Raw genomic sequence first — 69753 nt, forward strand, 5'->3', positions numbered from 1 at the left:
ACAAATAGACTTAACAGATATCTACAGAACATTTTATCCTAAAACAAACACACTCTAGAGTTTCCCTATTCTCTGGTCAGTCAGGCGTGGGAGGGCTGCTATCTACCCTATCCACTCATCCCTGGGTGGGCATTCCTCTATCCCACTCTTCAGGGGGTGGCCAAGGGGAAGCCCTGCCTGGGGACTCCCCCTGCCCCAGAGCTACTTTGCTAAAGCCACCATGGTTGTGGGAGAGAGGGAATAGGGGAAGAAGTTCCCAGCACTGACCAGAGTGCGCAGCGGAACTTGAAGGACAGAGACTCTCTATGGCTTAAGAGCTTTTGTATAGAAAGAAAGAAATAGAGATTGGAGAGGGAGGGAGGAAGAGAGAGAGAGAGGAAGGGAGAGAGAGAAGAGAGAGAGGGGCAGAGAGAGAGAGAGAGAGAGAGAGAGAGAGAGAGAGAGAGAGAGAGGGAGAGGGAGAGGGAGAGAAGGAGAGAAAGGAGAGAGGAGAGAAGAGAAGACAAAGAGAAAGGGAAGAGGAGAGAGAAGTGAAAGAAGTGAGAGGTAAGAGGACAAAGGAATAAGAAAGAGAGGTGGGGGCTTAACAGCCCCTTTTATGCTCTTTACTGTTGCTAGGTAACTGGGGAGGAGTTTAGCCTGAAGGTCAGATGCTTGAGCCATTGCTTATGTGACTACTGACCATGCTTCTCTTGTGGGGGCTGTGGGAGGTGGTACCTTAGTCAGGGGCCGGAGTTCCAGGAGCATGAGGGAATGCCTACCATGTCATCCATGTCATGTAGGTGAATTATGACCATCAGGGTTCAAACCTCAGCTCAACTGGATACCAGCCTGCAATTCCCCACATATTTGTACATATGTGTTTATGTGAAATGCTTTGAACCTGATGTAAGAGTTTGGCTTAAGCCATCAAACCTATAAGTATTATATGCTTGTCTGCCTCTCTGTCTGTCTCTTGTGTGTAAATGTATGTATTTGTATGTGCTAAGTTGCTAAGTTGCCTCTACCACTGTGTGTGTGCCAATGTGCATGTGGATGAGTATGTTTGTGTGCATTTGTCTATTAATGTTTGATTCTCCCCCCTCTTTCTCTTCTCTAAACATGGGATGTCATAGCCAGAAGCCCCTGTGAGTTTCTTGGCCAACCAACCCATGTCAGCTGACCTCAGCACAGACTCTCAGCAGCTGCCTCCTTTGGGTTACTCTGTGGTGTCAAAGCTGATCCTTTGCACAGTCATCTAAATTCTACACATAGAAGAGATTACCTTGATAAGCTGTACTTTCCCTGACAATTTCATTAGTGTGTCTTTGATGATATACTTAAAATTGAGTTATATGTAAAGTGTCTGAAAGAAAAACTTAGTCATTTCTACACATATCTGATCCTTTCTCTGTAGATTACTATAATTCTGACACCTTACGAGAATATTGAAAAGCAGACTCCCAGTGTAAAGATTTTGTCACATTCTTCTGTATCTTTTAAAATTTTATGTAATTTGATTTGTGGGCATGTGTGTGTGTGTGTGTGTGTGCGCGCGCGCGCGCGTGCGTGCGTGTCTGAGTGTTTCATTATGAGCATAAATAGCTTCAGGTAAATTGCAACCCAAAAAAGAGCATCTGGTTAATTGTAGCTATTGTTACAGGTGTTTGGTAACAGCAGTTGATGGGGCTGAGTATTGAATCAGTTCCTCTACAAGAACAGGCCATGATTATATCTGCAGAGACATCAGTTCATCTTTGGAAATATTCTAACAACCTATTGATAAAATATTCCTCTTTCATCCATGATACTAGAAGAACTTCTCTAAATCTTAGAATGGTTCAGGATTCTATTATCTCTTTCTGTCAAAGAAGAAGAGTGTTTTAGAACATTGTGGAAGATTATAAAATCAATAGGAATATTAGTAGATAGGTATTGCCAGGCAATATTCTTAGTGGAAACAGTGAGAGTTATTCCAACATCAGAAAGGTATGGCAATATAATCCAATATTGGTGATTATGAACAAACTATACATTTTTCTGAATTTATGAAATATGAGCACGGGAAGATGATTTCGCCCTGATCATTTCAAGAGAATTTTGGTCTGGTCTAAACAATATTGTGTAACATTTGGGAACAAATATGCATCCCAGCATCCCTGCACTGGAGGCCAAAATGGAGAAGATCTCCACAGCCACCATGACCCTGCCTTTGGTGCTATGGTAAACAGGGATGAAAGTGACCCAGACACTGCAGAACACCAGCATGCTGAATGTTATGGATTTGGCTTCATTAAAGGCACCAGGAAGGTTTCTGGAAAAGAAAGCCAGAGTGAAGCTCCCAATGGCCAGGGTAGCCAAGTATCCCAGAACACAGTAAAATGCATTGACTGAACCTTTGTGGCATACAATGATGATCTGTCCATGCTCAGAATGTGCATCAATATCAACAGAAGGAGGAGAAGCTCCCAGCCAGACTGCACATACAATAACTTGGATGAGAATACAAAAGGGAATGATGTAGTTAATTGCCCCTGAAACTAGAAAGTACTTCATCATTCTTTGGGAGGCTGTGATTTTGAATGCCAGAACTACAGTAATCGTTTTAGCCAAGACAGTGGAAACAGAAACAGTGAATACAACTCCAAATGTGATTTGCTGTAGGATGCAGGTGGCTGCATTTGGATGGCCAATGAAGAGCAAAGGGCAGAGGAAACAAAAAATGAGTGAGATGAGCAAGATATAGGTGAGAGTTCTGTTATTGGCCTTAACAACTGGAGTACTGTGGTGCTTCACAATGACCCCAAGAACCACAATTGTAACTGCAGAGAAGAACAAGGAGATTAAGGAAAGTGCCACCCCTAATGGTTCTTCATAGCTGAGAAATACAACAGTTTTACGAATGCAGTGATTCTGTTCTGTGTTAGCATATTGGTCCTCCAGACACTGGACACAATAATCCACATCTAATGGGGAAATGAAAATATTGTTAGTGTAGCTTTAGCAATTTTACTGACAGGATATTTCATTTAAGCATATAGAAGAAAATTTGCAACATATGAGTTTTGTGTGGTGTCTCAGCATTTTCCATGTTCAATCACATTAGGGCGGTTGGAGGCTTGTGATTGGAGAGAAGGGAGGCAGAACAAGTTGAGGAGACAGATGGGTCTGAGGAGGAGAGATGGACCAGAACGGAGACCGACATGGTGTTATCAAAAGGTTAGAATAATTGTGTTAAAACTTTATCATCATCATTTGGATTTGAAATTATTGTATTGGCATTTGTAAACTATGTTATTATTGATGCATACATATGATTGGCTAATGAAACATTAAGTGTCCTGAGTCTATCAACTGGGTAATTAGTTGTTGAAATAGGTAATGAATGGTGCTTGGGGCATTGCATGAAAGGAAGGGAAACTTAGGGGCCTCTTCTAAGAGTTGGCCTGGTGGGAGACACGTGGTCTGTACGCGCTGGCTAGTTGGCAGGCTGAGAGAATTAGGGAGTGAGATCACCTGGTGCAGGGGCCGGTACTAGATATTTCCCTCAAATTGTTGGTTAGAATGCATTGAAAGTCACTCTTTCATGAAATAATTCATTCTGTTTTTTAATGGTGATCAACATTAGGAAAATGAAAGCAACAATTTTTTCGCCTATTTTACTGCATTGTTTTGGCCATTTATCATGGATATGTACATTTATGAGTGTTTGCATATAAAAGTAACAGAAGGTATCATTAACTTGAAAATGATTGGGTTTGTATAAAGGAAACATGTTGGTGAGAATGAGACCTGAAATTTATACAACTATAATATTGATTTTTAAAAACTTAATTAGTTAATTAATTTTAATAGATTAAAATAACATTTTATTAGATATTTTCTTTATATACATTTTAAATGCTATCGTGAAAGTTCCCTATACCATCCCTCCGCCCTGCTCCCCTACCCACACACTCCCACTTCTTAACCCTGGCATTCCCCTATATTAGGGCATATAAAGTTTGCAATACCAAGGGGCTTCTCTTCCCAGTGATGGCCGATAGGCCATCTTCTGCTAGATATGCAGCTACATATACGAGCTCTGGGGGTACTGGTTAGTTCATATTGTTGTTCCACCTATAGGGTTACAGACCCCTTGAGCTCCTTGGGTGCTTTCTCTAGCTTGTCCATTGGGGGCCCTGTGTTCCATTTTATAGATGACTGTGAGCATCCACTTCTGTATTTGCCAGGCACTGGCATAGCCTCATACGAGACAGCTATAACAGGGTCCCTTCAGCAAAATCTTTCTGGCATTGTGCAATAGTGTCTGGGTTTGGTGGCTGATTATGGGATAGATCCCCGGGTGGGGTAGTCTCTGGATAGTCCATCCTTTCGTCTTAGCTCCAAACTTTGTCTCTGTAACTCCTTTCATGGGTATTTTGTTTCCTATTTAAGGAGGAATGAAGTATCCCCCCCATTGTTCTTGATTTTCATTTTGCAAATTGTATCTTGGTAAATGCAAAAAACAATTTAAATATATTTCCAAGTTTTGGCCTCTTATGACTATATAATATCACATTCCTAGGCCTTTTTATAAAAAGGCAGCAAGACTATTTCTGAATGTAAAAAGTTCTGTAATTCCCACAGAAATCTAATTGCCATTGCACTGAGTTATTGAACAATTGCCATATGGGATAAATAATGTACTTCCAAGGTTAGAAGTGTTTTATACAGAACAATGCATATGTATAGAGTCATTATTATTTTATTTGTTTAGGACAAAGAATTTAGCTTGGTTGTGAGCAAAATATATTGCTTTTGGAGAATACTTGAGTTTGGTTGAAGTCTTGTTGAATTACTTATGTGTATGTTCAATGTAAAACTGCATGAATATCACAAAGCAACTGGTAGAAGTTGGTTACCTCCTGCTATTTGATGGGTTCTGGGCATAAACCTACATCATCATCCTTAGTGGGATAGGATTTAACTGATAAACCATCTTATTAGCAATAAATGTCCTCATAGGATATCACCTCAATTATATACTTTGGCACAAAAAGGCCCAGAAAAACTACATGCCTGCCATTTGTATTTAGTTCATCCTGACAAAATATTTATTTGATTAACATGGGCTATGCTAGTGCCAATGCCATTTGAAGTCTGTGGCTAATTCCTTTCTTTTTTATTATTTTTAAAAATATTTTATTAGATATTTTCTTCATTTACATTTCAAATATTATTCCCTTTTCCTGGTTTCCCCTCTGAAAATCCCCTATCTCTTCCCCACTTCCCTGCTTACCAGCCCACTCACTCCTTCCTGGCCTACACTGGGGCCTAGAGCCTTCACAGGACCAAGGGTCTCTTGTCCCATTTATGACTGACAATGCCAACCTCTGCTTCATATGCATCTGGAGCCATGGATCCCTCCATGTGTACTCTTTGGTTGATAGTTTTGTCCCTGGGAGCTCTGGGGATACTGGCTGGTTCATATAGTTGTTCCTCCTATAAGGATGCAAACCCCTTCAGCTCCTTGGATCTTTTGTCTACTTCCCCCATTGGGGACTCTGTGCCCAGTCCAAAGGTTGGCTGAGAGCATCCACCTCTGTATTTGTCAGACTCTGATAGATCTCTCAGGAGACAGCTATATTAGGGTCCTGTTAGCAAGTACTTGTTGGTATCCAGGACAAAACAATATTAATATGAATCATCTCTGAATAAACACAAACCCGAGATTCCTCGACTGTATGTGTGTTAGAGGCCTCATATCAACTGGTGTATGCTGCCTGTTTGGTGGTCCAGTGTTTGAGAAATCTCAGAGGTCCAGATTAATTGAGACTGCTGGTCCTCCTACAGGATCGCCCTTCTCAACTTCTTTCAGCCTTCCCTAATTCAACAACAGGGATCAGCTGCTTCAGTCAATGGGTTAGGTGAAAACATCTGCCTCTGAATCTTTCAGCTGCTTGTTGGGTCTTTCAGAGAGCAGTCATAATAGGTCCATTTCTTTTCTTTTGAGTACTCCATAACCTCAGTAATGGTGTCAGGCTTTGGGGACTCCCCTTGAGCTGGATCCCACTTTGGACCTGTCACTGGACCTTCTTTTCCTCAGGCTCCTCTCCATTTCCATCCCTGTAATTCTTTTAGACAGGAACAATTATGGGTCAGAGTTGTGACTGTGCGATGGCTACCCCATCCCTCACTTGATATCCTGTCTTTCTGATGGAGGTGAGCTTTATAAGTTCCCTCTCCCTACTGTCAGGCATTTCATCTAAGGTCACTCCCTTTGAGTCCTGAGAGTCTCTCACCTCCCAGATCTCTGGTGCATTCTGGAGGGTCTCCCCAACCTCCTATTTACCTGAGGTTGCCTGTTTCCATTCCTTCTGCTGGCCCTCAGGGCTTCAGTCATTTTCCCTAACCCTCAAAAGACTGGAGGACCCAGGGAGTTTAGAGGTCAGCTGGGGTGGGAGGTGGAAACATCTACGTGGAAAGAGAGGAGGATACAGAGGGGATGTGGTATGTGAAACAGTTGTAGGATGGATCAGGAGTAGGAGAATAAAACATAGAGTGTAAAAAACAAATTAATTTAAATAACAAAATATAAAGAAAAACAAGTTATTTAAGAAATACACATACAAAACCAAATAAAAACTCAATAATTATGTTTTCTATTGTGGAGAAATCTAAATTGGCATGATACATAGTAGTAATGACTTGAGGACCATTCATATTTTCATATCATGTGTCCAGAGTGATCCTCAGTTTTCTAAATTTAACATACATTGAACTTTTGAAAAAGAGTTTTCTTCAGTATGCAAAATATCATCTAAAGGAAGAAAATACTCAATTGAATATCTTATAATTTTACAAGTTATTATTCTTCATGTTCTTTCATCTTACAGAGGACTGGGATTTGTTTACCCATACCCACATGCCTTAGTTTGTCTTCCATGTTCTCCTGTACATGCAAGATAAGCATGGCCTTAGGTAAAACCATATACATCAAGTCAAAATAAATACATTATTTAAATATTCATGATCTACATATATGTTTTAGAGAGTAGTAATTACTAGAAAATATCTTGTGTAGACTACACTTAAATTTATTATCAAAACTATTTGATATAATTTGCTAAACACATGAAACTCAAGAAGAATGAAGACTGAAGTGTGGACACTATGCCCCTCCTTAGATTTGGGAACAAAACACCCATGGAAGGAGTTACAGAGACAAAGTTTGGAGCTGAGATGAAAGGATGGACCATGTAGAGACTGCCATATCCAAGGATCCACCCCATAATCAGCATCCAAACGCTGACACCATTGCATACACTAGCAAGATTTTATTGAAAGGACCCAGATGTAGCTGTCTCTTGTGAGACTATGCCGGGGCCTAGCAAACACAGAAGTGGATGCTCACAGTCAGCTAATGGATGGATCATAGGGCTCCCAATGGAGGAGCTAGAGAAAGTAGCCAAGGAGCTAAAGGGATCTGCAACCCTATAGGTGGAACAAAATTATGAACTAACCAGTACCCCGGAGCTCTTGACTCTAGCTGCATATATATCAAAAGATGGCCTAGTCGGCCATCACTGGAAAGAGAGGCCCATTGGACTTGCAAACTTTATATGCCCCAGTACAGGGGAACACCAGGGCCAAAAAGGGGGAGTGGGCGGGCAGGGGAGTGGGGGTCGGTGGATATGGGGGACTTTTGGTATAGCATTGGAAATGTAAATGAGTTAAATACCTAATAAAAAATGGAAAAAAAAACTATTTGAGAGTGTGCCACTTACTATGAATTTTCAAGGAATTAAAGATGTAGGACAATTTCTACTTTTTTTCTTAATAAGTACATTTTAAATCATTGTATTCCTATAATGACTAACTTAGGACAGAAATGTATTTTGTTTTTAAGCTTTCATTTTAAACTACTTCAGTGTTCCAATATTGGAACAAGATGATAACCCTTTTGAAGAACTTATTCTACCAAGAAATACTCACTTGTCTCGTTAGAAATTTCATTTTCAGGACAGGGTTTGCAATGAAAAGAGCATGCTGCCATTCCGTCCATCCTGAATTTTCTTGATCCAGGACCACATTCAGCACTGCACACTGAAGTTGGCATCTAATGAAAAGTAAACATATGCTGCTAACTGGAGTTTTATTTACCCTTCCATAATTATATTATATTAGTGTGTGACATTAAGAAACTAATTTCATATAAACCAACAGAGTTACCAGATTTTTTCCTAGTGCATTTTATGAGGACAGATATCAAGATATGGAAAAAATGAGGAAAAGTTGACTTGTTTCCAAACTATTTGAAATTCAAAAATAAACCATGAAAGCCTCCTGTGTGAAAACACTACAGAGGTTTCAAGGTGTTTATTCTAGTTAATTCTTGGCACCTGAGCACATAATGCAGCGTAAAGGCATAGAGAATCATAATTGAGAAATTATCTCTGTCAGGCTAGTCTGTCATCATATATGTGAAGCATATATTAAATATTTTAAAGGTTTATTTATTTATTATATGTTAGTATACTGTAGCTGTCTTCAGACGCTCCAGAAGAGGGTGTCAGATTTCGTTACGGATGGTTGTGAGCCACTATGTGGTGGCTGTGATTTGAAGTCAGGACCTTTGGAAGAGCAGTCAGTGCTCTAAACTGCTGAGCCATCTCTCCAGCCCCCTAAATTGTTAATTGAGGTGTGAGTAGCAAGCCTATTGGGAGCAGAGTTGTCGGTAGGCAGTGGTACATTAGAAATCATACAGAACAAGCCAGTAAGCAGAGTTCCTTGAGTGACTCTGTTTCAGTTGCATTATCCAGGGCCATGCCTTTTCTTCCCTTGAGTGTAACCTATGAGTCAAATCGACCTTTTCCTCCTCAGTTTGCTTATAATTACTGTTTAATAACAGCAAGTTGTAGCAAATTAGGAGTAAAGGACATACAAAACAGGGGAAATAAGGCCTCAAATATCATATAACCAAAATAACCTCAACAACATTACAACAGCAAAACTTAACAAACTAAGAGGAAACACATCAACAGCAGCCTATGATGAGTCTTATTGCATTTGTGGTTAGCAGGTACGGAGTTGCCATATTCCTTTGCAGTATTAGTAGACCATAACTTCCTTTATAGATCAGGGCATAAGGTTTTCCTTCTTTTACTGTATTTTTTAGTATTCATTTTCTCACTAAGAATTTAAAGACTATTTTTATGATGAGTTCTGAACATACATTTCCTTGTCCACATCCTGCTCTTCATTTAATGCATAGTATCCATTTCAGCCCAGGTTTGAGTAGAGTCAATGCAAAAGTCTGACTGACCACAAATGCAGAGAGATACTCCTGACTCTTAATTCAAAGTTGTAGATGAAAGACACATGCCACTACAAAATCTTGTTCTCACTTCTGATTTTAATTGAAATTCTTTGATTCTCTTGTCCATGTGGTACAATATCATCAGTAGTTTGAAATAAAAATATAAACAAAAAATATCTAAAAAAAAGAAAGGAGAGAAAGAAAGAAAGGAAGAAACAAAGAAAGAAGTCTTCTTTATTGAAACAAGTATTCTCATAGATTGTCAGATTTGGCTTATTCTTTTTTAAATTCTGAAATGATGGTAGACTGCATTAAGAGCTTTTTTCTGCATGTTTTTGTATAAAATATAGTTCTATCTTTAAGTTTGATTGTGTGATATTTTACATGTAACTTATATTCATTTGATGAGCCATACTTGCATTCATAGAATGAAGTTATTTGGGCACATTGACTAATATTTTAGTTGTGTTGCTGACATCTGTTGGTAGATTTTTGGTCAAGAATTATTTCAGGAAAGACCAGCATGTGCAGGAGAGCCTGCGGACTGCAGAAGAAACATAGCTTCTGAGACAGGCCCTGTTCTGGGCCTCATCTTCAGCCAGGAAGCAGATCTGAGCTCCAGACACCTGTGCTTCTTCCCCACCAGAGGAGAGGTGGCCACCAGGGAGGGCACTTACCACCAGAGCAGGTGAGAGAGCCATCTTGTAGACTGGATCCCTCAGAGACCAGGGTGTGCAGGAGAGCCTGCTGACTGCAGAAGCAACATAGCCTCTGGGACAGGTCCTGTTTTGGGCCCTCATCTTCAGCCAGGAAGCAGATCTGAGCTCCAGACATCTGTGCTCCTTCCCCTTCAGAGGAGAGGTGGCCTGCAGAGAGTACTCTGACCACTGAGACTCAGGAGAGACTTGGACACCTAGGAGTGCTGACAGAGGCTAACAGAATCACAGGAGGAAAAAAGCTCCAGCCAGACACAGGTATAACAACTAACACCAGAGATTACCAATTGGTGAAAGGCAAATGTAAGAATCTTACTAAGAGAAACCAAGAGCACTCACCATTATCAGAACCCAGCACTCTGACCTCAGCAAGTCCTGGATACCCCTACACACCAGAAAAGCAAGATTCAGATTTGAAATTGTATCTCATGATTCTGGTAGAGGAGCTTAAGAAAGAAATTAATAACTCACTTAAAGAAATACAGGAGAACATGGTTAAACAGGTATAAGGTCTTAAAGAGGAAGCACAAATATCCCTTAAAGAATTACAGGAAAACACTGCTAAACAAGTAGAAGCCTTTAAAGAAGAAACACAAAAATCCCTTAAAGAATTACAAGAAAAAACAAGCAAACAGGTGATGGAATTGAACAAAACCATCCAAGACCTAAAAGGAAAGTAGAAACAATAAAGAAAACAAAAAAGGGAGACAACTCTGGAGATAGAAACCCTAGGAAAGAAATCTGGAACCGTAGATGCAAGCATCAGCAACAGAATAAAAGAGATATAAGGGAGAATCTCAGATACAGAAGATTCCATGGAGAACATGGACACAACAATCAAAGAAAATGCAAAATGCAAAAAGATCCTAACTCAAAACATCCAGGAAATCTAGGACACAATGAGAAGACCAAACCTATGGATAATAGTAGTAAATGAGAATGAAGATTTTCAACTTACAGGGCCAGCAAATATCTTCAACAAAATAATAGAAGAAAACTTCCCTAACCTAAAGAAAGAGATGGCCATGAACATAAAAGAAGCCTACAGAACTCCAAATATACTGTTCCAGAAAAGAAATTCCTCCCAACACATAATAATCAGAACAACGAATGCACTAAATAAAGATAGAATATTATAAGCAGTAAGGGGAAAAGGTCAAGTAATATATAAGGGCAAAGCTATCAGAATTACACTAGACTTTTCACCAGAGTCTATGAAAGCCAGAAGATCCTGGACACATGTTATACAGACCCTAAGACAACACAAATGCCAACCCAGGCTACTATACCCAGCAAAACTCTCAATTACCATAGATAGAGAAACTAAAGCTTTCCATGACAAAACCAAATTCACACAATATCTTTCCTTAAATCCAGTACTTCAAAGGACAATAAAGGGAAAACACCAACACAAGGACGGAAACTACACCCTAGAAAAAGCTAGAAAGTAAACATTCAACAAACCTAAAAGAAGACAGCCGCGAGAACAGAATCCCAACTTTAACAGCAAAAAATAACAATAAGCAACAATTACTTTTCTTTAATATCTCTTAATAACAATGGACTCAATTCCCCAATAAAAAGACATAGACTAACAGACTGGTCACACAAACAAGACCCAACATTTTGCTGCTTACAGAAAACCTACCTCAGGGGAAAAGACAGATACTACCTCAAAGTGAAAGGCTGGAAAACAATTTTCTATGCAAATGGGCCGAAGAAAGTAGCTGTAGTAGCTATTCTAATATCGAATAAAATCGACTTCCAACCCAAAGTTATCAAAAAAGAGAAGGAGGGGCACTTTATACTCATCAAAGTTAAAATCTAGCAAGATGAACTCTCAATCCTGAATATCTATGCTCCAAATGCAAGGGCAGCCACACTCATTAAAGAAACTTTAGTAAAGCTCAAAGCACACATAAATAATAGTGGGAGACTTCAATACACCACTCTCATCAATGGACAGATCCTGGAAACAGAAACTAAACAGAGACACATGGATACTAACAGAAGTTATGAAACAAATGGATTTAACAGATATCTACAGAACATTTTATCCTAAAACAAAAGGATATACCTTCTTCTCAGCACCTCATCGTACCTCCACCAAAATAGACCATATAATCAGTCACAAAACAGGCCTCAACATATACAAAAATATTGAAATCATCCCATGCATCCTATCAGATCACCACTGACTAAGGCTGATCTTCATTAACAGCATAAATAATAGAAAGCCAACATTCACATGGAAACTGAATAACACTCTACTCAATGATACCTTGGTCAAGGAAGAAATAAAGAAAGACATTAAAGATTTTTTTAGAGTTTAATGAAAATGAAGCCACAACATACCTAAACTTATGTGACACAATGAAGGCAGTCCTAAGAGAAAAACTCATAGCCCTGAGTGCCACCAAATAAACTAGAGAGAGCATTCACTTGCAGCCTGACAGCACACCTAGAAGCTCTAGAATGAAAGGAAGAAAATTCACCCAAGAGGAGTAGTCGGCAGGAAATAATCAAACTTAGGGCTGAAATCAACCAAGTAGAAACAAAAAGAACTATTCAAAGAATCAAACAAACCAGGAGCTGGTTCTTTTAGAAGATTAACAAGATAGATAAACCCTTAGCCAGACTAACTCAAGGTCACAGGGACATTACCCTAATTAACAAAATCAGAAATGAAAAAGGAGACATAACAACAGAACCTGAGAAAATCCAAAACATCATCAGATCCTACTACAAAACAGTCCCATTTCCCCTAAAGAAACAGAAGCAGTCATTAATAGTCTCCCAACCAAAAATAAAAGTCCAGGACCAGATGGGTTTAATGCTGAGTTCTATCAGACCTTCAAAGAAGACCTAATTCCAATTCTCCTCAAACTATTCCACAAAATAGAAACAGAAGGTACTTGGTTCATTCTATGAAGCCACAACTACTCTGATACCTAAATCACACAAAGATCCAACAAAGGGAGAGAACTTCAGACCAATTTCCCTTATGAACATCGATGCAAAAATACCCAATAAAATCTTCACAAACCGAATCCAAGAACACATCAGAATGATCATCCGTCATGACCAAGTAGGCTTCATCCCAGGGATGCAGGGACAGTTTAATGTACGGTAATCCATCAACGTAATCCACTACATAAACGAACTGAAAGACAAAAATCACATGATCATCTCGTTAGATGCTGAGAAAGCATTTGACAAAATCCAACACCCCTTCTTGATAAAAGTCTTGGAAAGATCATGAATTCAAGACCCATATGTAAGCATAATAAAAGCAATCTACAGCAAACCAGTAGCCAACATCAAACTAAATGGAAGCAATCCCACTAAAATCAGGGACTAGATAAGGCTGCCCACTTTCTCCCTAACTATTCAATATAGTACTTGAAGTCCTAGCCAGAGCAATTCAACAACGAAAGTAGATCAAGGGGATACAAATTGGAAAGGCAGAAGTCAAAATATCACTATTTGCAGATGATATGATAGTATATATAAGTGACGCTAAAAATTCCACCAGACAACTCGTAACTCTGATAAACAGCTTCAAGGCAGTAGCTGGATATAAAATGAACTCAAACAAATCAGTGGTCTTTCTCTACCCAAAAGATAAACACCATGAGAAAGAAATTAGGGAGACAACACACTTCAAAATAGTCACAAATGATATACAATATCTTGGTGTGACCTTAACTAAGGAAGTGAAAGGTCTGTATGACAAGAACTTCAAGACTCTGAAGAAAGAAATCAAGAAGATCTCAGAAGATGGAAAGATCTCCCATGCTCATGGATTGGCAGGATCAATATATAGTAAAAATTGCTATCTTGCCGAAAGCAATCTACAGATTCAATGCAATCCCCAGCAAAATTCCAACTCAATTCTTCACTGAGTTAGAAAGGACAATTTGCAAATTCATCTCGAATAACAAAAAAACCTAGGATAGCAAAAACTATTCTCAACAGTAAAAGAACCTCTGGTGGAATCACCATGCCTGACCTCAAACTTACTACAGAGCTATTGTGATAAAAACTGCATGGAACTGGTACAGTGACAGACAGGTAGATCAATGGAATAGAATTGAAGACCTAGAAATAAACCAAGGCACCTATCATTACTTGATCTTTGACAAAGGAGCTAAAACCATCCAGTGGAAAAAGGACAGCATTTTCAACAAATGGTGCTGGCACAACTGGCAGTTATCATGTACAAGAATGCAAATTGATCCATTCTTATCTCCTTGTACAAAGCTCCACTCTAAGTGGATCAAAGACCTCCACATAAAACCAGAGACACTGAAATTTATAGAGGACAAAGTGGGCAAAAGCCTCAAAGATATGGGCACAGGGGTAAAATTCCTGAACAGAACAGCAATGGCTTGTGCTGTAAGATCAAACATGGACAAATCGGACCCCAGTTTTCCACATGTGCTTTGTTCTTATACAAGGGATATTTTTTCCCTTCCAGGTATGCCACAAATGTTTCCTAATTTTTTGTTGTTATTCATTTTATTTGTTTACATTTCAAATATTATGCTCTGTGTCAGTCTAATCTCTATGAACCCTTATCCATATCCCCTTCCCCTTTCCTCTTTAAGAGAGTACTCTTCCATCTACCCTCCCACTTCTGCCTCACCCTTCTAGCACCTCCCTTCTCTGAGGCATGAAACCTCCACAGTATGAAGCAATCAAAATCAAAGTTTAATAAACCAATAATTTTCCCAGTGGACATATTGATGGAAGTAGCCATGGTGCTGTTTAGGTCATTAGTACTACCACTGTACTTATCTGGGCATGTAGGCCTATGGTAGCCAGAGACTTTGCTGATATCTGTAGTTTGTGTTTTAAACAATGTCTCTACAGATATAGGTGGAAACAATGAAAAGAACTCTTTATTTATTTATTTTCTTCATATATATATATATATATATATATATATATATATATATATATACTGTATATACATTTGAAAGGCTATCCCGAAAGTTCCCTATAACCTCCCTTCGCCCTGCTCCCCTACAATGGAGTACTACTCAGCAATTAAAAACAATGGATTTATGAAATTTTTGGGCAAATGGATGTATCTGGAGGATATCATCCTTAGTGAATTAACCTAATCACAAAAGAAGTCACTAGATATGCACTCACTGACAAGTGGATATTAGCCCAGAAACATAGAACACCCAAGATACAATTTGAAAAACACAAGAAAATCAAGAAGAGGGAAGACCAATGTGTGGATACTTCATTCTTCCTTAGAGTAGGAAACAAAATACCCATGAGAGGAGTTACAGAGACAAAGTTTGGAGCTAAGACAAAAGGATGGACTATCCAGAGACTAACCCCCCTGAGATCCATCCCATAATCAGCCACCAAACCCAGATACTATTGCACAATGCCAGAAAGATTTTGCTGAAGGGACCCTGTTATAGCTGTCTCATATGAGGCTATGCCAGTGCCTGGCAAATACAGAAGTGGATGCTCACAGTCATCTATAAGATGGAACATAGGGCCCCCAATGAAGAAGAAAGAGAAAGCACACAAGAAGCTGAAGGGATCTGCAATTCTATAAGTGGAACAACAATATGAACTACCCAGTACCCCCCAGAGCTCGTATCTCTAGCTGCATATGTAGCAGAAGATGGCCTAGTTGGCCATCACTGGGAAGAGTGGCCCCTTGGTATTGCAAACTTTATATGCCCCAATACAGGGGAATGCCAGGGCCAAGAACTCTTAAAATACATGGTAAAGGTTCTGATGTTAGCTATCCATAACTGAAGGCTTCTGGTATGGAAAATATAAGTTCAATTTTGAGAGCAGGAACTGAAAGGTTTGCCATGCTCCAGTGAGTACATACATAGCCCAAAGTGGTCTCTTTAATTTCAATTTTTTTGAAAGGAGTTGTCATGGAGAAGTAGACATTTAAGAGTGAGAACTGAGTATAATCAGGCTTCATTTTGTGAAATTCTGAAAGAATCAAAAAAATATTATGCTAAAAATAAACCAAACTCATTTTCTGTGATATTTGATTAGAGAAGGTAACCACTAACACTCAATTATTACTAAAATTGTTAATTATTGCTCACTAGTTGTTATTTTAATATTTAATACATTTAGCAGTTTGTCTTTAAAGCATTTAAATGTTGTTTATAAGCTATTTTGACCTCTTGTGCTTATTTTATTTTATATATGATGGAGTTCTTTTAAAGTTCTTCTTAGTACTCATTTATCAGTTTTGACTTACTGTAATTGTGTTCCTCATGAAGATCTTTATTTTTCCTTTTATTATAAGGAATAAACTCACTAGGTATCATAACTGAATTGGCAATTATATCTCTTAATTTTTGAAAGACATAATTTTTATTCTCCTCATTTAAGAATGCAAATTGTATGCTACAAAATCCCTAAAACTCAAAAGCAATAAGTAAAAAAAGATGGCACTAGGTGAAATCAGTGTATTTCTCTGAGAAGCAGAAATAGTAAAGAAGTCATGGGTGAATGGGGTTTTGCACTGAAAGGAGTTGGGTGGAGATGAGAAGAGAAGGGAATGATAGGGTGAGTGTAGAGTAATATACAGAATATTTGGTGAGGCTATTAAAATGGGGGTGGCATGTCTGAGTCAAGTTAGAAAGCTAAGGAAATAGTAATTCTTAGAAATATATGAAGGTGACTTTAGCTAATACTCCTAGCAAAGGGGGATACGGAGCCTGTAATGGCCATCTCCAAGAACCAGGAAAGTTTTCCAGGATAGGGATTGAGACAACATCCCATACGCAAAATCTTTGACCTACACTCTATCCTGCCTAAATATGTGTGGGAGAAAGAAGGAGCAGAGGAAATTTGATAGATAGCCAATGACTGGTCCAGCTTGAGAGACATTCCATAAGAGTAAGCTTACCCTAGATGTTGGCAATAATACTCAGTTATACTTGAAGGCAAGAGCCTAAAATATCCATGATGAGGGAGGCATCACTCAGCAACTGAAGGAAGCAGATTCAGAGATACACACCCAAGATAGGTTGAGCTTGGGGAATCTTGAACAAGAAGTGAAGAGGGGAAAGAAGGATTTTGGGAGCAAGTGAGGTCAAGGAAACTGCAATATAGTCTACATAACCAATTAACCTGCCAGAAGTGCTCACAGAGACTGACCTACTACCATAAATAATGCATGGATCTGATGTAGTCACTCTAAACAGTTTTAACCTTTGTTAAGCTTGATCTTTGCAGTGGGACTCCTAAGAGCAGTACTGGGGTCTGTATCTTACTTTGCTGATTGTCTTTGAGATACTTTACTCCTATTTGGCTCTTTCCCCTGGCCCCAGTGAGAGAACATGAACCTGTGCCTAATTGTTGTGCTACATAATAGGTCGAAGCATGTTGCTATGGGGGGGTGGCACTCCCCTTTTCTAAAGAAAGAAGGAGTAGTGGATGAGAGGGAGGGGAAGGATAGGAGAAGGAATAAGAGTAGAAGAGGGTTTGTAAATGGTTATCAGTATGTAAAGTGAATGAATGAATGAATGAATGAATGAATAAATGAACAAGAGAGCTATATTTAAAAATGATTGAAGCTGGTGGAACCTCCTGTTAACAAGAGAGATACCAGGGATTCTCTCCTGTGCTTTCATATATGCTCCTTGGTCCACAATAAATTTTAAATGAAATTTGTCAAGGTTTATTTTATTTCAAAAGCTGAGTATTTGCTATTTTAAACTTTCTATTTATATGCTTCTACTAGACAGATGTCTACTTTTCCCACATTAGTTTGTATTTGTACAGCAGCAACATAATGGGTATACTGTTGATGCCTAGAGTGGCTTCTTCTTTGTCTTGTTCCCATTGGTTTTAAATTTGATCTTTTAATCAAACATACATATATATATATATATATATATATATATATATATATATATATATATATATATACAGTGCATTTGAGGTCTGGTTATAACACACAGGAGATTTCAATACTATCCTCTAAATGGATACTCAGGTTTATAACTTCATTTTCAGCTCATGTTCTTTCCTCTAAGAATGGAATTCTTAATCACATTGAGGAAGAATAGTAACTTTAAATTTCATACTATCAGAGCAACAGGAGATATTACTTCAAATGAAACTGGGCAGTTTGAATATGATGTATTAAAACTTATCACATCAGAATTCATACCTATGTTATACCTATCATGCATATTAGATATATAATTTTCAAATTTTCTCAAAAGCAAAAATTTTTTACTACCAATTTCTCCTCGTATAGAGAATGCAACTTGCACAGGCTTCTTTATTTGAATGACCCATGCAAAAATGAATGGGCCAGACAAGTTTGCTTTAGTGAGCATTATCTTTTGCAAGGTATGATCCAGGGCTATTGACATGGCTAAAATCTCAAAAATAATTTTTACTCAGGAGAAGGACCTGTGTTTAATTTCCAGCACCCACTATGTGGCAAGAAGCTCTTGCAAATGCTTTGAGGTTTGAATAACTCTTCCGCTATCCATATATTCTACACATGCAGGTTTTGCACAGATGTACATGTAGACAAAACGTCCATACCAACATAAAAAAGAAAGAGAAAAAGAGAAGGTATAGTTTGAAAGGTATCAAATTTTTTGTAAAATATTAATGTATGGTTATGTAGAGGTGTAGGAAATTTAGGACTAATTGTTAAACAGGTTTAAAAACTATATAATAAAAATCTGTGACTTGGATATGATACATTTACTCTCTCTTTACAAAGAACCAGATTCTTTAAACATCCTTTGAAAGCGTTTATCATAAGATGGAAACTCACTCTGTAAGAGTAATATTTGGACTAATACTATATTGCTCAGTATACTGGAAATAATAGAAACTATTTTCTAAAACAGTTAAGTTAATATTAAAGGCATGAAACAGGTTCTGATATGATACAAATTATTAATGTTATTGTATTAATGTTGGAAATCCTCAATGAATTACTTAAAAGTGACTTAAACATGAAAAAATAAACATAGTATAGGATGCTACAAATCAGTCTTGCACATGGTAATCAATTTTACCTCACCAGTTTCAAGAAAGTTTGGATGCACACACTGACAGTTCAATTTAAATTAGTACAATTAGGCTGAACCCACCTGTGCACTTCCTTTTGCCCACTCTATCATATCTTCAGATAAATGTACTTGTTGACCATTTGGAAAGTATGGACTAAACATTCCTATTTTAACTCTAAGTTCAAGGCCCTGTGGGAAATTCCAAATGTAGAAAATGTCATACTCTTCCTGCAGTTTGTCTCTTTGGTTCATATTCACTCTGTCCCCAACCGGATTAGTGAACTGGGTCTTTCTCAGAAAGGAATACAGCTGAAAGACAGTCAGAATAATATATAGTCTCTTTCTTAAGGTAAGAAAATATGTTCTTATTTCCTCTTAAAGACAACTTTATTGACACTATGCCAGTGAAAATTTCAGTGAAATTCAATGGATGTACAAAATTATAATTTTGCTGTTATTTTAGTTCTCTAAGAGATTACCAATCAAGTACAAACATATGTGTAGACATCAAATATATTTGCAGTATGAAACACAGACACATGAATCCATATAGAGATGCACACCTATTACAAGCACACACTTATCTACAGAAACATTCATATACATGTCCAAACACATGTATAAAAACACAGATACACACAGACACAGAATATGCATCAAAAACATCAAATAGACACAGATACACACAAAACACATACTCAGTTTTATACACACACACAATGCATGTATAGAGGAATATTCATATGTTCACAGAGACATGTATTGATACCCCCACATAGAGTGACATTGATACACTGAAAAATTTATGATCTCATGCACAGACAAAAATGAAAACACATACACAAAAACACACAAAATCCAGGCACATGCAGATGCATGCATTTATTATCTATCTATCTATCCATCTATCTATCTATCTATCTATCTATCTATCTATCTATCTATCTATCTATTCATTTATTTGAGACAGGGTTTCTCTATATAGCCCTGGCTGTCCTTAACTCACTCTATAGACCAGGCTGGCTTTGAAATCAGAAATCAGCCTGCCTCTCCCTCTCAAGTGCTGGGATTAAAGGCTTTCGCCACCACGCACAGTGATGCATGCATTTATAATTGTACAAAGGAATATACATTCTGACAAAATCCACCATGCAGAAAGAAATAGAAACAGACAAATTTTTTTCTTAATTGACTTAGACAGATAGATAGGCAGATTGGCAAAATGTTTCTATATATGACTCATCTCTCTCTGTTTCTCTTTGTGTGTCTCTCTGTCTCTATATATGTATATATCTATATCTCTTCATATACATATCAATCATCTATATCTAGTAATAGGCACAGATATAGATATACACAGAGATATAGAGAAACATAGAAACATACAAATAGGAAGTGAGAAATATACATTCACACATCACCACACATAAATGTAATGAACTGAATTCTAACATGAATTTCTGTGTAAATACTATCAGAACACCAAGTGATACCACTAGCCTAGAGTGGGAACGGCAGGAGTTTGGATGTCTAGTTAAAACAATACCCTACAATGATATAAATGTACTTGAGATTTAATGAACAACAACTCATCTTTTAGTAGACTCATGAGCATGGGCTCAGTATGTTTTCAGTATTAGAACATGCATGATGATATTCAGGTAATCTGTAACAAAATCACAGGTCTACATGGACAGATTATGCCTTATAGTATATTTGCTTAACATTAGAGTCTTGTACTAATATAATGATTTACTTGCTCAATAAAAATTCTTTGTATTTTGGAAAACATTTTCTAGCACACTTGGTTGGGCATTTATAGTCTCTTATAACTATAACACTAATAACACTAAACATTATCTAACAGTAGAAACATTACCTTCTTGCAGCTATAATTGTGTTCTTTCCCATTGTCCTTGGGCAGATCAAACTTTTGAAAAGCTATCTGATGGAGTGCATGGGCAAAAGCATACACAGCATTGTATATGTCATAACTCCCTTCAATAAAAGCCATATCAAAAGTATGTACCATTAACCATTCCAATGAGTGATTGGATGAGCAGTTCTTCAGTGTCTTACATTTAGAGGCTGAGACCTCACAGTTAAAGTGCATCCATTCCAGCTTTACCAGATATTCATCTGGGCATTTGACAGAGTTCAATGTCTGGACAAAATGTTTAAACCCAGAAATCTCACTATGGTGTTGTCCAAAAGCAAAAGTCCCATATTCGTTACCAAATGTAAAGTCTTTCATACTAGGACTGACATCCCACTGTGAGGTGGTGATCCATAGTCTCTGTATTCCTAGAGATTCCCACATTCTAAAGCTCACAGCTAAGGTACTGTCTGTGTCACCATAAATGATGACAACATTTGTGGATGATGTCATGATTTGGTTGTAATACACTTCAGCTCTTGACATGTATAAATTCATGCTCATTGGAATCATGTTGACAAAGGCAAAGCAGACTGCATTTTTTTCCATGACTCTTCTCAAATAGGAGAGAAATTGGATACCTTGATCATTGTCTGAGATGGCCAGCCCTACCCAGTTCCAACTGAAATGAATTATGAAGGATACCAGGGCAAGGGCTAGAGATGTATGGTCAGAAGCCATCTGATATAGATAGGGAAACTTTTCATGATCACTCAGGACAGGATGAAAGGGTCCATAAGTAATCTGAAAGAACTAGAAAACAGGAACCAGCACGAGGTACAATGAATTCTTGGGACTTGTAAACATATTTTTATGCACAGTTCTAGAAATCTTAGCTAGCCATTATTTTCTCCCTCATCTACATGACATATAAGGAAATGGAGAAACCAATCAAGTCTGTGATAGTACCCTTGAACTACTTAGATTTGCCCAGGCCAAGTAAGGTCAGGCTGGCGCCAACAAATATATGATTTCATGACAGAATTCCCACTCTGCTTAAATAAACACACAAACACACACACACACACACACACACACACACACACACACACACTTACCTGCTGAGATATGAAGTTGTTTAGGATTGTATTAAGTTTCACAGTTGTTACCCAATTCAGTCTTGTAAGTGCCATTGTACACCTGGTGAGTTCTTTACACATATAATTAGGGAGAATATCATGATTTTGTAAACTCAAGTGAATGAGACTCATCAATTCAGATTCCCAGTAACAATTGTATTTGGAGATTGTAAATCTTACAGACATATTTGGCAAAATATCAGGGTTTCTGTTGATTTCATATATGGAAAAAGCCAAAGCCAGAACATTCTTGTAGTTTTCAGCATGAGTTCTGTAAAAGTTTATAGTGTTTATAATTAACAGCAATTTACAGATAACATTTGTAGTCAATAAAAGGACAATTCTCCACTGGATTGCATTGTCTCCACCCCATAAAGATTGAAACTATCTGTGTAATGTGGTTGAGATAAAAAAGAAGCTGGAAGTTCATTAAACCTTGAAAGGTACATAAAAGGTCATCTTTCATAAATGAGATGTTGTCACTATTAGTAATAACATCACTTTTCAAAAAATGCAGATTCCTTATAGTCCATATATTGCATCCTTATTCTAAAGAGACAGTAAAGAACTGGACTTTGTAAGTTGTTAAAGCCAGTGAATTTGTATAGATCAAAATTTAAACTTCACAGTGGACAGCTATCTTAGTTCAACTTTTGATGCAGCATCTGTATATAAACAGGGACCACATGGAGGAAATTTAAGAAAGTAGCTGAATATTCACAGGTAGGTGTGTCTCCAATATTAATGGCCCCAAAACATGCACAAGAATCTACACTGAGATGAAAGGACCATCACAAAACTCTATGGCCATTTGCCTAAACACCTAGGATAAAATAGTAGAAAATATATGGGCATTCTTTTGATAAGATACCATTGGCTTGTGAAATGGAAACTGTATTTATGTGACATATTCAGGTCCAGATTTGTTTTATTGCTAAGTTTGCATTCCTAAATGTGAGACAGATTAAAAAAATACTCTGTCAATTTAAAGTGGTAATATAGCATTAAGTCTGTCATAATATTTAAAGTTCTTGTTTGTTTTGCAGGCTGAAAACACCGTGCAAAAGCCTCATAGCTTTGCTGTTCTCCTCATCCTCAGTAGTCTTGGGAAACATTCATGATGACTGTACATGGAAAACACAAAAGCACTTACTGTATATTCAATATATGACTAAAATACTCTTTCTCCACAGGCCGTTGTACTGCATGAATCATGAAGGTACATCCTGTTCCCTGGTTTCTGTCCCTGTTTTCATTCTGCTTCATTTTCCAAAAGCATCTAGGAGAAATAAAATCAGCCAGAAGAAGTGGAATGTTCAGGAGCCAGAAGAGGAAAATCAAGGTGAACATATTTTTCCTGTTCTGAGTCTGGGCAGTATTGATTGTGAAGTGCCAAACGGATCAGGAAATCAAGCAGGTACCAATAGATCCCCATGTACTATTAACACTGTGTCCCAGGGAGATGCTACACATGCATTCATGTTTCCTTTCTACAGGTGTTTCCTCACCCCTGGAGGAATCATTGATGCTCTCTCCTGAGGATCTTCACCTGATGTCCACTGTGCATGTGATAAACTTTGTTGATAATACAGATGAGGATGATGTAGCTTGATGGCTGACATCACACATGTTTATGGAAATTAAGGTCCCTGGAAAGATTCCACTTTGAAAATTTGGTCCCAGGACTGCCTCAAAATCTGTTTTTGTGAACACCATAAATAATATCAATGGATTTCGTTAGTTGATCCACCATGAGACATGCATTAATGGTTCAGGAAAGTCTCACAAAATCTGAGGTCATTGTTATACATCGGTCTTTGTGTCAAAATCTCCAAAGAAGGAAAATCAGCCTCATGTTTAGAGCATTTGATACCCACTGAGAATGCAGTATGGACAAGGATGCAGAAGTGACAGATACATAATATCTAAACAAAATCAGTACTAACATTGTCTTGAGAATTAAAAATTTTTCCAATCTAGAATACCTGAATCCTGCTGTATCCAAAACTATCCAGATTATCACAGAACCACATTTTTCTTACATATATTTATTTTTATTAAAGTCATCAATTATAATTTTTAAATGCATTTAGAATAGTCCCTGGTATAGTTATAATTCTATTTTTTCCAATATGTCTAGCATGAAGGCTGAGATAAATTTGGTTAATTTTAATTATTTATTTACATTCATTTGTTGATTTGCTCTCAGGCCTCTTGCTTTTTATTTATTTATTTATTTATTTACTTTTTAAATTTTTATCTTTTTATTAGGTATTTTCTTTATATACATTTCAAATGCTATCCTGAAAGTTCCCTATACCCTCCCTCTGCCCTGCTCCCCTACCCACCCACTCCAGCTTCTTGGCCCTGGCATTCCCCTGTACTGGGGCATATGAAGTTTGCAATACCAAAGGGGCCTGTTTTCCCAGTGATGACCGACTAAGCCATCTTCTGCTACATATGCAGCTAGAGATACGAGCTCTGGGGGTACTGGTTAGTTCATATTGTTGTTCCACCCATAGGGTTACAAACCCATTCAGCTCCTTGGGTGCTTTCTCTAACTTCTCCACAGGGGGCCCTGTGTTCCATCTTATAGATGACTGTGAGCATCCACTTCTATATTTGCCAGGCACTGGCATAGCCTCATATGAGACAGCTATAACAGGGTCCCTTTAGCAAAATCTTTCTGGCATTGTGCAATAGTGTCTGGGTTTGGTGGCTGATTATGGGATAGATCCCCAGGTGGGGTAGTCTCTGGATAGTCCATCCTTTCATCTTAGCTCCAAACTTTGTCTTTGTAACTCCTTTCATGGGTATTTTGTTCCCTATTCTAAGGAGGAATGAAGTATCCACCCATTGGTCTTCCCTATTCTTGATTTTCGTCTGTTTTGCAAATTGTATCTTGGGTGTTCTATGTTTTTGAGCTAATATCCACTTATTAGTGAGTACATATCTAATGACTTCTTTTGTGATTGTGTTACCTCACTAAGGATGATATCCTCCAGATACATCCATTTGTCCAAGAATTTCATAAGTCCATTGTTTTTAATAGCTGAGTAGTACTCCATTGTGTAAATGTACCACATTTTCTGTATCCATTCTTCTGTTGAGGGACATCTGGGTTCTTTCCAGCTTCTGGCTATTTTAAATAAGGCTGCTATGAACATAGTGGGGCATGTGTTCTTATTATCGGTTGGAACTTCTTTTGGATATATGCCCAGGAGAGGTATTGCTGTGTCTTCCAATAGTATTATGTCCAATTTTCTGAGGAGCCTCCAGACTGACTTCCAGAGTTGTTGTACAAGCTTGCAATCCCACCAGCAGTGGAGAAGTGTTCCTCTTGCTTTTTAAATATTCATCAAATTCCACATAATACTTTTTTTTATTTTGTTTTGTTTTGTTTTTTTGAGACAGGGTTTCTCTGTATAGTCTTGGCTGTCCTGGAACTCACTTTGTAGACCAGGCTGGCCTCAAGCTCAGAAATCCACCTGTCTCTGCCTCCCAAGTGCTGGGATTAAAGGCATGCGCCACCACGCCCGGCTCAGAAAATACTTTATCTGTGTGCTCCTTTCAAAACTAAAAAAGACCTAGCACTCATATTCCAATGAATAATAAGAAACTAACCTGAATATTTATTTGATTTCTAAAACATGATCTTCACATGTGACCCTAAGTTCTCATATGTCAACACCTTGTTTATACCTCTTTCTTCTAGTTTATGTTTGCTTTTCTACATTGATTTTGCTAATTTTACATTCCAGTAGCTCCTGTGAAGAATTAAAATGTAAAACAAAAGAAACCTAGCTTTGAAATTTTCACCAGGTCTTTTTATAACCAAAAATTGATATGCCTCTACACAAGTTTGAAAACATAGTCGAAATCAGCCAAGGTAATCTGTCACAGCTTGAGGTTAGCTATCTTTCTTCTACAATCTCTGCATATTGCTTCACATTTAAAGTACTAAATAGACCTTACAACCAGTGTATGAAGATAAAAGATGCACAAAGGAGGAAAAGAGTAATAAAAACCATGAAGGAAGTAGAAAAAAATGATACTTAAAAATAGAATGAAATGGATAAATGCCTTAATGAAAACCAAAAAGAAAATTCCAAAAAATTGAAAAAAATGTTCATGAACATAAAATATAGATAGAAAAAACAAAGAAACAATAATTGAGAGAATTCTAAAAATGTTTGAAAATCTAGGATAGGAAACAGTATCTACAATGCATCATGAACACTATACAGGAAATGGATGACAGATTCTAAGTCATTGAAAATATGATGTAAGGATTAAAAACATCTTTCTAAAACTTATTTAGACAGGGTCACCTGGGCGCGGAGTCGGCAGACACCCCCAAGGTCCCTATAGGACTCTCCACACAATCTTAGGACCTCTGGTGAGTGGAACACAACTTCTGTTTCAATCCAATCGCATGGGACCAGAGACAGCATTAGTGAAGCAGAAAACCCGGCCTGACCAGGGTCACAAGTCCCTTCTGGTCAACATGAGCACTGGGTCACCTTGGGTGTGGACTCGGCGGACACCCCCAAGGTCCCTAGAGGACAGCTTCTGAGGCAGAGCCCCGTTTCAGGCTCCAGACATCCAGGCTCCTTCCCTGCCAGAGGAGAGGTGTCCGCCCCGCCCGGGAGGGTTTTGCCAGAGCACCTGGGAGAGCCATCTTGGTTCCCGGATCCCTTCAAGACTAGTCTGTGCAGGTGAGAGTGTGAACTACAGACGCTAACAGCTTCTGGGATAGGACAAAGTGACACACCTTCTGGGACTGGCACTGTTTCGGGCCTTCATCTTCTGCCAGGAGGCAGGTCCGAACGCCAGATATCTGTGCACCTTCTCTGTAAGAGGAGAGCTTGCCTGCAGAGAGTGCTCTGACTACTGAAACTCAGAGGAGAGAGCTCTCTCCCAGGTCTGCTGATAGAGGCTAACAGAATCACAAGAGGAAGAAGCTCTAACCAGTGACAACTATAACAACTGACTCCAGAGATTACCAAATGGTGTAAGGCAAATGTAGGAATCTTACTAGCAAAAACCAAGGTCACTCACCATCCTCAAAACACAGCACTCCCACCTCACCCAGTCTGGGGCACCCCAAAACACCAGAAAAGCTAGACCCAGATTTAAAAGCATATCTCATGATGATGGTAGAGGACATCAATAAGGGCTTTAATAACTCACTTAAAGAAATACAGGAGAGCACTGCTAAAGAGTTACAAGTCCTTAAAGAACATCAGGAAAACACATCCAAACAGGTACTGAAAATGAACAAAACCATAGTAGACATAAAAAGGGAAGTAGAAACAATAAAAAAAAAACCAAAGTGAGGCAACGCTGGAGATAGAAGCCCAAGGAAAGAAATCTTGAACAATATATGCGAGCATCAGCAAAAGAATAAAAGAGAAGGAAGAAAGAATCTCAAATATAGAAGATTCCATAGAGAACATCAGCACAACAATCAAAGAGAATGCAAAATGCAAAAAGATCCTAACTCAAAACATCCAGAAAATCCAGCACACAATGAGAAGACCAAACCTACGGATAATAGGAATAGATGAGAATGAAGATTTTCAACTTAAAGGACCAGAATATATCTTCGAAAAAAATTATAGAAGAAAACTTCCCAAACCTAAAGAAAGAGATGGCCATGAACATAAAAGAAGCCTACAGAACTCCAAATAGACTGGACCAGAAAAGAAATTCCTCCCGACACATAATAATCAGAACAACAAATGCACTAAATAAAGATAGAATATTAAAAGCAGTAAGGGAGAAAGGTCAAGTAACATATAAAGGAAGGCCTATCAGAATTACACCAGACTTTTCACCAGAGACTATGAAAGCCAGAAGAGCCTGGACAGATGTTATACAGACACTAAGAGAACACAAATGCCAGCCGAGGATACTATACCCGGCCAAACTATCAATTACCATAGATGAAGAAACCAAAGTATTCCAAGACAAATCCAAATTCACACAATATCTATCCATGAACCCAGCCCTTATAAGGATAATAACAGAAAAGAAGCAATACAAGGACGGAAATCACGCCCTAGAACAACCAAGAAAGTAATCATTCAACAAACCAAAAAGAAGACAGCCACAAGAACAGAATGCCAACTCTAACAACAAAAATAAAAGGAAGCAAAAATTACTTTTCCTTAATATCTCTTAATATCAATGGACTCAATTCCCCAATAAAAAGACATAGACTAACAGACTGGCTACACAAACAGGACCCAACATTCTGCTGCTTACAGGAAACCCATCTCAGGGAAAAAGACAGACACTACCTCAGAGTGAAAGGCTGGAAAACAATTTTCCAAGCAAATGGACTGAAGAAACAAGCTGGAGTAGCCATTTTAATATCGGATAAAATCGACTTCCAACCCAAAGTTATCAAAAAAGACAAGGAGGGACACTTCATACTCATCAAAGGTAAAATCCTCCAAGAGGAACTCTCAATTCTGAATATCTACGCACCAAATGCAAGGGCAGCCACATTCATTAGAGACACTTTAGTAGAGCTCAAAGCATACATTGCACCTCACACAATAATAGTGGGAGACTTCAACACACCACTTTCTACAAAGGACAGATCATGGAAACAGAAACTAAACAGGGACACAGTGAAACTAACAGAAGTTATGAAACAAATGGACCTGACAGATATCTACAGAACATTTTATCCTAAAACAAAAGGATATACATTCTTCTCAGCACCTCACGGGACCTTCTCCAAAATTGACCATATAATTGGTCACAAAACAGGCCTCAATAGATACAAAAATATTGAAATTGTCCCATGTATCCTATCAGACCACCATGGCCTAAGACTGATCTTCAATAACAACATAAATAATGGAAAGCCAACATTCACGTGGAAACTGAATAACACTCTTCTCAATGATACCTTGGTCAAGGAAGGAATAAAGAAAGAAATTAAAGACTTTTTAGAGTTTAATGAAAATGAAGCCACAACGTACCCAAAACTATGGTACACAATGAAAGCATTTCTAAGAGGGAAACTCATAGCTCTGAGTGCCTCCAAGAGAAACGGGAGACAGCACATACTAGCAGCTTGACAACACATCTAAAAGCCCTAGAAAAAAAGGAAGCAAATTCACCCAAGAGGAGTAGACAGCAGGAAATAATCAAACTCAGGGGTGAAATCAACCAAGTGGAAACAAGAAGAACTATTCAAAGAATTAACCAAACGAGGAGTTGGTTCTTTGAGAAAATCAACAAGATAGATAAACCCTTAGCTAGACTCACTAGAGGGCACAGGGACAAAATCCTAATTAACAAAATCAGAAATGAAAAGGGAGACATAACAACAGATCCTGAAGAAATCCAAAACACCATCAGATCCTTCTACAAAAGGCTATACTCAACAAAACTGGAAAACCTGGACGAAATGGACAAATTTCTGGACAGATACCAGGTACCAAAGTTGAATCAGGATCAAGTTGACCATCTAAACAGTCCCATATCACCTAAAGAAATAGAAGCAGTTATTAATAGTCTCCCAACCAAAAAAAGCCCAGGACCAGATGGGTTTAGTGCAGAGTTCTATCAGACCTTCAAAGAAGATCTAATTCCAGTTCTGCACAAACTATTTCACAAAATAGAAGTAGAAGGTACTCTACCCAACTCATTTTATGAAGCCACTATTACTCTGATACCTAAACCACAGAAAGACCCAACAAAGATAGAGAACTTCAGACCAATTTCTCTTATGAATATCGATGCAAATATCCTCAATAAAATTCTCGCTAACCGAATCCAAGAACACATTAAAGCAATCATCCATCCTGACCAAGTAGGTTTTATTCCAGGGATGCAGGGATGGTTTAATATACGAAAATCCATCAATGTAATCCATTATATAAACAAACTCAAACACAAAAACCACATGATCATCTCGTTAGATGCAGAAAAAGCATTTGACAAGATCCAACACCCATTCATGATAAAAGTGTTGGAAAGATCAGGAATTCAAGGCCCATACCTAAACATGATAAAAGCAATCTACAGCAAACCAGTAGCCAACATCAAAGTAAATGGAGAGAAGCTGGAAGCAATCCCACTAAAATCAGGGACTAGACAAGGCTGCCCACTTTCTCCCTACCTTTCCACATAGTACTTGAAGTATTAGCCAGAGCAGTTCGACAACAAAAGGAGATCAAGGGGATACAAATTGGAAAAGATGAAGTCAAAATATCACTTTTTGCAGATGATATGATAGTATATATAAGTGACCCTAAAAATTCTACCAGAGAACTCCTAAACCTGATAAACAGCTTCGGTGAAGTAGCTGGATATAAAATAAACTCAAACAAGTCAATGGCCTTTCTCTATACAAAGAATAAACAGGCTTTGAAAGATATTAGGGAAACAACACCCTTCTCAATAGTCACAAATAATATAAAATATCTCGGTGTGACTCTAACTAAGGAAGTGAAAGATCTGTATGATAAAAACTTCAAGTCTCTGAAGAAAGAAATTAAAGAAGATCTCAGAAGATGGAAAGATCTCCCATGCTCATGGATTGGCAGGATCAACATTGTAAAAATGGCTGTCTTGCCAAAAGCAATCTACAGATTCAATGCAATCCCCATCAAAATTCCAACTCAATTCTTCAACGAATTAGAAGGAGCAATTTGCAAATTCATCTGGAATAACAAAAAACCTAGGATAGCAAAAACTCTTCTCAAGGATAAAAGAACCTCTGGTGGAATCACCATGCCTGACCTAAAGCTTTACTACAGAGCAATTGTGATAAAAACTGCATGGTACTGGTATAGAGACAGACAAGTAGACCAATGGAATAGAATTGAAGATCCAGAAATGAACCCACACACCTATGGTCACTTGATCTTCGACAAGGGAGCTAAAACCATCCAGTGGAAGAAAGACAGCATTTTCAACAATTGGTGCTGGCACAACTGGTTGTTATCGTGTAGAAGAATGCGAATCGATCCATACTTATCTCCTTGTACTAAGGTCAAATCTAAGTGGATCAAGGAACTTCACATAAAACCAGAGACACTGAAACTTATAGAGGAGAAAGTGGGGAAAAGCCTTGAAGATATGGGCACAGGGGAAAAATTCCTGAACAGAACAGCAATGGCTTGTGCTGTAAGATCGAGAATCGACAAATGGGACCTAATGAAACTCCAAAGTTTCTGCAAGGCAAAAGACACCGTCAGTAAGACAAAAAGACCACCAACAGATTGGGAAAGGATCTTTACCTATCCTAAATCAGATAGGGGACTAATATCCAACATATATAAAGAACTCAAGAAGGTGGACTTCAGAAAATCAAATAACCCCATTAAAAAATGGGGCTCAGAACTGAACAAAAAATTCTCACCTGAGGAATACCGAATGGCAGAGAAACACCTGAAAAAATATTCAACATCCTTAATCATCAGGGAAATGCAAATCAAAACAACCCTGAGATTCCACCTCACACCAGTCAGAATGGCTAAGATCAAAAATTCAGGTGACAGCAGATGCTGGCGTGGATGTGGAGAAAGAGGAACTCTCCTCCATTGTTGGTGGGAGTGCAGGCTTGTACAACCACTCTGGAAATCAGTCTGGCGGTTCCTCAGAAAATTGGACATAGTACTACCGGAGGATCCAGCAATACCTCTCCTGGGCATATATCCAGAAGATGCCCCAACTGGTAAGAAGGACACATGCTCCACTATGTTCATAGCAGCCTTATTTATAATAGCCAGAAGCTGGAAAGAACCTAGATGCCCCTCAACAGAGGAATGGATACAGAAAATGTGGTACATCTACACAATGGAGTACTACTCAGCTATTAAAAACAATGGACTTATGAAATTCTTGGACAAATGGATGTATCTGGAGGATATCATCCTTAGTGAGGTAACACAATCACAAAAGAAGTCATTAGATATGTACTCACTAATAAGTGGATATTAGCTCAAAAACATAGAACACCCAAGATACAATTTGTGTGGACACTATGCCCCTCCTTAGATTTGGGAACAAAACACCCATGGAAGGAGTTACAGAGACAAAGTTTGGAGCTGAGATGAAAGGATGGACCATGTAGAGACTGCCATATCCAGGGATTCACCCCATAATCAGCATCCAAACGCTGACACCATTGCATACACTAGCAAGATTTTATTGAAAGGACCCAGATGTAGCTCTCTCTTGTGAGACTATGCCGGGGCCTAGCAAACACAGAAGTGGATGCTCACAGGCAGCTAATGGATGGATCATAGGGCTCCCAATGGAGGAGCTAGAGAAAGTAGCCAAGGAGCTAAAGGGATCTGCAACCCTATAGGTGGAACAACATTATGAACTAACCAGTACCCCGGAGCTCTTGACTCTAGCTGCATATATATCAAAAGATGGCCTAGTCGGCCATCACTGGAAAGAGAGGCCCATTGGACTTGCAAACTTTATATGCCCCAGTACAGGGGAACACCAGGGCCAAAAAGGGGGAGTGGGTGCAGGGGAGTGGGGGTGGGTGGATATGGGGGACTTTTGGTATAGCATTGGAAATGTAAATGAGCTAAATACCTAATAAAAAATGGAAAAAAATTGAAAAAAAAAAGAAGGTGAACAAAAAAAAAAATAAGCAATAAGGGAAAAGGGTCAAGTAACATATAAAGGCAGGCCTATCAGAATTTTTTACCAGAGACTATGAAAGCACGAAGATCCTGGATAGATGTTATACAAACCCTAAGAGAACACAAATGCCAGCCCAGGCTATTATACCCAGCCAAACTTTAAATTACCAGAGATCGAGAAACCAAAATATTACACGATAAAACCAAATTCACACATTATCTTTCCATGAATCAAGCTCTTCAAAGGATAATAACAGAAAAAAAAAAAAACCAATGCAAGGACAGAAACCACGCTCTACAAAAAGCAAGAAAGTAATTTTTCAACAAACCTAAATTAAGACAGCCACAAGAACAGAATGCCAACTCTAAAAACAAAAATAATAGGACGCAACAATTGCTTTTCCTTAATATCTCTTAATATCAATGGACTCAACTACCCAATAAGAAGACATAGACTTACAGACTGCCTACAAAAACAGGATCCAAGATTTTGCTGCTTACAAGAAATCCATCTCAGGGAAAAAGACAGACACTACCTCAGAATGTTAGGCTAGAAAACAATTTTCCAAGCAAATGGTCTGAAGAAAAAAGCTGGAGTAGCCATTCTAATATCTAATAAAATCGACTTCCAACCCAAAGTTATCAAACAAGACAAGGAGGGACACTTCATACTCATCAAAGGTAAAATCTTCCAAGAGGAACTCTCAATTCTGTATATCTATGCTCCAAATACAAAGGCAGCCACATTCATTAAAGAAAGTTTAGTAAAGCTCAAAGCACACATTGCACCTCACACAATAATACTGGGAGACTTCAACACACCACTTTCATCAATGGAAAGATCCTGGAAACAGAAACTAAACAGAGACACATGGACCATAAAAGAAGTTATGAAACAAATGGATCTAACAGATATCTACAGAATATTTTATCCTAAAACAGAAGGATAAACTTTCTTCTCAGCATATCATGGAACCTTCTCCAAAATTGACCATATAATGGCTCACAAAACAGGCCTCAGCAGATAAAAAATATTGAAATTGTTTCATGCATCCTTTCAGATCACCATGGAATAAGGCTGATCTTCAATAGCAACATAAATAATAGAAAACCAACATTAACGTGGAAACTGAACAACACACTTCTCAATGGTAACTTGCTCAAGGAATGAATAAAGAAAGAAATTAAAGACATTTTAGCGTTTAATGAAAATGAAGCCACAACATACCCAAACTTATGGGACACAATGAAAGCATTTCTAAGAGGAAAACTCATAGCTCTTAGTGCCTCCAAAATGAAACTAGAGACAGCACACACTAGCAGCTTGACAACACATGTAAAAGCTCTAGAACAAAAAGAAGCAAATTAACCCAAGAGGAGTAGATGGCAGGAAATAATCAAATTCAGGGGTGAAATCAACCAAGTGGAAACAAGAAGAACTATTCAAAGAATCAACCAAACAAGGAGATGATTCTTTGAGAAAAATAAACAAGATAGATAAACCCTTAGCTAGACTCACTAGAGGGCACAGGGACAAAATCCTTATTAACAAAATCAGAAATGAAAATGGAGACATAACAACAGATCCTAAAGAAATCCAAAACACCATCAGATCCTTCTACAAAAGGCTATACTCAACATAACTGGAGAACCTGGACAAAATGGACAAATTTTTAGACAGTTACCAGGTACCAAAGTTAAATCAGGATCAAGTTAACGATCTAAACAGTCCTATATCCCCTAAAGAAATAGAAACAGTCATTAATAGTCTCCCAACCATAAAAAAAGCGCAGGACCAGATGGGTTTAGTGTAGAGTTCTATCAGACCTTCAAAGAAGATCTACTTCCAGTTCTTCACGAACTATTGCACAAAATAGAAGCAGAAGGTACTCTACCCAACTCATTCTATGAAGCCACAATTACTCTGATACCTAAACCACAGTAAGACCCAACAAAGATAGAGAACTTCAGACCAATTTCCCTTATGAATATCAATGCAAAAATACTCAATAAAATAAATAGGTTTCATTCCAGGGATGCAGAGATGGTTTAATATATGGAAATCCATCAAAGTAATCCACTATATAAACAAACTCATACAGACAAACCACATGATCATCTCCTTAGTTGCGGAAAAAGCATTTGACAAGATCCAACACCCATTCATGATAAAGTCTTGGAAAGATAAGGAATTCAAGGCCCATACCTAAACATGATAAAAGAAATCTACAGCAAACCAGTAGCCAAGGTCAAAGTAAATGGTGAGAATCTGGAAGCAATCCCACTAAAATTGGGGACTAGACAAGGCTGCCTCCTTTCTCCCTACCTATTCAATGAGGTACTTGAAGTCCTAGGCAGAGCAATTCCACAACCAAAGGAAATCAAAGGGATACAAATTTGAAAGGAAAATGTCAAAATATCACTTTTTGCAGATGATATGATAGTATATATAAGTGACCCTAAAAATTCTACCAGAGAACTCCTAACCTGATAAACAGCTTCAGTAAAGTATTTGGATATAAAATTAATTCAAACAAGTCAATGGCCTTTCTCTACTTAAAGGATAAACAGGCTTTGATAGAAATTAGGGAAACAAAACCTGTCACAAGTGTCACAAATAATATAAAATATCTTGGCGTGACTCTAACTAAGGAGGTGAAAGATCTGTATGATAAAAACTTCAAATCTCTGAAGAAAGAAATTAAAGAAGATCTCAGAAGATGGAAAGATCTCCCATGCTCATGGATTGGCAGGATCAACATTGTAAAAATGGCTATCTTGCCAAAAGCAATCTACAGATTCAATGCAATCCCCATCAAAATTCCAACTCAATTCTTCAACGAATTGGAAGGAGCAATTTGCAAATTTGTCTGGAATAACAAAAAACCTAGGATAGCAAAAAGTCTTCTCAAGGATAAAAGAACTTCTGGCGGAATCACCATGCCAGACCTAAAGCTTTACTACAGAGCAATTGTGATAAAAACTGCATGGTACTGGTATAGAGACAGACAAGTAGACCAATGGAATAGAATTGAAGATCCAGAAATGAACCCACACACCTATGGTCACTTGATCTTCGACAAGGGAGCTAAAACCATCCAGTGGAAGAAAGACAGCATTTTCAACAATTGGTGCTGGCACAACTGGTTGTTATCGTGTAGAAGAATGCGAATCGATCCATACTTATCTCCTTGTACTAAGGTCAAATCTAAGTGGATCAAGGAACTTCACATAAAACCAGAGACACTGAAACTTATAGAGGAGAAAGTGGGGAAAAGCCTTGAAGATATGGGCACAGGGGAAAAATTCCTGAACAGAACAGCAATGGCTTGTGCTGTAAGATCGAGAATCGACAAATGGGACCGCATAAAATTGCAAAGCTTCTGTAAGGCAAAAGACACTGTCAATAAGACAAAAAGGCCACCAAAATATTGGGAGAGGATCTTTACCTATCCTAAATCAGATAGGGGACTAATATCCAACATATATAAAGAACTCAAGAAGGTGGACTTCAGAAAATCAAATAACCCCATTAAAAAATGGGGCTCAGAACTGAACAAAGAATTCTCACCTGAGGAATACCGAATGGCAGAGAAGCACTTGAAAAAATGTTCAACATCCTTAATCATCAGGGAAATGCAAATCAAAACAACCCTGAGATTCCACCTCACACCAGTCAGAATGGCTAAGATCAAAAATTCAGGTGACAGCAGATGCTGGCGAGGATGTGGAGAAAGAGGAACACTCCTCCATTGTTGGTGGGAGTGCAGGCTTGTACAACCACTCTGGAAATCAGTCTGGCGGTTCCTCAGAAAACTGGACATAGTACTACCGGAGGATCCAGCAATACCTCTCCTGGGCATATATCCAGAAGATGCCCCAACAGGTAAGAAGGACACATGCTCCACTATGTTCATAGCAGCCTTATTTATAATAGCCAGAAGCTGGAAAGAACCTAGATGCCCCTCAACAGAGGAATGGATACAGAAAATGTGGTACATCTACACAATGGAGTACTACTCAGCTATTAAAAAGAATGAATTTATGAAATTCCTAGCCAAATGGATGGACCTGGAGGGCATCATCCTGAGTGAGGTAACACATTCACAAAGAAACTCACACAATATGTATTCACTGATAAGTGGATATTAGCCCCAAACCTAGGATACCCAAGATATAAGATATAATTTGCTAAACACATGAAACTCAAGGAGAATGAAGACTGAAGTGTGGACACTATGCCCCTCCTTAGATTTGGGAACAAAACACCCATTGAAGGAGTTACAGAGACGGAGTTTGGAGCTGAGATGAAAGGATGGACCATGTAGAGACTGCCATAGCCAGGGATCCACCCCATAATCAGCATCCAAACGCTGACACCATTGCATACACTAGCAAGATTTTATTGAAAGGACGCAGATGTAGCTGTCTCTTGTGAGACTATGCCGGGGCCCAGCAAACACAGAAGTGGATGCTCACAGTCAGCTAATGGATGGTTCATAGGGCTCCCAATGGAGGAGCTAGAGAAAGTAGCCAAGGAGCTAAAGGGATCTGCAACCCTATAGGTGGAACAACATTATGAGCTAACCAGTACCCCGGAGCTCTTGACTCTAGCTGCATATATATCAAAAGATGGCCTAGTCGGCCATCACTGGAAAGAGAGGCCCATTGGACTTGCAAACTTTATATGCCCCAGTACAGGGGAATACCAGGGCCAAAAAGGGGGAGTGGGTGGTCAGGGGAGTGGGGGTGGGTGGATATGGGGGACTTTTGGTATAGCATTGGAAATGTAAATGAGTTAAATACCTAATAAAAAATGGAAAAAAAAAAAAAAGAACTTCAAGTCTCTGAAGAAAGAAATTAAAGAAGATCTCAGAAGATGGAAAGATCTCCCATGCTCATGGATTGGCAGGATCAATATAGTAAAAATGACTATCTTACCAAAAGCAATCTACAGATTCAATGCAATCCCCATCAAAATTCCAACTCAATTCTTCACTGAATTAGCAAGGGCAATCTGCAAATTCATCTGGAATAACAAAAAAACATAGGATATCAAAAACTCTTCTCATGGATAAAAGAACATCTGATGGATTCACCATGCCTGACCTAAATCTGTACTACAGAGCAATTTTGATAAAAATTGCATGGTACTGGTATAGCGACAGACAAGTAAACCAATGGAATAGAATTGAAGACCCAGGAATGAACCCACACCTATGGTCACTTGATTGTCGACAAGGGAGCTAAAACCATCCAGTAGAAAAAAGACAGCATTTTCAACAAATGGTGCTGGCACGACTGGCAGTTATCATGTAGAAGAATGTGAATTGTTCCATTCCTATCTCCTTGTACTAGGGTCAAATCTAAGTGGACCAAGAACTCCTCATAAAACCAGAGACAGTGAAACTTATAGAGAGAAAGTGGGGAATAGCCTAGAAGATATGGGCACAAGGGAAAAATTCCTGAATAGAACAGCAATGGCTTGTGCTGTAAGATGGAGAATCGACAAATGGGACCGCATAAAATTGCAAAGCTTCTGTAAGGCAAAAGACACTGTCAATAAGACAAAAAGGCCACCAAAATATTGGGAGAGGATCTTTACCTATCCTAAATCAGATAGGGGACTAATATCCAATATATATAAAGAACTCAAGAAGGTAGACTCCAGAAAATCTAATAACCCCATTAAAAAATGGGGCTCAGTGCTAAACAAAGAATTCTCACCTGAGGAATACCGAATGGCTGAGAAGCACCTGAAAAAATATTCAGCATTTTTAATCATCAGGGAAATGCAAATCAAAGCAACCCTGAGATTCTACCTCACACCTGTCGGAATGGCTAAGGTCAAAAACTCAGGTGACAGAAGATGCTGGTGTGGATGTGGAGAAAGATGCAATCCTCCTTTATTGGTGGGATTGCAAGCTTGTACAACCACTCTGGAAATCATATTGGCGGTTCCTCAGAAAATTGAACATAGTACTACAGGAGGATCCTGCAATACCTCTCCTGGGCATATATCCAGAAGATGTTCCAACTGGTAAAAAGAACACATGCTCCACTATGTTCATAGCAACCTTATTTATAATAGCCAGAAGCTGGAAAGAACCCAAATATTCCTCAACAGAGGAATGATACAGAAAATGTGGTACATTTACACAATGGAGTACTACTCAGCTATTAAAAAGAATGAATTTATGAAATTCTTAGGCAAATGGATGGATTGGAGGGCATCATCCTGAGTGAGGTAACCCAATCACAAAAGAACTCACATATGTCTTCACTGATAAGTGGATATTAGCCCAGAAACTTAGAATACCCAAGATATAAGATACAATTTGTAAAACACATGAAACTCAAGAACGAAGACCAAAGTATGGACACTTTGCTCCTTCTTAAAATTGGGAACAAAACACCCAAGGAAGGAGTTACAGAGACAAAGTTTGGAGCTGAGACAATAGGATGGACCATCTAGAGACTGCCATACCCGGGGATCCACCCCATAATCAGCTTCCAAACGCTGACACCATTGCATACACTAGCAAGATTTTGTTGAAAGGACCCAGATATAGCTGTCTCTTGTGAGGCTTTGCCGGGGCCCAGCAAACACAGAAGTGGATGCTCACAGTCAGCTATTGGATGGATCACAGGGCCCCCAGTGGAGGAGCTAGAGAAAGTACCCAAGGAGCTAAAGGGGTCTGCAATCCTATAGGTGGAACAGCAATATGAACTAACCAGTACCTCCCAGAGCTCATGTCTCTACCTGCATATGTATCAGAAGATGGCCTAGTCGGCCATCATTGGAAGGAGAAGTCCATTGGTCTTGCAAACTTTATATGCCTCAGTACAGGGGAATGCCAGGGCAAAGAAGTGGGAGTGGGTTGGTAGGGGAGTGGGGGGGGGCAGGGTATGGGGGACTTTTGGGATAGCATTGGAAATGTAAATGAAGAAAATACCTAATTAACAACAATAAATAAAATCAAAGGAAAAAACTTATTTCATCTACAAAGTTTGTAACATAAAACATTGAGGAAATCTGGGACAATATGAAAAGACCAAAGCTATGAATTGCATGAATAGCTGAAAGAAAATAATCCTAGCTCAATGGCATAAAAATATTTTCACCAAAATCATAAAAGAACATATTCCAAATCTAGAAACATAGAGGGAACTAATTTGGAGATGGAGTGAATATTTGTATGGGGTTGGAACTGGGTGTTGGAGGAAGGAGGAGCTGGAGAGGACTGGGAGAAAAAGTGGAAATTTGTAGGGAGCATCTTTGAGCCTAGATGGAGACCTGGGATAGACAACAATATAGAGAATATATAGGATTTACCAAGCAGAAATTCCTACCAGCATGAGATAAAGAGACTGAAGTGGTTACTTCCTCTAGCTTTTCAGGACTTCTAGTTGAAAAGGGGTGATATCAACCCACTTACAAAACTTTCAATCCCAAATTTGTAGTGCCTAAAAGATGCACAGGGATGAAGATGGAGCAGACACTGAGAGCACAGCCAATAACTGTCCCAACATGAGGCCAATCCCAGGGGTGAGAGCTAACCGCTGATACTATAATGATACAATGTTATGCTTGCAGACAGATATGAAGCAAAATTGTCTCCTGAGAGGCCTCCATCTGCAGTGGCTGTAAACAGATGCAGAAAGTAATATCTTAACATCTGATGGGATTTTGGGAGTCTATGGAGGAATGTGGGATAGAATTGGAGGATTCAGAGGGATCAAGAACACTACAAAAGACCTACATAGTCAACTATCCTTGGGTTACATAGAGACTGAACCACCAAACAAAGAGAAATCAGTGGCTGACCTAGGCTCACCCACATTTCTAGAAGATATTCAGCTTAGCCTTCACTGTGTCTCTTAACAATGTAACAGGGGGCTGTCTCTGACTCTATTGACTGCCATTGGATCACTATCCCCTAATGTAACTTACTGATTGGTCATCAGTGGCAAAAAAAAGTTCTTAGTCATTTTAGGACAAGATTTCCCAAGGTGGGGTGGTACCCAAGGTATCTTCCCTTTGTCTGTGGAGAAGGGGAGTGGAAATGGGAGGAGGCATTTCTAAGGGAAGCGGAGTGGAGGGAGATAAGGATGTGATTAGGGTGTAATGGGAATTAAAATAAATTAATAAACTATGGAAAGAAAATGAAAATTAATTTTTCTCTCATAATATACTTTGCTTATTGTTTTACCACCATCTAATACATCCAGGCCATTCCCACGTCCCTTTTCATCTGGAACCACCCAAATATTATCTCTCATTAAAAAACAATTAAGCTTCTGTGGAATAATAACATATATTAATATAAAATACACTGAGATAAATTAAAGATTAACTCATAATAATTAGTATAAAGGAATAAGCATTAGGAACAGACCACAAGAAAAGGCATGAAAATCAGAAACTCATATGTTCACACTACCAGGCATATCATTAACAATTCTAATCCTGAAGCCAAAATATATAGGCAAAGACACTTTTGGTTAAAAAGAAATGAACAATGCTTTATACACACACACACACACACACAGAGAGAGAGAGAGAGAGAGAGAGAGAGAGAGAGAGAGAGAGAGAGAGAGAGAGAGAGAGATATGAGGGGAGAGACCTGAAATGAAATATGAGACATTAACCTCAAAAGTAGCAATTGACTTCATTTTCTGTTGTCCATATTTTACTGCACATGCAGTCTACCCTTAAAAGTATTTTGTTTCCTGATTGAGACTCCTTTAAAATAAACTAAATTTTGATTGGCAAGTGGCTATTAATTAGAGATTGCTGTGGATTAGAGAATGGGCATGTTTCGATTTCTAATTTCTTTTGTGGAAGACAGATGTAGGCCCTTTATCTGTTATCTCTGTGCTTCTATTGTGTGTCATTTCTGTTGATTAAGAAAGCCTTGTTTCCGCAGTGACCTAAATACCACTGTTTTTCTCAGTTTCTCTACTATGTTTTCCATGGTCTTTGCTAAAGCCTGAGAGGAGATATTTCAAGGAGACATTTCTTTGAGATCTAAGATTCTCACTCTGAGCATTGTGTCTGGGTGGGGATGTCAGAATTTCTTACCTTCTGCTACAGAGGGAAGATTTTCTGATGATGGTTGAGCAAGGAATTTTTTATGAGTATAATACGATGCTATTAAAATAATGTTATTGTTCTTTTAGTAAAGGGAATAGCATTTCTTTTCAGGGATACTTGAACTATATCTATCCTCTCCTCTTGGTCACACAGAGCAGTGTTTCCTTGAGCTCAATCTCATGGAGTGTGTATTCCGACCAATCAGATACTGGATGGTTGCTTACTCCTACTGCAAACTTTGTGCAACCTGCGCCATAGTTGTCTTGTAGACAGGACACCATTGTATATCAAAGGTTTATATCCCGAGCTTTTGTCCCCACCAGCAAGAACACACTCAGGACAACCGGAACCTTCTGCGGCAAAGCTTTTATTGCTTACTTATCAGGAGGGAAGACCCCGAACCTGGAAAATGGCACTGCTTATATAGCCCGCAGCGTGACGTTTCAGCACCTGATGTGGCGTGACAGCTCCTGATTCGTTGCTCGCCCATCACCCCATTTCTACGCCGCGAGATGGGCAGTGACTAGGTGTGAGTTCACTCTTGCACTTGCGCATAAGGCTTATTTACTAGTTAGGTGCAGTGGAAGCCAGCGCCATCTTATAATGGTGATTGCTCATGACACGCACGCGATTGCTCGTGGCACAGCTCTCCACATCTCCCCCTTTTTATTTTATTAAAATTTGAGGCTGGTCTAGGCCTCTGCAGTCATGTCCATCTGCTGTGGCTCCTGTCTTAGGTCATTCCTCCAACGTCACAGCCTTTCCTGTCATAGGGTAACCCTATCGCCATCGGGTCCTGTGTCTTAGGTTGGTCTGTGCATGAGGAAAGATGCCTGTCTCTGGATACCTCAGTACTGTGTGACAGTAACTGCTAAATGACCTAGGGTGAACTCTATAAAAGAGGCCAGCCAAAAAATGAATTAGTAAACCTCAGCGAGGTGTAAGTGCTGATCAATGAGCGTTGAGTCTCTTACATCCCAGTGCAATGTATCCACAAATCCGTGGGACGCAATAGCAGAGAACTCAGATGCCATTTAGGTCTTAAGCATGGACAGCCAAATTTCAGGAGAGGCCCCTTGTTCAATGGCTGCAAGTGCTTGTGCGATAAAGACCTTGTCACGGTTTTGTTGGGTTCTGAGCTTGCAAACTAACCAGAGCATAAACACAAGTCCACAGCAGATGGCAACACCAAATAAACCTACCCCAACCCATTCCTTAAAATAAGAAAAAGCAGATGAAATCCAGGAGGAGAGACCCTCTGTCAATGACAGGTCCACTCGTGTCGAGTTGATCCTGAGAACAGCCGCTCTCAGGGCCTCAAGGGTCTCATCGAATCTTTCAGACCAATTTCCTGCAAGATACAAAGAAATCTGCCTAGACAGATTAGCAAACATGTAAATATTGATTTTTCCCAAAGGAGGAAATATGCGTGACATCCATTTGCCAGCTCAAAGAACGGGAGCTAATAGTGGAGCAGGACTGATAGCCTAGCCCTTGTAAAGAGTGTGATGACTGAGTTACGGGCCAGGTTTTTGGCCACCAGTGAGAAGAAATAATACTTTTGTCTGCTCCTGTATCTAAAATTCCCTTAAATTGTTTCCCTTCTATAACTAACTCCAAGGATGGCCTTGAATCTAAAGGCATTATTAAGTAAGCAGAATCATTTCCAGTAGAACCAATCCCTCTGGCAGCTCGAGGAATACCAGAGGAAGGAAAACAGCCATGTATGCTTGGCAAAATTATTAGTTGAGCTATTCTGTCCCCTTGTGATATAGAAAAGACACCTTGAGGACAAGAACAGAGAACCTGAAGTTCCCCTTTATAATCCTGATCTGTAACTCCAGGGTGGACAATAAGACCTTGTAGGCTGCAAGAGCCTGCCTCGTATATCTCTAATTGAACAACAGTCCTTAGCCCAGTGATATCCTTTTCCACATTTAGTACACAATCCTGGTGCTGTCCTTTTTATAGGGGCTCTGCAGTCCTTTTTTAAATGTCCTGGTTTGCCACAATTAAAGCAAAGTTTGAGCTCAGTTGAATCCGAGTGCCTCCTCCACTGCAGAATGGCTGCTGCCAATCCAGCATTAGTAAGCAGTCCTCCAAGCTTATGGCAAACCTTTAACCAGTCCTGTAACCCTTACTCTTTCTAGGTGTAATTGCTGATCTGCATTCCTGTGTAGCTTGTTCATAAACCACTTGTTCAATTAAAGGCATAGCTGCTTCTGGATCTCCAAATATCCTCCCTGCTGCCTCCGTCATTCTGGCCACAAAGTCTGAGAAGGACTCCTGTGCACCTTGAGTAATCTTGGTCAAATGCCCACTTGCCTCTCCCTTCTTAGAGAGTGCCTTCCATGCCTTAACAGCGGCAGCTGAGATCTGAGCGTACGCTCCCCAATGATAATCTGTTTGGTTAGCAGCATGCTGTCCCTGACCTGTAAGTAATTCAAACGTCCACGTTCTTTGGTCACCTTCCATGGTGGCATTGGCCCTTGCCTGGATCTGGCAGGAGTCCTGCCACAAGGCTTTCCACTCAAGATACATTCCCATACTGGGGACTGCAGCTTTTACTACAGTCTGCCAATCACCAGGAGTCATAGCGTGATTTGCAAGCCTTTCGAATTGTGCTATAGTGAAATAGGCGCTGACTCCATAATTGTGAACTGCTTCTGCGAGCTCCTTAATCTGTATATACTCTACCGGAGAGTGAACATGCCCTCCCTCAGCTCCTTCAAAAACTGGGAATGCTTGCTGCACTTTTCTCTGTTCCTCTTTTGGAATGAATGAATCTGAATGATACCTCTGCACATAAGGCTCTGAATGGTACCTCTGCACATAAGGCTCTGAATGGTACTTCTGCACAAATGATTCTGAATGGAACCTCTGCACAAAGGGTGGAGGTGCACTAGGACCCTGAAACTGACAGTCCGGAGGCCGAGCAGCAAGCAGGCTTTCGCCAGCCGCTTTTTGCCTTTTTCTGGACTGAGTAGCTCGCTTTTTATTTTGCTGGTACCTTTCTCCCTTATAACGAACTGCTTCCTCCTCCAAGTCCGTTTCTTCAGAAGAGCTAAGTCCTTCTTCTGATTCTGAGCTACTAAGAGCTAGCCACTTAAACTCATCTAGTGGCGGGTATAAGTTCCTTCTCCTAGAAACCTCCACTGATTGATCTTTTTTCTTTTCTTTTTCCTTCTCCTTCCTTCCAATCTCTCCCCAGGTATTCTTCCCTGACATTAACTTTTCCTCGGGTTCGAGACCCGTGGAAAGGCCTGTATGCTTAATTGGTGCACCATGTTTCCTCTTTGCTCCTACTCTCTCTTCCCGCTTTACCTCTGATAGACTGTCTTGAATTTCATCCAGAATTCTCCGCCCTACCTTAACCACTTGTTGACATGTGAAAAGGAACAAAAAGGCTTCTAACACTGGAAAAGATCAAGGCCAGACATACCTCGTAAAGCTGTAATGTGTCCCGCAGTTCTGGTTCCACCTCGCGAACAAGGGATCTCCTTTGCGCAGGTGTGATGGTAGTTCCCGGGTTTCGGCACAACTTATTGTCCGAACTTTTGTCCCCGCGGGCAAGAACACACTCAGGACAACCGGAATCTTCTGCAGCAAAACTTTTATTGCTTACTTATCAGGAGGGAAGACCCCGAACCTGGAAAATGGCGCTGCTTATATAGCCCGCAGCATGACGTTTCAGCACCTGATGTGGCGTGACAGCTCCTGATTCATTGAGCGCCCATCACCCCATTTCTATGCCGCGAGATGGGCAGTGACTAGGCGTGAGTTCACTCTTGCACTTGCGCATAAGGCTTGTTTACTAGTTAGGCGCAGTGGAAGCCAGCGCCATCTTATAATGGCGATTGCTCGCAGCATGGCTCTCCACACTTCCCAGTGTCTATGGGATGATTTAGTTCCCTGACCTGTGGAGTGAGGGCTATTACAGTTAGAAAAGCTAAATGGAAGCCTTTAGATTTGACTCTGCCAAAGAAAACAGTGAATCAAAAATAGTATCATATTCCTGGAGGAATTACAGAAGCTACTGCCACTACTAAGGACTTGAAAGATGCAAGGGTGGTAGTTACCACCACATCTCCCTTTAACTCTCCTATCTGGCCAGTGCAGAAGACAGATGGATTATAGAGAAAGACAGTTGGCTATCGAAAACTAAATCAGGTAGTAACTCCAACTGCAGCTGCTGTACCAGATGTAGTTTCATTACTTGAGATAATTAACACATCTACGAGTACCTGGTATGTATTTACTGATCTGGCAAATGCCTTTTTCTCAGTACCTGTCCATAAGGACCGCCAGAAGCATTTTTTTCTTTCAGTTGGCAAGGCTAGCAGTATAGTTTTGCCTCAAGGACATATTAACTCACCTGCCCTGTGTTGTAACTTAGAAGGGATCTTGATCTTTTTTCTCTTCCACAAAATATCACATTGGTGCACTATATTGATGACATTATCCTGACTGGACGAAGTGAGCATTAAGTAGCAACCACTTTGGACTCATTGTTAACACATTTGTATATCAGAGGATAGGAAATAAATCCAACCAAAATTCAAGATCACCTAGCTCACTGAAATTCTTAGGAGTCTAGTGGTTTGGGGCATGCAGATAATCCTTCTTCTTTTTTTTATATTTTTTATTTAGATTTTTAATATTTTTATTAAGTATTTTGCTCATTTACATTTCAAATGCTATCCCAAAAGTCCCCCATACCCTACCCCCCAACCCGCAACCCACCCATTCCCACACTTTTTGGCCCTGGCGTTCCCCTATACTGATGCATATAAAGTTTGCATGTCCAAATGGCCTTTCTTTCCAGTGATGCCCAACTAGGTCATCTTTTGATGCATATGCAGCTAGAATCAAGAGCTCCGGGATACTGGTTAGTTCATAATGTTGTTGCACCTACAGGGTTGCAGGTCTCTTTAGCTCCTTGGATATTTTCTCTGGCTCCTCCATTGGGGGCCCTATGATGCATCCAATAGCTGACTGTGAGGATCCACTTATGTGTTTGCTAGGCCCCGGCCTAGTCTCACAAGAGACAGATACATCAGGGCCCTTTCAGCAAACTCTTGCTAGTGTATGTAATGGTGTCATCGTTTGGAGGCGGATTATGGGATGGATCCCTGGATATAGCAGTCTCTAGATGGTCCATCCTTTTGTCTCAGCTCCAAACTTTGTCTCTGTAACTCCTTCCATGGGTGATTGTTCCCAATTCTAAGAAGGGGCAAAGTGTCCACACTTTGGTCTTCGCTCTTCTTCAGTTTCATGTATTTTGCAGATTGTATCTTGTATCTTATAACTTGGGAATTCTAAGTTTCTGGGCTAATATCCACTTACCAGTGAGTACAAATTATTTGAGTTCATTTGTGATTGTGTTACCTCACTCAGGATGATGCCCTCAAGGTCCAACCATTTGCCTAGGAATTTCATAAATTCATTCCTTGTAATAGCTGAGTATTACTCCATTGTGTAAATGTACCACATTTTTTGTATCCATTCCTCTGTTGAGGGACATCTGGGTTCTTTCCAGATTCTGGCTATTAAAAATAAGGCTGTTAGGAACCTAGTGGAGAATGTGTCCTTCTTATCAGTTGGAACATCTTCTGGATATATGCCCAGAAGAGGTATTGCGAGATCCTCCGGTAGTACTATGTACAATTTTCTGAGGAACCACCAGATTGATTTCCAGAGTGGTTGTAGAAGCTTGCAATCCCACCAACAATGGAGGAGTGTTCCTCTTTGTCCACATCCTTGCCAGCATCTGCTGTCACCAGAATTTTTGATCTTAGCCATTCTGACTGGTGTGAGATGGAATCTCAGGGTTGTTTTGATTTACATTTCTCTGATGATTAAGGATGCTGAACATTTTTTCAGGTGCTTCTCAGCCATTCGGTATTCCTCAGGTGAGAATTCTTTGTTTACATCTAAGCCCCATTTTTTAATGGGGTTATTTGATTTTTCTGGAGTCCACCTTCTTGAGTTCTTTATATATATTGGATATTAGTCCCCTATCTGATTTAGGATAGGAAAAGATACTTTCCCAATCTGTTTGTGGCTTTTATGTCTTATTGACAGTGTCTTTTGCCTTGCAGAAGCTTTGCAGTTTCATGACGTCCCATTTTTCAGTCCTCGATCTTACAGCACAAGCCATTGCTGTTCTATTCAGGAATTTTTCCCCTGTGCCCATATCCTCGAGGCTTTTCCCCACTTTCTCCTCTATAAGTTTCAGTGTCTCTGATTTTATGTGAAGTTCCTTGACCTACTTAGATTTGACCTTAGTACAAGGAGATAGGAATGGATCAATGCGCATTCTTCTCCATGATAACCACCAGTTGTGCCAGCACCATTTGTTGAAAATGCTGTCTTTTTTCCACTGGATGGTTTTATCTCCCTCATCGAAGATCAAGTGACCATAGGTGTGTGGGTTCACTTCTAGGTCTTCAATTCTATTCCATTGGTCTACTTGTCTGTCTCTATACCAGTAATATGCAGTTTTTATCACAATTGCTCTGTAGTAAATCTTTAGGTCATCATGGTGATTCCACCAGAGGTTCTTTTATCCTTGAGAAGAGTTTTTGCTATCCTAGGTTTTTTGTTATTCCAGATGAATTTGCAAATTGCTCTTTATAATTAATTGAAGAATTGAGTTGGAATTTTGATGGGGATTGCATTGAATCTGTAGATTGCTTTTGGCAAGATAGACATTTTTTCAATGTTGATCCTGCCAATCCATGAGCATGGGAGATCTTTCCATCTTCTGAGATCCTTTTTCTTTCTTCAGAGACTTGAATTTCTTATCAGAAAGATCTTTAACTTCCTTAGTTAGAGTCACGCCAAGATCTTTTATATTATTTGTGACTATTGAGAAGGGTGTTGTTTCCCTAATTTCTTTCTCAGCCTGTTTATTCTTTGTGTAGAGAAAGGCCAATGACTTGTTTGGGTTAATTTTATATCCAGCTACTTCACCGAAGCTGTTTATCAGGTTTAGGAGTTCTCTGGTGGAATTTTTAGGGTCACTTATATACACTCTCATATCATCTGAGAAAAGTGATATTTTGACTTCCTCTTTTCTAATTTGTATCCACTTGATCTACTTTTGTTGTCGAATTCCTCTGGCTAGGACTTCAAGTACAACGCTGAATACATAGGGAGAAAGTGGGCAGCCTTGTCTAGTCCCATTACTTCCAGCTTCTCACCATTTACTTTGATGTTGGCTACTGGTTTGTTGTAGATTGCTTTTATCATGTTTAGGACTTGAATTCCTGATCTTTCTAAGACTTTTATCATGAATGGGTGTGGGATCTTGTAGAAAATGTTTTCTGCATCTAGGAGATGATCATGTGTTTTTGTCTTTGAGGTTGTTTATATTATGGATTATGTTGATGGATTTCCGTATATTAAACCATCCCTGCATCCCTGGAATAAAACCTACTTGGTCAGGATGGATGATTGTTTTAATGTGTTCTTGGATTCGGTTAGCAAAAATTTTATTGAGTATTTTTGCATCGATATTCATAAGAGAAATTGGTCTGAAGTTCTCTTTGTTGGATCTTTCTGTGGTTTAGGTATCAGAGTAATAGTGGCTTCATAAAATGAGTTGGGTAGAGTACCTTCTACTTCTATTTTGTGGAATAGTTTTTGCAGAACTGGAATTAGATCTTCTTTGAAGGTCTGATAGAACTCTGCACTAAACCCATCTGGTCCTGGGCTTTTTTTGGCTGGGAGACTATTAATGACTGCTTCTATTTCTTTAGGGGATATGGGACTGTTTAGATCATTAACTTGATCCTGATTTAACTTTGGTACCTGGTATCTGTCTAGAAATTTGTCCATTTCGTCCAGGTTTTCCAGTTTTGTTGAGTATAGCCTTTTGTAGAAGGATCTGATGGTGTTTTGGATTTCTTCAGGATCTGTTGTTATGTCTCCATTTTCATTTCTGATTTTGTTAATTAGGATGCTGTCCCTGTGCCCTCTAGTGAGTCTAGCTAAGGGTTTATCTATCTTGTTGATTTTCTCATAGAACCAGCTCCTCATTTGGTTGATTCTTTGAATAGTTCTTCTTGTTTCCACTTGGTTGATTTTGCCCCTGAGTTTGATTATTTCCTGCCTTCTACTCGTCTTGGGTGAATTTGCTTCCTTTTGTTCTAGAGCTTTTAGGTGTGTTGCCAAGCGCTAGTGTGCTCTCTCAGGTTTCTTTTTGGAGGCACTCAGAGCTATGAGTTTCCCTCTTAGAAATGCTTTCATTGTGTCCCATAGGTTTGGGTATGTTGTGGCTTCATTTTCATTAAACTCTAAAAAGTCTTTAATTTCTTACTTTATTCCTTCCTTAACCAAGGTATCATTGAGAAGAGTGTTGTTCAGTTTCCACGTGAATGTTGGCTTTCCATTATTTATGTTGTTATTGAAGATCAGCCTTAGTCCATGGTGGTCGGATAGGATGCATGAGACAATTTCAATATTTTTGTATCTGTTGAGGCCTGTTTTGTGACTGATTATATGGTCAATTTTGGAGAAGGTCCCATGAGGTGCTGAGACGAAGGTATATCCATTTGTTTTAGGATAAAATGTTCTGTAGATATCTGTTAGATCCATTTATTTTATAACTTCTGTTAGTTTCACTGTGTCTTTGTTTAGTTTCTGTTTCCATGATCTGTCCATTGGTGAAAGTGGTGTGTTGAAGTCTCCCACTATTATTTTGTGAAGTGCAATGTGTGCTTTGAGCTTTACTAATGTTTCTTTAATGAATATGGCTGCCCTTGTATTTGGAGCATAGATATTCATAATTGATAATTCCTCTTGGAGGTTTTTACCTTTGATGAGTATGAAGTGCCCCTTTTTGTCTTTTTTGATGACTTTGGGTTGGAAATCAATTTTATTAGATATTAGAATGGCTACTCCAGCTTATTTCTTCAGACCATTTCCTTGGAAAATTGTTTTCCAGCCTTTCATTCTGAGGTGGTGTCTATCTTTTTCTCTGAGATGAGTTTCCTGTAAGCAACAAAATGTTGGGTCCTGTTTGTATAGCCAGTCTGTTAGTCTATGTCTTTTTATTTGGGAGTTGAGTCCATTGATATTAAGAAATATTAAGGAAAAGTAATTGTTGCTTCCTATTATTTTTATTGTTAAAGTTGGCATTCTGTTCTTTTGTCTGTCTTCTTTTAGGTTTCTTGAGGGATTTCCTGCTTGCTTTTTCTAGGACATGGTTTTTGTCCTTGTATTGTTTTTTTTGTTTGTTTGTTTGTTTGTTTGTTTGTTTGTTTCTGTTATTATCCTTTGAAGGACTGGATTCGTGAAAACATAATGTGTGAATTTGGTTTTGACATGGAATTCTTTGATTTCTCCATCTATGGTAATTGAGAGTTTGGCTGGGTATAGTAGCCTGGGCTGGGATTTGTGTTCTCTTAGTGTCTGTATAACATCTGTCCAGGCTCTTCTGGCTTTCATAGTCTCTGGTGAAAAGTCTGGTGTAATTCTGATAGGCCTGCCTTTATATGTTACTTGACCTTTTTCCCTTACTGCTTTTAGTATTCTATCTTTATTTAGTGCATTTGTTGTTCTGATTATTATGTGTCGGGAGGAATTTCTTTTCTGGTCCATCTATTTGGAGTTTTGTAGGCTTCTTGTATGTTCATGGGCATGTCTTTCTTTATGTTTGGGAAGTTTTCTTCTATTATTTTGTTGAAGATATTTTCTAATCCTTTGAGTTGAAAATCTTCATTCTCATCAACTCCTATTATCCGTAGGTTTGGTCTGCTCATTATGTCCTAGATTTCCTGGATATTTGAGTTAGGATCTTTTTGCATTTTCCATTTTCTTTGATTGTTGTGCTGATGTTCTTTATGGAATCTCCTGCACCTGAGATTCTCTCTTCCATCTCTTGTATACTTTTGCTGATGCTCGCATCAATGATTCCAGATTTCTTTTCTATGGTTTCTATCTCCAGCATTGCCTCACTTTGGGTATTCTTTATTATGTCTACTTCCCTTTTTAGGTCTTGGATTGTTTTATTCAATTCCATCACCTGTTTGGTCCTGTTTTCCTTCAATTCATTTAGGGATTTTTGTGTTTCCTCTTTAATGTCTTCTACCTGTTTAGCAGTGTTTTCCTGTATTTCTTTATGTGAGTCATTAAAGTCCTTCTTGATGTCCTCTAATATCATCATGAGATATGCTTTTAAATCCGGGTCTAGCTTTTCGAGTGTTTTGGGGTGCCCTGGACTGGGCGAAGTGGGAGTGCTTGGTTCTGATGATAGTACATAGTCTTGGTTTCAGTTAGTAAGATTCTTATGTTTACCTTTCGCCATCAGGTAATCTCTGGAGTTAGTTGTTTAGTTGTCTCTGTTTAGAGATTGATCCTCTGGTGATTCTGTTACCCTCTATCAGCAGACTTGGGAGACTAGCTCTCTCCTCTGAGTTTCAGTGGTCAGAGCACTCTCTGCAGTCAAGCTCTCCTCTTACAGGGAAGGTGCACAGATATCTGGCGTTCGGACCTCCCTCCTGGCCGAAGATGAAGGCACAAAACAGGACCTTTCCCAGAAGCGGTGTTGCTTTGGCCTGTCCCAGAAGCTGTTAGCTTCTGTGGTGCACACTCTCACCTGTGCAGTCTACTTTTGGTGGAGTCCCGGAACCAAACCTTTGTTATTTCTATTTATATTTTATGTTTATGAACATTTTTATTCATTTTTTTCAATTTTTTGGTATTTTCGTTTTCGTTTTCATTAAGGCATTTATCCATTTCATTCTATTTTTAAGTATCATTTTTCTCTACTTCTCGGTTTTTATTTATTACTCTTTTCCCCCTTTGTGCATCTTTTATCTTCATACACTGGTTGTAAGGTCTATTTAGTACTTTAAATGTGAAGCAATTTGCAGAGATTGTAGAAGAAACATAGCTATCCTCAAGCTTTGACAGATCACCTTGGCTGATTTCTGCTGTGTTTTCAAACTGGTGTAGACGCATATCAATTTTTGGTTATTTAAAAACTTGGGGAAAATTTCAAAGCTCAGGTTCTTTTGTTTTACATTTTAATTCTTCACAGTAACTACTGGAATGTAAAATTAGCAAAATCAACGTAGAAAAGCAAACATAAACTAGAAGAAAGAGGTATAAACAAAGTATTGACATATGAGAACTGAGGGTAACATGTGAAGATCATGTTTTAGAAATCAAATAAATATTCAGGTTAGTTTCTTATTATTCATTGGAATATGAGTGCTAGGTCTTTTTTAGTTTTGGAATGAGCACACAGATAAAGTATTATCTGGAATTTGATAAATATTTAAAAAGCAAGAGGAACACTCCTCCCCTGCTGGTGGGATTGCAAGCTTGTACAACAACTCTGGAAGTCAGTCTGGAGGTTCCTCAGAAAATTGGACATAATACTATTGGAAGACACAGCAATACCTCTCCTGGGCATATACCCAGAAGAAGTTCCAACCGGTATAAGAACACATGCACCACTAGGTTCATAGCACCCTTATTTATAATAGCTAGAAGCTGGAAGGAACCCAGATGTCCCTCAACAGAAGAAGGGATATAGAAAATGTGGTGCATTTACACAATGGAGTACTACTCAGCTATTAGAAACAATGGATTTATGAAATTCTTGGACAAATGGATGTATCTGGAAGATATCATCCTTAGTGAGGTAACCCAATCACAAAAGAAGTCATTAGATATGCACTCACTGATAATTGGATATTAGCCCAAAAACATAGAACACCCAAGATACAATTTGAAAAACACAAGAAAATCAAGAAGAGGGAAGACCAATGTGTGGATACTTCATTCCTCCTTAGAATAGGGAACAAAATACCCATGAAAGGAGTTACAGAGACAAAGTTTGGAACTAAGATGAAAGAATGGACTATCCAGAGACTACCCCACCCGGGGATCTATCCCATAATCAGCCACCAAACCCAGACACTATTGCATATGCCAGAAAGATTTTGATATAGGAGCCCTGTTATAGCTGTCTCATATGAGGCTATGTCAGTGCCTGGCAAATATAGAAGTGAATGCTCACAGTCATCTATAAGATGGAACACAGGGACCCCAATATAGAAGCTAGAGAAAGCACCCAAGGAGCTGAAGTGGTCTGCAACCCTATAGGTGGAACAACAATATGAACTAACCAGTACCCCCAGAGCTCATATCTCTAGCTGCATATGTAGCAGAAGAAGGCCTAGTCGGCCATCACTGAGAAAACAGGCCCCTTTGGTATTGCAAACTTCATATGCCCCAGTACAGGGGAATGCCAGGGCCAAGAAGCAGGAGTGGGTGGGTAGGGCAGCAGGGCAGAGGGATGGTATAGGGAACTTTCGGGAAAGCATTTGAAATGTATATAAAGAAAATATCTAATAAAAAATTAAAAATGAAAAAGTAAATAAATAAATTAATTAAAAGCAAGAGGCCTGAGAGCAGATCAACAAATGAATGTAAATAAATAAAATTATTAAAACTTAACAGAATATATCTCAGCCTTCATGCTATATATATTGAAAAAAATAGAATTCTAACTATACTGGGGCCTATTCTAAATGTATTTAAAAATTATAAGTGATGACTTTAATAAAAATAAATATATGTAAGAAAAATGTGGTACTGTGACAATTTGAATAGTTTTGGATACAGCAGGATTCAGGTATTTCTAGATTGGAAAAAATTTTAATTCTAAAGACAATGTTAGTACTGATTTTGTTCAGATATTCTGTATCTGTCACTGCTGCATCCTTGTCCATACTGCATTCTCAGTGGATATCAAATGCTCTAAACATGAGGCTGATTTTTCTTCTCTGGAGATTTTGACACAAAGACCGATGTATAACAATGACCTCAGATTTTGTGAGGCCTTCCTGAACCATAAATGCATGTCTCATGGTGGATCAACTCAAAGGACATTGATATTATTTAAGGTGTTCACATAAACAGATTTTGAGGCAGTCCTGGGACCAAATTTTCACAAAGTGGAATCTTTCCAGGAACCTTAATTTCCTTAAACATGTGTGATGTCAACCATCAAGCTACATCATCCTCATCTGTATTATCAACCAAGTTTATCACATGCACAGTGGACATCAGGTGAAGATCCTCGGGAGAGAGCATCAATGATTCCTCCAGGGGTGAGGAAACACCTGTAGAAAGGAAACATGAATGCATGTGTAGCATCTCCCTGGGACACAGTGTTAATAGTACATGGGGATCTATTGGTACCTGCTTGATTTCCTGATCCGTTTGGCACTTCACAATCAATACTGCCCAGACTCAGAACAGGAAAAATATGTTCACCTTGATTTTCCTCTTCTGGCTCCTGAACATTCCACTTCTTCTGGCTGATTTTATTTCTCCTAGATGCTTTTGGAAAATGAAGCAGAATGAAAACAGGGACAGAAACCAGGGAACAGGATGTACCTTCATGATTCATGCAGTACAACGGCCTGTGGAGAAAGAGTATTTTAGTCATATATTGAATATACAGTAAGTGCTTTTGTGTTTTCCATGTACAGTCATCATGAATGTTTCCCAAGACTACTGAGGATGAGGAGCAAAGCAAAGCTATGAGGCTTTTGCATGGTGTTTTCAGCCTGCAAAACAAGGAAGAACTTGAAATATTATTACAGACTTAATGCTATCTTAACACTTTAAATTGACAGAGTATTTTTTTAAATCAGCCTCGCACATAGGAATGGAAACTTAGCAATAAAACAAATCTGGACCTGAATATGTCACATAAATACAGTTTCCATTTCATAAACCAATGGTATCTTATCAAAAGAATGCCCATAAATTTTCTACTATTTTACCCTAGGTGTTTAGGCAAATGGCCATAGAGTTTTCTGATGGTCCTTCCATCTCAGTGTAGATTCTCGTGCATGTTTTGGGGCCATTAATATTGGAGGCACACCTACCTGTGCATATTCAGCCACTTTCTTAAATTTCCTCCATGTGGTCCCTGTTTATGTACAGATGCTGCATCAAAAGTTGAACTAAGATATCTGTCCATGTGAATTTTATATTTTGATCTATACAAATTCACTGGCTTTAACAACTTACAAAGTCCAGTTCTTTACTGTCTCTTTAGAATAAGGTCACAATATATGGACTATAAAGGATCTGTTTGTGTTTTTGAAAAGTGATGTTATTACTAATAGTGGCTCATTTATGAGAGGTGACCTTTCATAAACATTTCAGAGTTTAATGAACTTCCAGCTTCTTTGCCATTTCAACCTCATTACACAGATCATTTCAATCTTTATGGGGTGGGGACAATGCAATCCAGTGTAGAATTGTCCTTTTATTGACTACAAATGTTATCTGTAAATTGCAGTTAATTATAAACATTATGAACTTTTACAGAACTCATACTGAAAACCACAAGTATGCTCTGGCTTTGGCTTTTTCCATATATGAAATCAACATGAACCCTGATATTTTGCCAAATATGTCTCTAATATTTGAATTCTCAGTACACAATTGTGTCTGGGAATCTAAATTAATGAGTTTTATGCATGTGAGTTTACAAAATTATGATATTTTCCCTAATTATTTGTGTAAAGAATACACCAAATGTGCAATGGCGCTTACAAGCCTGAATTGGGCAACAACTGTGAAATTTAATACAATCCTAAACAACTTCATATCTCAGCAGGTAAGTGTGTGTGTGTGTGTGTGTGTGTGTGTGTTTATTGAGGCAGAGTGGGAATTCTGTCACGAAATCATTTATCTGTTGGTACCAGCCTGATCTTACTAGGCCTGGGTAAATCTAAGTAGTTCAAGGGTACTATCACACACTTGATCAGTTTCTACATTTCCTTATATGTCATGTAAATGAGGAAGAAAATAATAGTTAGCTAACATTTCTAGAATTGTGTATAAAAATATGTTTACAAGTTCTAAGAATTCATTGTACCTTGTGCTGGTTCCTGATTTCTAGTTCTTTCAGATTACTTATGGACCCTTTCATCCTGTCCTGAGTGATCATGAAAAATTTCCCTATCTACATCAGATGGCTTCTGACCATACATCTCTAGCCTTTGGCCTGGTATCCTTCATAATTCATTTCGGTTGGAACTGGGTAGGGTTGGTCATCTCAGACAATGATCAAGGTATCCAATTTCTCTCCTATTTGAAAACAGAGATGGAAAAAAATACAATCTGCTTTGCTTTTGTCAACATGATTCCAATGAGCATGAATTTGTACATGTCAAAAGCTGAAGTGTATTACAACCAAATCATGACATCATCCACAAATGTTGTCATCATTTATGGTGACACAGACAGTACTTTAGCTGTAAGCTTTAGAATGTGGGAATCCCTAGGTATACAGAGACTATGGATCACTACCTCACAGTGGAATGTCAGTCCTGGTATGAAAGACTTTACATTTGGTAATGAATATGGGACTTTTGCTTTTGGACAACACCATAGTGAGATATCTGGGTTTAAACATTTTGTCCAGACATTGAACTCTGTCAAATGCCCAGATGAGTATCTGGTAAAGCTGGAATGGATGCACTTTAACTGTGAGGTCTCAGCCTCTAAATGTAAGACACTGAAGAACTGCTCATCCAATCACTCATTGGAATGGTTAATGGTACATACTTTTGACATGGCCTTTATTGAAGGGAGTTATGACATATACAATGCTGTTTATGCTTTTGCCCACGCACTCCATCAGATAACTTTTCAAAAGTTTGATAATCTGCCCAAGGACAATGGGAAAGAACACAATTATAGCTGCAAAAAGGTAATGTTTCTGCTGTTAAATCATGTTTAGTGTTATTAATTTTGTAGTTGTAAGAGACTATAAATGCCCAAACCAAATGTGCTAGAAAATGTTTTCCAAGATGCAAAGAATTTTTATTGAGCAAGTATATTTTTATATTAGTATAAGACTCTAATGTTAAGCGAATATACTATGAGGCAGAATCTGTCCATGTAGACCTGTGATTTTGTTATTGATTACTTGGATATCATTATACATTTTCTGTTCCTGAAATCATACTCACCCCATGCTCATGAGTCTACTAAATGATGAGTTGTCACTCGTCCTTTCTCAAGTACATTATAGTCATTGTAGAGTATTGTTTTAACTAGACATCCAAACTCATGCTGTTCCCACTCTAGACTAGTAGTATAATTTTGTGCTCTATTAGTATTTACACAGAAATTCATGTTAGAATTCAGTTCATTACATTTATGTGTAGTTATGTGTGAATGTATATTTCTCCTTTCCTATTTGTATGTCTCTATGTTTCTCTATACTTGTGTGTATATCTATATCTGTGTCTATTACTAGATATAGATGATAGATATGTATATAGAGAGATATAGATATATACATATATATAGAGAGAGAGACAGAGAAAGACACAAAGAGAGAAACAGAGAGAGATGAGTCATACATAGAATTTTTTGCCAATCTGGCTATCTATCTGTAAAAGAGTTAACATAAATTTGTCTGTTTCCATTTCGTTCTGCATGGTGGATTTTGTCAGGATGTATATTCTTTGTACAATTATAAATGTATGCATCTGCAAGTGCCTGGATTTTGTGTGTTTTTGTGTATGTTCTTTCATTTTTGTCTGTCTATGCATGAGATCATAAATTTTTCAGTGTATCAATATCACTATGTGTTGGGGTATCAATACTGGTCTATGTGAACCTATGAATATTTCTCTATGCATGCATTTTGTGTGTGTGTGTGTGTGTGTGTGTAAAACTGAGTATGTGTTTTGTGTGTTTCTGTGTCTATTTGATGTTTTTTGATTTATATCCTGTGTGTTTTTACATGTGTGTTTGAGCATGTATATTTATGTTTCTGTAAATGAGTGTGTGCTTGTGCTATGTGTGTATCTCTATATGGATGCAAGTCTGTCTGTTTCATGTGTCTGTGTTTCATACTGCAAATATATTTGATGTCTACACATATGTTTGTACTTGATTGGTAATCTCGTAGAGAACTAAAATAACAGCAACATTATAATTTTGTATATTCATTAAATTTCACTGAAATTTTCACTGGCATAGTGTTAATAAAGTTGTCATTAAGATGAAATAAGTATGTATTTTATTACTTTAAAGAAGTAAAAATAGTCTATATTATTCTGACTGTCTTTCAGCTGTATTCCTTTCTGAGAAAGACCCAGTTCATTAATCCTGTTGGGGACAGAGTGAATATGAACCAAAGAGACAAACTGCAGGAAGAGTATGACATTTTCTACATTTGGAATTTCCCACATGGCCTTGGATTTAAAGTTAAAATAGGGATATTTAGTCCATATTTTCCAAATGGTCAACAGGTACATTTATCTGAAGATATGATAGAGTGGGCAAAAGGAAGTGCACAGGTGGGTTCAGCCTAATTGTACTAATTTAAATTGAACTGTCAAGTGTGTGCATCCAAACTACCTTGAAACTGGTGAGGTAAAATTGATTGCCATGTGAAAGACTAATTTGTAGCACCATATACTATGTTGATTTTTTGATGTTTAAGTCACTTTTTAGTAATTCATTGAGGATTTCAAACATTAATACAGTGTATTTGTATCATATCAGAACCTGTCTCATGCCTTTAATATTAACTTAACTGTTTTAGAAAATAGTTTCTATTATTTCCAGTATACTGAGCAATATACTATTAGTCCAAATATTACTCTTACAGAGTGAGTTTCAATTTTATGACAAAAATTTTATCCCTTTCAAAGGATGTTTAAAAACTCTGGTTCTTTGTAAAGACAGAGTAAATTGCATCATATCTAAGTCACAGATTTTTATTATAGTATTTTTAAACCTGTTTAACAACTACTCCTAAATTTCCTATACCTCTACATAACCATACGTTAACATTTTATAACAAATTCAGATACCTTATAAACTATACCTTCTCTTTTTCTCTTTCTTTTTTATGTTGGTATAGATGTTTTCTCTACATTTTTATGTGTGCAAATGCTCATGTGTACTATATATGGATAGCAGAAGAATTATTCAAACCTCAGAGCATTTGCAAGAGCTTCTTGCCACATAGTGGGTGCTGGAAATTAAACATGGGTTTTCCTCCTGAAAAGAATTGTTTGTGAGATTGTAACCATGTCGATAGCCCTGGATCATACATTGTAAAAGATAATGCTCACTAAAGCAAACTTGTCTGGCCCATTCATTTTTCATAGGTCATTCAAATAAAGAAGCCTGTGCAAGTTGCATTCTCTATATGAGGAAAAATTGGTAGTAATAAAATTTTGCTTTTGAGAAAATTTGAAAATTAAATATCTAATATGCATGATAGGTATAACATAGGTATGAATTCTGATGTGATAAGTTTAATACATCATATTCAAACTGCCCAGTTTCATTTGAAGTAGTATCTCCTGTTGCTCTGATAGTATGAAATTTAAAGTTACTTTTCTTCCTCAATGTGATTAAGAATTCCATTCTTAGAGCAAAGAACATAAGAGCTGAAAATTAAGTTATAAAACTGCATATCCATTTAGAGGATAGTATTGAAATCTCCTGTGTGTTCTAACAAGACCTCAAATTATATTTATATATATATATATATATATATATATATATATATATATATATATATATATATTCTAATCTCAATGTGGAATCTAATAATTAAAAATGTGAAGACATCAATGAAATATTTCAAACATTAGAATCATATATTTATGTGAAAGACTGTTCAATGATATACTAAACAAGGAAGTACAGGATTATTATAAGAATGGTAATAAAAAATCAAAGAAGGGCAGGAATCACCTGTGGGTGAATACGATTAAACTCTGAAATATTTAATCACTGAGACACTGAGTCCAAAAATAACAAAGGATTTCAGTAAATTTTAAAATAATTAAAGACTTTCAAGCACACACACACACACACACACACACACACACACACACACGCACACACACACACACACACATATATATATATATACATATATATATATATATATATATATATATATATATATGAAAAACAAAATGAATCAAAAAAATTACCTCAGTGAATAATCTCACAGAAGCATGCTCCAAATTGAGGACGGAAGAAAAAGCCATAAGAAGTAGAAAATACAAACTACAACAAAGATAAAAATAAGGAGGAAAAATGAAACTCATTGAATAAGGATGTTTGATTAAAAGATCAAATTTAAAACCAATGGGAACAAGAGAAAGAAGAAGCCACTCTAGGTATCAACAATATACCCATTATGTTGCTGCTGTACAAATACAAAATAGTGTGGGAAAAGTAGACATCTGTCTAGTAGAAGCATATAAATAGAAATTTTAAAATAGCAAATACTCAGCCTGTGAAATAAAATAGTTCATGACAAACTTTACTTAAAATTTATTGTAGACCAAGAAGCATATATGAAAGCACAGGAGAGAACCCCTGGTATCTCTCTTGTTAACAGGAGGTTCCACCAGCTTCAATCATTTTTAAATGTAGCTCGCTCATTCATTCATTCATTCATTCATTCATTTACTTTACGTACTGATAACCATTTACACACCTTCTTCTACTCCTATTCCTTCTCCTATCCTTCCCCTCCCTCTCATCCACTACTCCTTCGTTCTTTAGAAAAGGGGAGCGTCACCCCCCCTCCCATAGCAAAATGCTTTGACCTATTATGTAGCATAACAATTAGGCACAGATTCGTGTTCTCTTATTGGGGCCAGGGGAAGCAGCCAAATAGGAGTAAAATATCTCAAACAAAGGCAGCAGAGTAAGATACAGACCCCAGTACTGCTCTTAGGAGTCCCATTGCAAAGATCAAACTTCACAAAGGTCAAAAATGTTTAGAATGACTATGTCAGTCCCATGCATTATTTATGGTAGTAGGTCAGTCTCTGTGAGCACTTCTGGCAGGTTAATTGATTATGTAGACTATATTGCAGTTTCCTTGACCTCACTTGCTCCCAAAATCCTTCTTTCCCCTCTTCCCCTCTTGCTCAGGATTCCCCAAGCTCAACCTATCTTGGGAGTGTATCTCTGCATCTGCTTCCTTCAGTTGCTGAGTGATGACTCTCTCATCATGGATATTTTAGGCTCTTGCCTTCAAGTATAACTGAGTATTATTGCCAACATCTAGGGTAAGTTTACTCTTATGGAATGTCTCTCAAGCTGGACCAGTCATTGGCTATCTATCCAATTTCCTCTGCTCCTTCTTTCTCCCACACATAGTTAGGCAGGATAGAGTGTAGGTCAAAGATTTTGTGTATGGGATGTTGTCTCAATCCCTATCCTGGAAAACTTGCCTGGTTTTTGGAGATGGACATTACAGGCTCTCTATCCCCCTTTGCTAGGAGTATTAGCTAAAGTCACCCTCATATATTTCTAAGATTTCTATTTCCTTAGCTTTCTAACTTGACTCAGACATGCCACCCCCATTTTAATAGCCTCACCAAATATTCTGTACATTACTCTACACTCACTCTATTATTTCCTTTTCTTCTCATCCCCACCCCACTCCTTTCAGTGCAAAACCACATTCACCCATGACTTCTATACTATTTCTGCTTCTCAGGGGATACATTGGTTTCACCTTGTGCCATCTATTTTTACTTATCGTTTTTTTAGGTTTAGGGATTTTTTAGCATAAAATTTATATTCTTAAATGAGGAGAATAAAAATTATGTCTCTCAAAAATTAAGAGATATAATTGCCAATTCAGTTATGATACGTAGTGAGTTTATTCCTTGTAATAAAAGGAAAATAAAGATGTTCATGAGGAACACAATTACAGTAAGTGATAACTGATAAATGAGTACTAAGAACTTTAAAAGACCTCCATCATATATAAAAGTAAAATGAGCACAAGAGGTCAAAATAGCATATAAACAACATTTAAATGCTTTAAAGAAAAACTGCTAAAATGTATTAAATATTAAAATGACAACTAGTGAACAATAATTAGCAATTTTAGTAATAATTGAGTGTTAGTGGTTGTCTTCTCTAATAAAATATCACAGAAAATGAGTTTTGTTTACTTTTAACAAAATATTTTATTGATTCTTTCAGAATTTCACATAATGAAACCTGATCATACTCAGTTCTCAGTTTAGATATTTACTTCTCCATGACAACACCTTTCAAAAAAAAAAAAGTAAAATGAAAGAAGCCACTTTCTCCTATGTATGTACTCAGTGGAGCATGGCAAGCCTTTCAGTTCCTGTTCTCAAAACTGAAACTAAATTTTCCATCCCAGAAGCCTTCAGTTATGGATAGCTAACATCAGAACTTTACCATGTATTTTAAGAGTTCTTGGCCCTGGCATTCCCCTGTATTGGGGCATATAAAGTTTGCAATACCAAAGGGCCTCTCTTCCCAGTGATGGCCGACTAGGCCATCTTCTGCTACATATGGAGCTAGAGATACAAGCTCTGGGGGTACTGGTTAGTTCATATTGTTGTTCTGCCTATCAAGTTGTAGACACATTCAGCTCCTTGGGTGCTTTCTCTAGCTTCTCCATTGGGGGCCCTGTGTTCCATCTTATACATGACTGTGAGCATCCACTTCTGTATTTGCCAGGCACTGGCATAACCTCATACGAAACAGCTATAACAGAGTGCCTTCAGCAAAATATTTCTAGAATTGTGCAATAGTGTCTGGGTTTGGTGGCTGATTATGGGATAGATCCCCAGGAGGGGTAGTCTCTGGTTAGTCCATCCTTTTGTCTTAGCTCCAAACTTTGTCTCTATAACTCCTTTCATGGGTATTTTGTTTCCTACTCTAAGGAAGAATGAAGTATCCACACATTGGTCTTCCCTATTCTTGATTTTCTTGTGTTTTTCAAATTGTATCTTGGGTGTTCTATGTTTCTGGGCTAATATCCACTTATCAGTGAGTGCATATCTAATGACTTCTTTTGTGATTGGGTTACCTCACTAAGGATGATATCCTTCAGATACATCCATTTGTCCAAGAATTTCATAAATCCATTGTTTTTAATTGCTGAGTAGTACTCCATTGTAGGGGAGCAGGGAGGAGGGAGGGTATAGGGAACTTTCCAGACAGCTATTCAAATGTATATAAAGAAGATATCTTTTTAAAAAAAAGAAAAGAAAAGAAAAAAGAAAATATCTAATTAAAAATAAATAAATAAAAAAGAGTTCTTTTCATTGTTTCCACATATATCTGTAGAGACGTTGTTAAAAACAAAAACCACAGATATCAGCAAAGTCTCTGGCTGCCACAGGCCTACATGCCCAGATAAGGACATTAGGACTAATGGGCCAAACAGCACCATGGCTAAATATAACAGCTGAGGCTACTCCCATCAATATGGCCACTGGGGAGATTATTGGTTTATTAAAAGTTCAATTTTGATTGCTTCATACTGTGGAGGTTTCATGCCTCAGAGAAGGGAGGTGCTAGAAGGGTGAGGCAGAAGTGGGAGGGTAGATGGAAGAGTACTCTCTTAAAGAGGAAAGGGGAAGGGGATATGGAGAAGGGTTCATAGAGATTAGACTGACACAGAGCATAATATTTGAAAGGTAAACAAATAAAATCTATAACAACAAAAAATTAGCAAACATTTGTGGCATACCTGGAAGGGAAAAATTCCCTTGTATATGAACAAAGCACATGTGGAAAACTGGGGTCCGATTTGTCCATGTTTGATCTTACAGCACAAGCCATTGCTGTTCTGTTCAGGAATTTTACCCCTGTGCCCATATCTTTGAGGCTTTTGCCCACTTTCTCCTCTATAAATTTCAGTGTCTCTGGTTTTATGTGGAGGTCTTTGATCCACTTAAAGTGGAGATTTGTACAAGGAGATAAGAATGGATCAATTTGCATTCTTGTACATGATAACTGCCAGTTGTGCCAGCACCATTTGTTGAAAATGCTGTCTTTTTTTTCCACTGGATGGTTTTAGCTCCAATGCCAAGTAACCATAGGCGCGAGGGTTCATTTCTAGATCTTCAATTCTTTTCCATTGATCTACCTGTCTGTCACTGTACCAGTACCATGCAGTCTTTATCACAATTGCTCTGTAGTAAGGTTGAAGTCAGGCATGGTGATTCCACCAGAGGTTCTTTTATTGTTGAGAATAGTTTTTGCTAATCTAGGTTTTTTTGTTATTCGAGATGAATTTGCAAATTGCCCTTTCTAACTCAGTGAAGAATTGAGTTGGAATTTTGATGGGGATTGCATTGAATCTGTAGATTGCTTTAGGCAAGATAGCAATTTTTACTATATTGATCCTACCAATCCATGAGCATGGGAGATCTTTCCATCTTCTGAGATCTTCTTCGATTTCTTTCTTCAGAGTCTTGAAGTCCTTGTCATACAAATCTTTCACTTCCTTAGTTAATGTCACACCAAGATATTGTATATTAATTGTGACTATTTTGAAGTGTGTTGTCTCCCTAATATCTTTCTCATGGTGTTTATCTTTTGGGTAGAGAAAGACCACTGACTTGTTTGAGTTAATTTTATATCCAGCTAATGCCTTGAAGCTGTTTATCAGATTTAGGAGTTCTCTAGTGGAATTTTTAGGGTCACTTATATATACTATCTCATCATCTGCAAATAGTGATGTTTTGACTTCTTCATTTTCAATTTGTATCTTCTTGATGTCCTTTTGTTGTCTAATTGCTCTGGCTACGACTTAAAGTACTATATTGAATAGGTAGGGAGAAACTGGGCAGCCTTGTCTACTCCCTGATTTTAGTGGGATTGCTTCCATTTAGTTTGATGTTGGCTACTGGTTTGCTGTATATTGCTTTTATTATGTTTAGGTATGGGCCTTGAATTCTTGATCTTTCCAAGACTTTTATCATGAATGGGTGTTGGATTTTGTCAAATGCTTTCTCAGCATCTAACGAGATGATCATGTGAATTTCTCTTTCAGTTTGTTTATATAGTGGATTACATTGATGAATTACCGTATATTTTTTTTAGGAAAATAATTATCAATTTTATTTAAAATGATGGTATGCAATAGGCTAAATATCAATATTCTACAATAACCAATTTAATTGCTGTTTGGAACAAGAAACAGACACTTTGTCAGGTTCTTTTTTTTTTCCATTATTTATTAGGTATTTAGCTCATTTACATTTCCAATGCTATACCAAAAGTCCCCCATACCCACCCACCCCCACTCCCCTACCCACCCACTCCCCCTTTTTGGCCCTGGGGTTCCCCTGTTCTGGGGCATATAAAGTTTGTGTGTCCAATGGGCCTCTCTTTCCAGTGATGGCCGACTAGGCCATCTTTTGATACATATGCAGCTAGAGTCAAGAGCTCCGGGGTACTGGTTAGTTCATAATGTTGATCCACCTATAGGGTTGCAGATCCCTTTAGCTCCTTGGGTACTTTCTCTAGCTCCTCCATTGGGAGCCCTGTGATCCATCCATTAGCTGACTGTGGGCATCCACTTCTGTGTTTGCTAGGCCCCGGCATAGTCTCACAAGAGACAGCTACATCTGGGTCCTTTCGATAAAATCTTGCTAGTGTATGCAATGGTGTCAGCGTTTGGATGCTGATTATGGGGTGGATCCCTGGATATGTCAGTCTCTAGATGGTCCACCCTTTTGTCACAGCTCCAAACTTTGTCTCTGTAACTCCTTCCATGAGTGTTTTGTTCCCAATTCTAAGGAGGGGCAAAGTGTCCACACTTTGGTCTTCGTTCTTCTTGAGTTTCATGTGTTTAGCAAATTGCATCTTATATCTTGGGTATTCTAAGTTTCTGGGCTAATATCCACTTATCAGAGAGTACATATCACTTGAGTTCTTTTGTGATTGGGTTACCTCACTCAGGATGATGCCCTCCAGGTTCATCCATTTGCCTAGGAATTTCATAAATTCATTCTATTTTATAGCTGAGTAGTACTCCATTGTGTAAATGTACCACATTTTCTGTATCCAGAAATTTTCTTTGTTCACATTTTTATTTCAAAACTACTGATGATATTGTACTACATGGACAGGAAAATCAATGAATTTCAATTAAAATCAGAAGTGAGAACAAGATTTTGAAGTGGCACGTGTCTTTCACCTACATCTTTTAATTTAGAGTCAGGAGTATCTCTGCATTTGTGGTCAGTCAGACTTTTGCATTGACTCTACTCAAACCTGGGCTGAAATGGATACTATGCATTAAATGAAGAGCAGGATGTGGACAAGGAAATGTATGTTCAGAACTCATCATAAAAATAATCTTTAAATTCTTAATGGGAAAACGAATAATTAAAAATACAGTAAAATAAGGAAAATCTCGTGCCTTGATCTATAAAGGAATTTAAGGTCTACTAATACTGCAAAGGAATATGGTAAACTCCGTACCTGCTAACCACAAATGCAATAAGACTCATCATAGGCTGCTGTTGATGTGTTTCCTCTTAGTTTGTTAAGTTTTGCTGTCTAATGTTGTTGAGGTTATTTTGGTTATATGATATTTGAAACCTTATTTCCCCTGTTTTTGTATGTCCTTTACTCCTAATTTGCTACAATTTGCTGTTATTAAGCAGTAATTATGAGCAAACTGAGGTGGAAAAGGTCGATTTGACTCATAGGTTACACTCAAGGGAAGAAATGGCATGGCCCTGGATAATGCAACTGAAACAGAGTCACTCAAGGAACTCTGCTTACTGGCTTGTTCTGTATGGTTTCTAATGTACCACTGTCTACAGACAACTCTGCTCCCAATAGGCTTGCCACTCACACCTCAATTAACAATTTAGGGGGCTGGAGATATGGCTCAGCAGTTAAGAGCACTGACTGCTCTTCCAAAGGTCCTAAGTTCAAATCCCAGCCACCACATAGTGGCTAACAACCATCTGTAATGAAATCTGACACCCTCTTCTGGAATGTCATGTTAGTGATGGTATACTAACATATAATAAATAAATAAGACTTTAAAAAATATTTAATATATACTTCACTTATGTGATGACAGACTAGCCTGACAGAGATAATTTCTCAATTATGATTCTCTGTGCCTTTAGACTGCATTATGTGCTCAGGTGACAAGAATTAACTAGAATAACCACGATGAAACCTCTGTAGTGTTTTCACACAGGAGACTTTCATAGTTTATTCTTGAATTTCAAATAGTTAGCAAACAAGTCAACTTTTCCTCATTTTTCCCATATCTTGATATCTGTCCTCATAAAATGCACTAGGTAAAAATCTGCTAACTCTGTTGATTTATATGAAATTAGTTTCTTAATGTCAGACACTAATATAATATAATTATGGAAGGGTAAATAAAACTCCAGTTAGCAGCATATGTCTACTTTTCATTAGATGCCAACTTCAGTGTGCAGTGCTGATTGTGGTCCTGGATCTAGAAAATTCAGGATGGACGGAATGGCAGCATGCTGTTTTCATTGCAAACCTTGTCCTGAAAATGAAATTTCTAACGAGACAAGTGAGTATTTCCTGCTAGAATAAGTTCTTCAAAAGGGTTATCATCTTGTTCCAATATTGGAACACTGAAGTAGTTTAAAATGGAAGCTTAAAAACAAAATACATCTCTGTCCCAAGTTAGTCATTATAGGAATACAATGATTTAAAATGTACTTATTAATAAAAAAAAGTAGAAATTGTCCTACATCTTTAATTCCCTGAAAATTCATAGTAAATGGCACACTCTCAAATAGTTTTGATAATAAAATTTAAGTGTGCTCTACACAAGATATTTTCTAGTAATTACTACTCGTTAAAATATATGTGTAGATCATGAATATTTAAATAATGTATTTATTTTGACATGATGTTTATGGTTTTACATAAGGCCATGCTTAACTTGCATGTATAGAAGAACATGGAAGACAAACTAAGGCATGTGGATATGGGTAAACAAATCCCAGTTCCCTGGCAATCAGGTTTCCAACACACACAAAGGTGGGAATTACACAACTCTTTACATTCAGAAATACTCTTGCTGCCTATTTATAAAAAGGCCTAAGAATGTGATATTAATATAGTCATAAGAGGCCAAAACTTGGAAATATTTTTAAATTACTTTTTGCATTTACCAAGATACAATTTGCAAAATGAAAATCAAGAAGAGGGAAGACCATGGATGTATACTTCATTCCTCCTTAAAATAGGGAACAAAATACCCATGAAAGGAGTTACAGAGACAAAGTTTGGAGATAAGATGAAAGGATGAACTATCCAGAGACTACCCCACCTGGGGATCTATCCCATAATCAGCCACCAAACCCAGACACTATTGCACAATGCCAGAAAGATTATAGCTGTCTCATATGAGGCTATGCCAGTGCCTGGCAAATACAGAAGTGTATGCTCATAGTCATCTATAAAATGGAACACAGGGCCCACAAGGGAGAAGCTAGAGAAAGCACCCAAGGAGCTGAAGGGGTCTGTAACCCTATAGGTGGAACAACAATATGAACTAACCAGTACCCCCAGAGCTCGTATATGTAGCTGCATATCTAGCAGAAGATGGCCTATCGGCCATCACTGGGAAGAGAAGCCCCTTGGTATTGCAAACTTTATATGCCCTAATATAGGGGAATGCCAGGGTTAAGAAGTGGGAGTGTGTGGGTAGGGGAGCAGGGTGGAGGGATGGTATAGGGAACTTTCGGGATAGCATTTAAAATGTATATAAAAAATATCTAATAAAATGTTATTTTAGTCTATTAAAATTAATTAATTAATTAAGTTTTTAAAAATCAATATTATAGTTGTATAAATTTCAGGTCTCATTCTCACCAACATGTTTCCTATATACAAACCCAATCATTTTCAAGTTAATGATACCTTCTGTTACTTTTATATGTAAACACACTCATAAATGTACATATCCATGATAAATGGTCAAAACAATGCAATAAAATAGGCAAAAAAAAAAAATGTTGCTTTCATTTTCCTAATGTTGATCACCATTAAAAAAACAGAATGAATTATTTCATGAAACAGTAACTTTCAATGCATTCTAACCAACCTGTTGAGGGAAATATCTAGAACTGGACCCAGC

At 38.2% G+C, this 69753-nt stretch overlaps 2 protein-coding genes across 2 annotated transcripts in view; one reads left to right on the plus strand and one right to left on the minus strand.

Moving 5' to 3' along the window:
- Positions 1-2025: 2025 nt before the first annotated feature.
- On the minus strand, positions 2026-23405 carry Vmn2r114 (vomeronasal 2, receptor 114). Its single transcript, NM_001102584.1, has 6 exons — positions 23209-23405; positions 22035-22326; positions 20920-21729; positions 19122-19349; positions 7957-8080; positions 2026-2945 (listed from the first exon to the last, which is right to left on the minus strand). Exons 1-6 carry the CDS (start codon positions 23403-23405, stop codon positions 2026-2028), a joined length of 2571 nt encoding a protein of 856 aa, NP_001096054.1.
- A 31663-nt stretch (positions 23406-55068) lies between these two features.
- Vmn2r115 (vomeronasal 2, receptor 115) overlaps positions 55069-69753 on the plus strand; it is a 16152-nt gene continuing 1467 nt past the window's right edge. The window contains exons 1-5 of the mRNA NM_001104579.1: positions 55069-55265; positions 56145-56436; positions 56722-57534; positions 58910-59137; positions 68052-68175. Of these exons, the coding sequence (NP_001098049.1) occupies positions 55069-55265; positions 56145-56436; positions 56722-57534; positions 58910-59137; positions 68052-68175 (1654 nt within the window). The remainder of the gene's footprint in view (positions 55266-56144; positions 56437-56721; positions 57535-58909; positions 59138-68051; positions 68176-69753) is intronic.

Source organism: Mus musculus, chromosome 17 (assembly GCF_000001635.26).
Source record: "Mus musculus strain C57BL/6J chromosome 17, GRCm38.p6 C57BL/6J".
Lineage (NCBI taxonomy): Eukaryota > Metazoa > Chordata > Mammalia > Rodentia > Muridae > Mus > Mus musculus.

What these genes read in the sequence shown, in the direction of transcription:
- Vmn2r114 (NM_001102584.1), bottom strand. Translation starts at nt 23,405, where the DNA reads ATGTTCACCTTGATTTTCCTCTTCTGGCTCCTGAACATTCCACTTCTT. An exon ending in AGTCATATATTGAATATACA is followed by an intron (nt 22,327 to 23,208) that starts GTAAGTGCTTTT and finishes AAACTTTTACAG; the next exon opens with AACTCATGCTGAAAACTACA. An exon ending in ACAATTATAGCTGCAAGAAG is followed by an intron (nt 19,350 to 20,919) that starts GTAATGTTTCTA and finishes ACTGTCTTTCAG; the next exon opens with CTGTATTCCTTTCTGAGAAA.